The sequence below is a fragment of the Delphinapterus leucas genome, chromosome 14 (assembly GCF_059928025.1).
Source record: "Delphinapterus leucas isolate spDelLeu-1000000601 "Yukka" chromosome 14, BTC_Dleu_Yukka2, whole genome shotgun sequence".
NCBI classification, from domain to species: domain Eukaryota; kingdom Metazoa; phylum Chordata; class Mammalia; order Artiodactyla; family Monodontidae; genus Delphinapterus; species Delphinapterus leucas.
Genome location: NC_143142.1, coordinates 49,927,066 through 49,998,502, shown reverse-complemented (window position 1 = coordinate 49,998,502; position 71,437 = coordinate 49,927,066). Strand labels below are relative to the sequence as shown.

General features: G+C 40.7%; 3 protein-coding genes and 2 pseudogenes across 7 annotated transcripts; 2 read left to right on the top strand and 3 right to left on the bottom strand.

Moving 5' to 3' along the window:
* Window positions 1-13,877: 13,877 nt before the first annotated feature.
* ZNF396 (zinc finger protein 396) lies at window positions 13,878-19,720 on the top strand. Its single transcript, XM_089895071.1, has 3 exons — window positions 13,878-15,594; window positions 15,865-16,009; window positions 16,914-19,720. Exons 1-3 carry the CDS (start codon window positions 15,175-15,177, stop codon window positions 17,366-17,368), a joined length of 1,020 nt encoding a protein of 339 aa, XP_089751197.1. The 5' UTR covers window positions 13,878-15,174; the 3' UTR covers window positions 17,369-19,720.
* A 15,454-nt stretch (window positions 19,721-35,174) lies between these two features.
* LOC149747624 (uncharacterized) lies at window positions 35,175-36,880 on the bottom strand (annotated as a pseudogene).
* On the top strand, window positions 36,236-46,779 carry ZNF24 (zinc finger protein 24). Of its 3 annotated transcripts, none has more exons than XM_022586981.2 (4): window positions 36,236-36,335; window positions 38,217-38,719; window positions 38,964-39,111; window positions 41,177-46,779. In XM_022586981.2, exons 2-4 carry the CDS (start codon window positions 38,300-38,302, stop codon window positions 41,713-41,715), a joined length of 1,107 nt encoding a protein of 368 aa, XP_022442689.1. In that variant the 5' UTR covers window positions 36,236-36,335; window positions 38,217-38,299; the 3' UTR covers window positions 41,716-46,779. The 3 variants fall into 3 exon arrangements, with proteins under 3 accessions (XP_022442689.1, XP_089751196.1, XP_089751195.1); XM_089895070.1 differs by lacking the exon at window positions 36,236-36,335 and adding an exon at window positions 36,826-37,011; XM_089895069.1 differs by lacking the exon at window positions 36,236-36,335 and adding an exon at window positions 36,826-37,452.
* A 6,309-nt stretch (window positions 46,780-53,088) lies between these two features.
* On the bottom strand, window positions 53,089-56,078 carry LOC111181520 (small ribosomal subunit protein uS2 pseudogene; annotated as a pseudogene).
* A 2,338-nt stretch (window positions 56,079-58,416) lies between these two features.
* LOC111181516 (uncharacterized) lies at window positions 58,417-70,263 on the bottom strand. Of its 3 annotated transcripts, none has more exons than XM_022586975.3 (3): window positions 70,169-70,263; window positions 69,293-69,524; window positions 58,417-61,401 (listed from the first exon to the last, which is right to left on the bottom strand). In XM_022586975.3, exons 2-3 carry the CDS (start codon window positions 69,390-69,392, stop codon window positions 59,390-59,392), a joined length of 2,112 nt encoding a protein of 703 aa, XP_022442683.1. In that variant the 5' UTR covers window positions 69,393-69,524; window positions 70,169-70,263; the 3' UTR covers window positions 58,417-59,389. The 3 variants fall into 3 exon arrangements, with proteins under 3 accessions (XP_022442683.1, XP_022442684.1, XP_022442685.1); XM_022586976.2 differs by lacking the exon at window positions 70,169-70,263 and adding an exon at window positions 69,979-70,160; XM_022586977.1 differs by lacking the exon at window positions 70,169-70,263 and adding an exon at window positions 69,866-69,976.
* Window positions 70,264-71,437: the final 1,174 nt, after the last annotated feature.

Sequence of the window (71,437 nt, the reverse complement as noted above, 5' to 3'; positions counted from 1 at the left end):
TACTAAGAAGCACACCCACATAACTCCCTGGGTTTCAGACATAGTCCTCCTTGCCTGCACTGTGTAGTAGCAGCCCAAGTTCAAGTACCTCATTTAGAGTAACCCCCTCCCCTTTTTTTCTGGCCAGTTGGTGAATAGTATAAGAGGTCCAAAATGTCCAGGAGGCATTCTCACTTTCCAATTCAATTGAACCATTGTGTCTGCTGGTGGAAACGTTCCTCCCCTGGGGACTATGGATTCCAAACCAGCATTGCTCAAAGTTTCTGGGGAAGGAAGAACATTTCTTTTTAGTGAGTTTAAGAGTGAAAGGAGCCACTCCCACTTCCTCCCCTTGATGCCCAGATCCATGTGTTCTGGCTACAGGAGAGAGAACATCATATAACAGTCACTGATTCAAAACCTATACTCTACCCTGTAAGGCAGAATCCCATGGTTCTGGGGGGGTTGTCTCCCAACTGGCACCACAACTGAATCATCCATTCCGACTTTCAATTAGGCCAATGGCTCCAGGTGATGGGGTATGTGGCAGGACCAGTTGATTCCATGGGCATAAGCCGATTGCTCTATTTCCTTTGCTGTGAAATGAGCTCTTTGATGAGAAGCAGTGCTGCGCAGAATACCAAGATGATGGATAAAGCATTCCATAAGTACACAGATGGTGGGGCTGAAGAGTTATGTTCAGGGAAGGCAAATCCATGTTCAGAGTCATGAATATTCCAGTGAGGATGAATCTCTGCTCCCTCTATGAAGAAAGAGGTCCAATGTAATCAATCTGCCCCAGGTGGCTGGTTGGTCCCCATGGGGAGTGGTGCCATTTGAGAGGCTTAGCTTTGGCCTCTGCTGTTGACAGGTTAGACACTCAGCAGTAATGCTTGTCAGGTCAGTCTTGGGTAGGTAAAGTCCGTGTTTTTAGCCCACGCATAGCCTCCATCCCTGCCACTGGGGCCACTTTGTTTATGGCCCGTAGAGCAAGCACTGGGGTGACTGGGGTAAGGGACTGACTTACATATACCGAGTCTGTCATTTTGTTTACTTGCTTAGGAGCCTCCTCTGCAGTGCAGTCATGGCTCACTGGATAGAAAGGAGTCAACTGTTGTGCCATGGTAGTGGATCTTGCTGGAAGTCTTCCCTCTAGAGGGCAAGGGAGTATCTCACTAGAGGCAGTGTGCCTGAGAGGGTGCAGGAGAAAACTGCTGCAGGGAGAGCTGCTGCTGGATTCTGGAGAGCCACAAGCTGAGCCAGCACACCAGAACGGGGAAGGGAAACCCCTTCCTCCCGCAACATTTCTCCAGCGCCCCCAACTGACAAATCGTAACATCATGTTTGTGGGTAAAGGGAAGATATTTAGGAGGCCAATTTCAGGTTTACAGAGCAGGCAAAGAAGGGTGAATTGCAATAAACTGCTAAAAGGCAAAGGCACTGAACTGGGTTGAATAGTGTCCTCCCAAAATTCATGTCCACCTGAAAGCTCAGAATGTGACGTTATTTAGAAATGGACATTTTTTGCAGATGTAATTAGTTAAGATGAGGTCATACTGGATTAGGGTGGGCCCTAAATCCAATGAATCCTTTAAAAGGAGATGAGACAAGAAGCCACACTTAGACACAGAAGGAAGAAGGCCATAAGATGACAGAGGCAGAGATTGGAGTGATGCAGGATTGCCAGCAAGCATCAGAAATTAGGAAGAGGCAAAGACCCTTCAGAGGGAGTATGGCCCCACCAACACCTTGATTTCAGACTTCTAGCCTCCAGAACCACGAGATAACAAATTCTTGTTGTTTGAAGGCACCGTTTGTGGTAATTTGTTATGGCAGCTCTAAGAAACTAATACAGCACCAAATGTTCAGTTGCAATTTGTAGAGAACCAACTCATAAATGAATACCTCGAGCCCCATGTTTCGGGAGAGAGGCAAGAAGCAAGACTCCACGTAGACAGTGTGCTAAACCCCCCAGGTTACAGCAGACTGTGAAACTCTACCATTTATCTCCCTCTTATTGGGTTTTACTGTCTTCCCAGACATGGATGCTCAGTACTCTGTGAAATGTATTATCTTCATCTCTTCACATGAAACTGTCATGAAGCCATTATGCTTTTATTGCAATATTTGTACCTGTAGCAGCTCTCTGACCCACTGCGCTCTCCTTGTGGATTATCTGTCTTCTCTGGTAACTACACCTTTAAATCCATCTGAACACTCTTCGCTAAATTTCAGATTTAACATTTTGACTTCGTCTTTCATCACCTTCAGACCTTACCCTGGACTCCCACTACCAGTATACATCAAATTTCATATCGTTTCCAGTCCACTCCCATAATCCCATTGCTAGTGGGAAACTGACCCTTTTATCAATTTGATCCTCTTCTTTTTTATTCCTGCATTTATGGAGCATGAATTAAGTAGACATCAATGTGCCAGCCACCATAAAGGGAATAAAGGACACAGAGAGCCCAAGGATGAATGGGACACAGACACTGCCTGACATGTACATGAGTGAAATAGACATATCTGGAAGATTCCAGATTTCTACTGGGGGGAATGAGTGGATGGTGGTGCTAGTTCAAGAGATAAGGAGGTGAGTGTGGGAGAAGTGAGGAGTAACTCATGTTTAGTTTAAGGTGTCAGTAAAACAAACAAGTGGTAATGCTTTTTTTTGTTTGTTTTTTTTTTGATTTTTTAAACTCTTTATTTTATATTGGCGTATAGCCAATTAACAATGTTGTGATAGTCTCAGGTGCACAGCAAAGGGACTCAGCCATACATATACATGTATCCATTCTCCCCTAAACTCCCCTCCCATCCAGGCTGCCACATAACATTGAACAGAGTTCCCTGTGCTATACAGTAGGTTCTTGTTGGTTGTCCATTTAAAATACAGCAGTGTGTACATGTCGATCCCAAACTCCCTAACTATCCCCGGCCCTCCTCCCTTCCCCCCAGTAACCATAAGTTCATTCTCTAAGTCTGTGAGTCTGTTTCTGTTTTGTAAATAAGTTCATTTGTATCATTTCTTTTTAGATTACACATATAAGGGATATCACACGGTATTTCTCTTTCTCTGTCTGACTTAACAAGTGGTAATGTCTGATAAGCACCCAGCTCTGTGGGGAGGAGCCTCAAGGAGAAGATCAGGCTCAAGATGTAAATTGGAACTGATTAGTTTAGAGATGGTTGGTGAAGAGTTACAGGTGGAAATAGATGAGCTGGCCCACAGAGAGCCTACAACATGAAAAGTGCAGGAACCAAAGGCAGAACAATGGGGAACACTCAATATGTGGGATTGCAGAGCAAGAGGAACCACTGTAAAGAGTGTTCAGAAGAAGGAAGAGAACCTGAAGACAGAAGAGTAGTGAAAATGAAGGACAAAGAGTTCAAAGTGGAAGAAGTACCATAGTTAATAATGCGAAATTCTGAGAAGATGAGAACTAAAACAAGTGAATTAGATTTGGCAACAGGGAAGACTAGTAAGGGGGTGAGGGTGGAAGCCTCAATACAGAAGGCTTAAAGAGGATGGGAGGTGCAATTATAGTTTATTCTCTATAACTGACGTCATAATACATATAACTGAAAAGTCAAATTGGTCTACAAGACCTAGAATGGACAAGGGCAGTCCCTTCCCCATCCCCCGCTCCCCAGGACTGCATCTACCTTCAACTCTTACAGCTGTTTCTATGGGGATTTACTTACACTTTAAAAATAACTTGTTAATACAGCTATTTCTTCTTGATATTTCATTTTAACTATTGACTATGCTCATATTATGGAAGATAAGGACTTAGCTCTCTTATAAATCCACAGGCATCTTCATCACACAGGATTCTCCTCCTTGCAACCCCAATCCTCCCAATATACTTCTAACATATTTTGGTTAGATCAGAATTCAGTGTTTACATTATTATGACTATATAAATATTATCCATAGCTAAGCCTTATGATATACTATAATTAAATTTCTTATATACTATTTTGCTTACCTGCATCTAATGATAAATGATAACATTGTTTTCCCCCTTTGTTTAGTCTTCTATCCATCTACCACTAATTTTTCCATTGACTTTCAGCCAGAGTATAAATCTCCTCTCAACACTGGAACCTAACAAAACAAACACACCCAGTACTCCATTGCACCATTTTTTCCCCCCTTGAAGTCATGTTCCTTGAGCTCTCCATCCCTCTGTTGCTTAACTCCGACTGCCACCTGGGACCTCCTTTCATCACCCTCTTGGGAATTTTCTTAATTATCTCCTGTGTTGAATCCTCTATTCGTATCTTCTTACTTGGTTTACTCTCTTTTTGGTAGACATCCAATAGTCTCCTGAAAAAGGCTGCATGGAAGGTAACTTTTTTTTAATACTTCGCATGCCTGAAAATGTCCTTTTTCTCGCTTTGCATAATGATCCAGCAGGGTTTTATTTTTTATTTTTAAATTTTTTAATTAATTAATTTATTTTTCTGGCCATGCCACATGACTTGCGGGATCTTAGTTCCCCGACTAGGGATTGAACCTGGCCACGGCAGTGAAAGCACTAAGTCCTGACCACTGGACCACCAGGGAACTTCCCAGCAGGATTTTAATTGGAAATAATTTTTCTCAAGATTTTGATGGCACTGTTTATTACCTTCTAAACTGAGAAGTCTAATACCATCTTGTTTTTCAATTTTTAGTTTGTGGCCTGTTAGATTCTGGAAGCTTTTAGGATCTTGAATTTCTCCCAGATTTTGAGAAATTCCATAATGATATAGGTCTTCATCCCATGTGTTGAGTACACAAAGGGCTGGCCATTTTGATCTGTGAATTCTTGTCTTTCAGTCCTGGGACATTTTCTTGGAAAACCTTTACTCAAAGCTCAACCTTTATTCAGCCTCAAAGCATACACACTGGGGACAAGTTCTGTCCTCCTAATTGATCATCAAAGAATCCACACTGGGGAGATGTGTATCATTTTCAGGTTGTTTGATCATCTTCAGATTTTTTTTTTTTTTTTTTTTGGCTGCACCTTGAGGCTTGAGGGATCTTAGTTTCCCCAACCAGCGATCCAACCCGGGACCTCAGCAGCGAAAGTGCTGAGTCCTAACCACTGGACTGCCAGGGAATCCCCTCTTCAGATGTTTTAGTAAAATGATTTATGCTAAGTATCTTGGCAGCCTTTACCTCAAAAACAGTTGCTGAGTGGGCAATTAAAAACATCTCCACTCATATCTGTGAATAATTAAACTGGGTTTTAACTGGTACAAATTCACTATTAAATACCAAAGAAGCCATTTTAAAGATGGGGGAAGAAGCCTCATTTACCAGTTGTTCAGTACTGCTACTAGTGCTGTGACTTCTCCAATATTCAGAACATGTCTCTGGCAGCTTGAATTTGGCTCTCCACTAAGTTATTCTATTGATAGAAAATAGAATCTAGATTCCATCAGAGCCTTGCTATTCAAACATTACCATCACCTGGGAATGTATTAGAAATGCAGAAGCTCGGGCCCCACCTCAAACTTACTGAATCAGAATCTGCATTTCAGCAAGATCCCCAAGTGATCTGTATGTATTGATACATTCAAGTTTGAGAAGCGATAATCTTGGACATCTTTGAGAATCAGAAGATGAAGATTAGAAGCCTCAAACTCCACTAGCCTGTAGGGGCTAGACTAGTGATAGAAATGGCAGTGGGTAGGTGGGGACAATGGCAACTGGGGAAAGCACGATCTGTCTAAAGCAGGTAGCAGATACTTTGTCCAGGAAATGTTTGCTCTGAGGGAATGCAGGATCAGTATTCCTAGATTTTTCAGTTTTTCAAAAGAAGTAGTGTGATTTTTTTTTTTTTTTGCGGTACGCGGGCCTCTCACTGTTGCGGCCTCTCCCGTTGCGGAGCACAGGCTCCGGACGCACAGGCTCAGCGGCCATGGCTCACGGGCCCATCCGCTCCACTGCATGTGGGATCTTCCCAGACAGGGGCACGAACCCGTGTCCCCTGCATCGGCAGGTGGAAGCTCAACCACTGTGCCACCAGGGAAGCCCGAGTTTTTTTTTTTAATGTATTGAATCAAAATGTCCATGTTAGGAACCAATTCAATTTTAAAACAGTGAGCCAATAAAACACATCAATAGGCTGGTCTTTGTCAGTGTTGGTAACTTGTGTCTTCTGTTAGACCCTGTCCCCAGAAAAGTGAACATATGCATCTAGAAGCATATTTCAGGGATGAGAAATGATGTCCATTAAAGCTTTCTACGATTGTGGACATGTTCTGTATTTGTGCTGTCCAATATGGTAGCCCGTGAGACACATGAGGCTACGAGCATTTGAAACTGGCAGATGTGACCAAGGAATTGGATTTCTAATTTTATTTAATTTTAATTAGTTTAAATTTAAACTTAACTAGCCACAGGTATTTAGTGGTTACCACATCAGGCACACAGATAGAGAGCCCATAGCCCATGGGTTAGAACTCTCCTCTTAAATGCTTGTTTTTCCAAAGCTTTCCTTTTGAGGCAGTTCCTTATCTACCTAATATAGAGATTCTCAACCTTGTCTGTGGTGGAAGACCCCCCAAAAAATGGCCCCCAAAGATATCAGATCCTAATTCCTGGAACCTGTAAATGTTACCTCATTTGGAAAAGGTGTCTTTGCAGGGATGATTAAATTAAGAATCTTGAGATAGGGAAATTATCCTTGATTTTGTGGGTAGGTAGACCCTAAATGCAATCACATTTAACCTTACAAGAGAGAGGAAGAAGGAGACTTGAAGATACTGGCCTTGAAAATTGAAGTGATGCAGCCACATGCCAAGGAATGCTGGCAGCCACCAGGAGCTGGAAGAGGAAAGAAATGGATTTTCCCCTAGAGCTTCCAGAGGCAGTGCTGCCCTGCTGACACCTTTATTCCAGCCCAGTGAAATGGATTTTGGATGTCTGGCCTCCAGAACTGTGAGGGAATAAATTTCTGCTGTTTTAAGGCACCAATTCTGTGGTACTTTGTTCCAGAAGCCCCAGGAAACTGATACAGCTGTCCACTGGAATCACCTGTGGAACTTTACCTACGTACATTATCTTATTTAATATTCACCCAGTGAGATGACTACTATGATCCCTATTTTATAAATGAGGAGATGAGGAGTGGAGGATTGCAGGAACTTGCCCACAGCTAGCTTGTGGCAGAGTCAGGGCATGAACCAGGTCTCTCTGCTGACTTCTGCACCCACTGGGGGTAGTAGAATGAGGGAGAGGGAAATGTCCAAGATGAATTCTAAGATTTTTGCCTGGAGCATGGAGTTAACAGTAGTTTTCACTATCAAAGCAAGGAATTGGGGAAGTGGGGCCAGTTGAGGGTATAAGGGGAAGAACATGAACTCAGTTTGGGATGCCTCCTTAGTTGTTTCCCTAACGTGTATCTTAGTTGTTTCCCTAATTCGTATCTTCCATAGTTGTTTCCCTAATTCGTATCTTCCACAAAGGGACACATCCAAACTCTCACAGCCATTCAATGTGTATCCACACTTGGACTTGCTACACACACTCTATCCACCACTCTCTGGAAACTGTAGTTCAATTGCAGGCAAATTTCTTTTTATTTCTAAAGCTAAATTTCTTGACTTTCTAACCTATTTTCCTTATAGAAATACGGCAGCTTGTCTCTAACACATCTGCTTCACATACCCTGGGCAAGGAAAAAAATGGTTCTATGCACAGGTGGAAACAGAGCCACACCACTAAAAGCCTTTAACTAGGTGGAAAGCAAATATGCTGGAATGAGGAATGTCGTGAGGAAGGTGAATAGAAAGTTGAGGAGTGAATGTCTCTATAATGTCATTATGGCAATCAGAGAAGAAAAAGAAATAAAAGGAATACAAGTTGGAAAAGAAGAAGTAAAAGTGTCACTGTTTGCAGATGACATGATACTATACATAGAGAATCCTAAAGATGCCACCAGAACACTACTAGAGCTAATCAATGAATTTGGTAAAGTTGCAGGATACAAAATTAATGCACAGAAATCCCTTGCATTCCTATACACTACTGATGAAAAATCTGAAAGAGAATTTAAGGAAATACTCCCATTTACCATTGCAACAAAAAGAATAAAATACCTAGGAATAAACCTACCTAGGGAGACAAAAGACCTGTATGCAGAAAACTATAAGACACTGATGAAAGAAATTAAAGATGATACCAACAGATGGAGAGATATACCATGTTCTTGGATTGGAAGAATCAATATTGTGAAAATGACTACACTACCCAAAGCAATCTACAGATTCAATGCAATCCCTATCAAATTACCAATGGCATTTTGTACAGAACTGAAACAAAAAATCTTAAAATTTGTATGGAGACACAAAAGACCCCAAATAGCCAAAGCGGTCTTGAGGGAAAAAAACGGAGCTGGAGGAATCAGGCTCCCTGACTTCAGACTATACTACAAAGCTACAGTAATTAAGACAATATGGTACTGGCACAAAAACATAAACATAGATCAATGGATAGATAGAAAGATAGAAAGCCCAGAGATAAACCCACACACCTATGGTCAACTAATCTATGACAAAGGAGGCAAAGATATACAATGGAGAAAAGACAGCCTCTTCAATAAGTGGTGCTGGGAAACCTGGACAGCTACATGTAAAAGAATGAAATTAGAACACTCCCTAACACCATACACAAAAATAAACTCAAAAGGGATTCGAGACCTAAATGTAAGACCGGACACTATAAAACTCTTAGAGGAAAACATAGGAAGAACACTCTTTGACATAAATCACAGCAAAATCTTTTTTGATCCACCTCCTACAGTAATGGAAATAAAAACAAAAATAAACAAATGGGAACTAATGAAACTTCAAAGCTTTTGCACAGCAAAGGAAACCATAAACAAGACGAAAAGACAACCCTCAGAATGGGAGAAAATATTTGCAAACGAATCAGTGGACAAAGGATTAATCTCTAAAATATATAAACAGCTCATGCAGCTCAATATTAAAGAAACAAACAACCCAATCCAAAAATGGGCAGAAGACCTAAATAGACATTTCTCCAAAGACATACAGATGGCCAAGAAGCACATGAAAAGCTGCTCAACGTCACTAATTATTAGAGAAATGCAAATCAAAACTGCAATGAGGTATCACCTCACACCAGTTAGAATGGGCATCATCAGAAAATCTACAAACAATAAATGCTGGAGAGGGTGTGGAGAAAAGGGAACCCTCTTGCACTGTTGGTGGGAACGTAAATTGATACAGCCACTATGGAGAACAGTATGGAGGTTCCTTAAAAAACTAAAAATAGAATTACCATATGATCCAGCAATCCCACTATTGGGCATATACCGAGAGAAAACCATAATTCAAAAAGACACAGGCACCTCAATATTCATTGCAGCAATATTTACAATAGCCATGTCATGGAAACAACCTAAATGCCCATCATCAGATGAATGGATAAAGAAGATGTGGTACATATATACAATGGAATATTACTCAGCCATAAAAAGGAACGAAACTGGGTCATTTGTAGAGACGTGGATGGATCTAGAGACTGTCATACAGAGTGAAGTAAGTCAGAAAGAGAAAAACAAATATCGTATATTAACGTATATATGTGGAACCTAGAAAAATGGTACAGATGAACCGGTTTGCAGGGCAGAAATTGAGACACAGATGTAGAGAAAAAATGTATGGCCACCAAGGGGGGAAAGCGGTGGGGGGTGGTGGTGTGATGAACTGGGCAATTGGGATTGACATGTATACACTGATGTGTATAAAATTGATGACTAATAAGGACCTGCTGTATACAAAAATAAATAATATAAAATTCAAAAATTAAAAAAATAAATAAAGTGATTGCCCTCTTCCTTCACTGTGTTTATAAGTAGCTTATAAAATTTACAGGGAGGGAATTCCCTGGCAGTCCAGTGGTTAGGACTCAAAGCTTTCACTGCCAAGGGCGTGGGTTCAATCCCTGGTTAGGGAACTAAGGTCCTGCAAGCTGCGCCACGCAGGGAAAAAAGAAAAAAAGAAAAAATTTACAAGGAGTTTAATATACAGGAGAAGAATTCAGATATAGAGCACATTTGATATTTACTTTCACATAATCTCACAAAGTGTCCAATTTTGTGTTGTGTGATTGTATGGTATTGCTTTCATCTCATTCAGACTCAGATTCAGGCTACCGAAAACTCCCCTCAAAAGTCCATGTAAGCCACTGTCAAACCTCCTCATACTGTTTTTTTTTTTAAACTTCTTTAATGATGCACTATCCATCCAATGGTCAGCCTACCATCCAACAAACACCAGCCTCCCAAATATTCCCTGAATCTGCCTCCATCCTCTCCCCGCTGTGCACTAGTTCAGACCTCCATCAGTTGCAGCCTGGAACCTTGAAATAGCTTCAGAGCTGGTCACCCTACCTTCAGTTTGGTCTCCACTCAAACCTATCTTTCACATTGCCATCAGAATTTTGTCTGAATTGCTGATATGCTTGAGCCAGTCGCTCAAGACCCTGCTTAAAATTTTAGTTCACAGCCTTTTACTTGGCCTGCCAAATCTTTCAAAACTAGATCCCTGCTTACTTCTTCACCCTCATCCTCAGCCACTCATGTTTTGACATCCTTCAATCCAACAAATGTAAACTTTCTGCTCTGGTCCCTCAGTCTGAAATGTATCAACACTCAGCTCTCCCCAACACCTCCCTTTCTTTGTGCTTTTGTAGCATCCTGTAGGTAGCTCCATCAGAACATCTGCCACTTTGTTTGGAATAGTCAGTTTATATACTCTTCTCCTTAAGTAGTCTATCAGTTCCTAAAGAGCAAGAATATGTATCTCAGGACTTCCCTGGTGGCCCAGTGGTTAAGAATCCACCTTCCAATACAGGGGACGTGGGTTCGATCTCTGGTCAGGGAACTAAGATCCCACACGCCACGGGGCAACTAACCCGGAGCACCACAACTACTGAGCCCGCATACTCTGGAGCCTGCGAGCCACAACTAGAGAGAAGCCTGCATGATGCAACGAAGATCCCGCATGCCTGCAACTAAGACTAACAACTAAGACGCAGCCAAATAAAAAAAAAAAAAAAAAAAAGAATCTGTATCTCAGATCTGAATTCCCAGTGTTTACCATGCATCTGGTATACAGCTAGATGATTGCTCTACTAGGAGCTTGTTCCTGTTAATTGCTTTCCACCCAAACATTAAAAAAATAAAAACAAACAAACAAAAGCCTACCCTTTATCATGCTTACTGTGAACTATTTATTACAACCAATCTTTTACATTTGCTCCCTTTATTTTTTCTTTTCTTTTTTTTGGCTGCGTTGGGTCTTCGTTGCTGTACGCGCACTTTCTCTAGTTGCGGCGATCAGGCGCTACTCTTCATTGCAGTGCGCAGGCTTCTCACTGTGGTGGTTTCTCTTGTTGTGGAGCTCTAGGAGCACAGGCTTCAGTAGTTGTGGCACACAGGCTCAGTAGTTGTGGCTCGCGGGCTCTAGAGCGCAGGCTCAGTAGTGTGGCGCACGGGCTTAGTTGCTCCGTGGCACGTGGGATCTTCCTGGACCAGGGCTCAAACCCATGTCCCCTGCATTGGCAGGCAGATTCTTAACCACTGCGCCACCAGGGAAGCCCAGAAGCCTCCCTTTCTTAAAAGAAACTTTAGGTTCTTGGGTCCAGCTATTTGGTAGAATCCTAGCTGATGTACTCACCTCTGACTTCCTGCCAAATCACATGGCTTTTCACAGTTGCTTATTCTCCTTGCAGCTTTTGACTGCTGTCCATTTTCTCCTTAAACCACCTTCTATGACTTCACACCACTGCCAAGATTGCCCTTGAGGATCTGTTTCAGATTCCTCATTGCCTTGAGTCATTTAACCTACCCACCATCACCATAAATACATTCCCTTGTACACTTTTGGGTTGCCTTGCTATATGTGTTAGCAATTAACTCAACAAAAAATCTTATCCCATGAAATACCGCTGTAGAAGCAAGAATTTCTTTAAAAAAATAAATTCTTCAAATTTAATACCATTGTAGGTTAATTAAGATGCAAGTTTCTCCACTAATCCCCTAGGTCTGGCATAGACTGAGCAAACCAGCCTTTTCTCTCATCACTTCAGACTCCATTACTAATATACCTTTCTTTTTTATTTGTTTGCTCATACCAAAAGGGTTTTTTTCTTCTTATTGTCATTTATTAATTTTCAAGCATTGCTGTCCTCTCCCTGATTCCCTACTTCCCTCTATATTTCCAAGAGTCCCTAGGGAAAGTGGGTGGAGGAGGGAGCTAATATGTGGGGCTGTGGCCTTGTAGCTCAGCCTCAAATTTATTTTTAAATTTACTCAAGATTATCTGAGGACATATATATGTATATATTAGTGCCAAAATATGTGCGTGCGCGGGTTCACACCTTTTCAAGGGCCATTAGGTTCTCGTGAAAACATGGGGTGAGGATGGGAGGGTCAAACACATTTCTTACGACGATACTTGGAGCGTAGCCAGCCTCAGGAGCGCAGATGGTATTACAGAAAGTTGTGCGTAGCGGTGGAAAGCCCGGGAATCTCCTCCGTGACCTTGGCCAAGTCACTGAAACTTTGGGTTTATTCCCTGTAAAATGGGGATAACCGTACTGGGTTATCGAAAGAGTAAACGAAATAATGTAAGTAAAAGTACTCTGAGAAAAATAATGCTCGTTTCTTTGAACGGGGATCCCAAGCAGCTGGATTCCCATCCGTCGGTATTTCGCTCTTCCCCGCAGTCCAAGAGCTACCTCTCTGGAAGCCTGAGGCGCGGGCTTCGGCTCGTCTCCATGGCAACGTCTCCGGCATCCCGAGCCCCGCCCCTCCCCCCCCGCCGCGAGGACCGGAAGCAGCGTCCTGTTGGGCGCTTCCCCGGCTTCTCCCCCAAAACGCGGGGTCATCCTTCCTAGGCCGGAGGTGAGAGTTGAGGTCTCTTCGCTCTGCTAGGCCTCTGGGAGAAGCGACCGGCACCCGGGGGGATGGGGAAGGGATGGCCGCCGGCCTGGGGCCACCTCACGGGAGCCCCACCACCACTCCTAGCACGCGCCCGCGCACCCCCTCTTCATACCCCTCCCCGCCCCCACCCCGGCTACCTCTTCCTCACGCCCCCGGCGCTTCCCCGCGGCCTCCACCTCGTCGCCGCACCTCCTGGCCTCTTACAGCGCGTGCGTGCACCCCCTCTCCTTGTCCGGGTACCCCGTGGCGCCTGACCCCCGCCCCGCAAGCCGACCTCCTCCCATCACCCTCCGCGCGCTTACCTGACCTCCCGCGCACCCTCCCCCCGCGCCCATTCTCCTCGTGTGGTCTCGCGGAGTCGGGTCTCCGTCCGGGAGCGGCGCCGTGTGGTGGAGGAAGGTGTCCCGGGACCGTCGGGAGCAGGCTCAGCAGAGGAGGTATTTCCAAGGGAGAGTTGGTCCCCTCGGGGAAGACCCCCGGATCTGGGACTCTGGGCGAAACCTCCCCTCCAGGGACCGGGTTCGTTACGGACCCTCGCGCGGTGTTGGGGGTTTGGTCTCTTGGGTGGAACTGAGAGCAATTGTGGACCCGGCACAGACTCCGCTCCTGGTGCGGGAGACGCAAAGTGCGTCCCGGTGGCCACTCCTGCGACTTCCAGAGGATGCTTTAGCTTAGGGGCTCTCTGTGTAACTCCCCTAGACGGCTCCAGACACGTGGCCTCAAACCCCACCTGTCGCTCCGGTCTCGATCCCAGATTCGGTTCCGGCTCAGGATCATATGGGTCTGCTGCCCTTCTTTGCGCTGGGACCCCGGCCACCGGCTCTGGACCGCGCAGCACCGTAGAAGGTGTGGATGGCCTGAACTCAGACCCCAGCCCTGCTCCTTTTGCCTTTGGTCTCGTTACCTGAGCTTGCCCTGGCGGGTTCCTCAACGTGGGGATGAAAAGAACCTTACAGGGCTTTTGTGGGGGTTTAAATGAGTTTATATTTATTAAGATCCCTAAACGAGTGCTTAGCACATAGTAAATTTTCTGCGTTTCAGTTGTGGAGCACTGTATAAAGTTGTGTCATTTATTTGGTAACCTTGTCTTTCCCGGGCTAGAATATAAGCTTTATGCAGCCGCAGGCTTTGTTCGGGTCACCGCCATATCTTCAGTGCCTAGAAGAGTTCTCGGTGAAGTGGGGAAAAAAATGGTAGAGAGGAAAAATAGGGGCACATATAACAGTTTAAATTAGCTGTCAGTTACTAGTGATACATATACTAAAATGCTACTAAGGAAAGTGTCTTCCCATCCCCTTCCTGCTAACAAGCTAGCAATACTTGGAGAAATTGTTGCCCCCATACATCACTATGTTGCTGGTGACACTGTGATTTGATACAGCGTTTTCTATAATCTGTTTGATAATACACAGCAAGATATTTGTCCCTTTTCCTTTGACCCCAGTAAGTCAAGTCCTTGGGACATCTTTGAAGGAAATAATTTGAAAGGAGAAAAATAGTATATTTTCTGAAAATGTGCTTCCCAGCATTGTTTATAATAGTAAAAATTAGAAACAGCCTAAATATTCTACAGTAAAAAGATAATTAAGTAAATAATATGGATGTCACAGATGAGCAGTAGACATGGACATGAAAAAATGGAAATACATTAAGATGGAGGAATATGCTTTTTTCTTTTGAATGGTCCCTTTAATGCCAAAGTAATATTGTTTTAAAAATTAGTAAGCATCGAAAAAAAAATCTATGCAAAAGTACTTCTCTCGTGAGACTATTCCTTAGAGCTCCTTGCAGCAGTCTAGAAAAAATTAACTGGCTCTTCGAGGCTGACCCAGAGTCATAACTTTCTCAGCCTTCCCTTATTTCTGTTCTCCAGGAGCTCCTCTGCAACCCTGGCTGAACTCTTATTGTGATATTTAGTCAGCCTCACGTGCATGATTTTCAGAATAGATTGCGAATTACTCATGTATATAAATTAATGCCTCTGAGCTCTTTGATTCTCTTAGAGAAGGAAGTGTTCTTTGAAAGCATGGTTTATGTTAAGATTAAGGGCAGCACTTTCTGTACAGTCTTATGTTTCTAATCTTAGTTGTATCGTTCTAAGAAGCATTTGTCTCTGCCTTGTTTCCACTTGTCTCTTTAATCATATTTAGGAGTGTCCATAAGGAGAGTTTCACCTTCTTGAAGATTAAAGCCTAGCAGTTCTGAGCTATTCCTAGTCCAAATGTCTGCCAAATTGAGAGAGACATCAAAACTCCTTCCACAAACTTCAGGGGACCCTGACTGCATTCTGGTAATGAAGGTGGAAGAGGGAGGGCAGGCCTCTAATATGGTCTCCAGCCGCCACTGGAGCAGCTACTACAGCTCAGAGACCTACCGCCAGCGGTTCAGGCAGTTTGACTACCAAGAGTCATCTGGGCCCCGGGAGGCTCTGAGCCGGCTCCGCGAGCTGTGCTGTCAGTGGCTGAGGCCAGAGGTGCACAGCAAGGAGCAGATCCTGGAGCTGCTCGTGCTGGAGCAGTTCCTGGCCATGTTGCCTGAGGAGCTGCAGGCCTGGTTTGAAGAGAACCGACCAGAGAGTGGAGAGGAAGCCGTGGTGATGCTGGAGGAGCTGGAGAAAGAGCATGACAGGGCGGCTGAACAGGTGAGAAGGGACTGTGGGCATGAGGGACAAGGCTGAGTCAGGAGCTCTGGCACATCACTGGGGTTAGAGCTCCCAAATTGTACTCCCACTCAGCACAACTAAATGTAGAGTGTGGTGAGTGGACTCCCAGCTGTGCCAGAAAACAGAACGCGCCTCTGCCTTTTTCCTCCCTTTTCCTGTGTCCCAGGATAGTTTCTTCTCTGTTATTTTATCTTCAAGTCCCAACCTGATTCCCTTCTTCAGCCTCAGTTAGTACCAAACTGTTTCTAGGTCTCTCTTGGACGAAATGAGGACATGCTTGCAAAGAAGCTATCAACTTGTGAAATCACTCAGGAGACACCATGTAGCCAGCTTAAGCCCACAAAAAAGCAACTGCAGTGGGCGTCGAAGGAGCATCACACCTTAAGACAAAATGGTGAGGGGCAGGGTTCAGTTCATGGTTGGGGGGTGGGAAGGTGGCCTCTCAGCCCACCCATCACACACACCTAGGCTGCTTTCTGTAAGAGGTCTCCAATCTCCCCTCCTGCCTCCTGTTCCTGTGGGAACTTCCACCATTATATATCCTGCCAGTGCACATTCTCAGTATTTTGTCCTCATTTCCTTCTCAGAGATTCTTATAATATTGTTCAGATTTTTGAATCCTTGACATCATCTCCATCCGGATTTTCAAACCTTTTTTTAAGCAGCATGGCCCTCTTCTCAATGAAATTTTATGCGGAGTTGCAATATATTAAACAGATGAAAACACAGCTACTCTGACTAAAGCAGGAACAAGCAGTGTCAGCCCACCTCTTCCGCCATCAGGCAGTCCCTGAGGCCCTTTTGAGGGACCCCAAGGTCACGGTCTAAAGACTGATTCATTTATTTTTATAACTTTTGTTTATTGATACTCTTGTACTAAATCTTGCTTATTGCTACCCACTACCACATTTAATTCCTCTCCTTCAGTTGCTCCTCTGCTTCTCCAATAATTCCTCATCTTTTAGGCCCTTTCTTTTCTTCCAGACTTTCCTCAGTTTCTAATGTATCTTTTTACCCCTACCCACCATTCTACCTTTTGCACAGAGCTTTTCATCTTTTTTTTTTAGAGCTTTTCATCTTTATAGTTGCCCACCTCATCAGTATATAAACCTCTTTCACCTTTTGATCTTCTCAGTGTTTTCTGCCTTACCCTCTCCATCCTCCACATTGTGATGCTATATTTCAAACATGCCAGCTAAAAAATAGTCTATATATATTTCATTTGGATCATTCTATTTCGTTTTCCTTCCTTCTGAACAGAGAACTGGTTACATTTGCTTTTCCATGTATTATTTCAGATAGAGACACCGGAACTATAAATGTGAAATCAGCTTCAAGGCGAAAGACTTCTTCAGGCAAAGAACTGCATCACAAAGTTTCTAACACTCTTCAAATGAATGCTTCCCAGAGTTTCACATTTAGAGGAACCTGTGAACAAGATAGAAAGTTTGAAAGAAAACAGGGAAACCGTACTCGAAAAAAACAACACAAGTGTAATGAATGTGGGAAAGTCTTTACTCAGAGCTCAGCCCTTAATCTACATCAGAGGATCCACAGTGGAGAGAAACCTTATACATGTGACGTGTGTGCAAAGGCTTTCAGCCGAAGTGCAATCCTGATTCAACATCGAAGAACCCACACTGGGGAGAAACCCTTCAAATGTCATGAATGTGGGAAAGCCTTTAGTCAGAGCTCGAATCTTTTCAGACATAGGAAAAAACATACTAGAGAGAAAGTCCCATCAGTGCTGTGAGGGAGTCAAAACATTTACTGAGAACTTTTTCAACAGGGGAGCAGACACAAGGCACCAATACTCCTTTAGCATAAATCGGTAGTTTCAGTGGGCACCAATTTCCTTTCAAAGGTTGTAAAAGCCACAGGAGAGAATGTAGAATATTTTCTGTCAGCATTGTTTGCTTTTCTGTACAGTGTCAGTTCAGATGATTGAGATTCTAAAGCTTAAATCTGATTTCCATCCCTAGTGCAACTCTTGAAAAGATACTCTCAGACATGTTCTACTGTTTCCATTATTAACACAAATAATGAACTAGTATGTTCCTTTTTAGACAAGTACATTTTCCCTGTTGAGAAGGAGTGTGTGAATTAGTATATAAGTGGGTATTCTCCATTTCATTACTTGCACATTGGAGTTACTAGACCAAAGATTAAATCAGTTTTTTAAAAAAATTTCCTGGAAATTCTCTGGCAGTCCAGTGGTTAGGACTCCACACTTTGACTGCTGCAGGCCTGGATTCAGCCCCTGATCAGGGAACTAATATCCTCCAAGTCACGTGGTGTGGCCAAAAATAATAATAATAAAATATAATAAATTTCCTGTTTTATTTTCTGTTACCAGATTCAAAATATGAGAATAGGATTGAGGAGACCCAAAAGAATATGTACCTCAAGACCTAAGCTGAAATGTCCAGGGTCATTGTTAGGAAGCAGGTGAGTAAAGGGACTTTACTCGTCTCTTACAAAAACCTGAGAACCTACATACTGTTTTGTTTCAATTTTTAAAATTGAGGTTTAGTTGATGTATAATATCATCTATACATACTGTTGATGATACTAAGTAATTTCCTGTGTAGGAAAAAAAAATTATCTCCTTTACAATTTATATTGGAAATATCTCAGTGAAAGCATTAAGATTTGCTCTACGTGTCTTTAGGAAGTGGCCTAAATATGATGAGTGTTCTAATAATGAACAGTTATCTGTGGGTGCTTATATAAAGTTGATGATCACCTTAACATAAAGAAATAAGGAAGATGAAGAAAAGACTGTCCAAACGAGACGGATGTTACCTGGTAAGTGCAGCACATAATGGAGAACTGTACTTACCTGGAAATGGGAACCCTTAACAGCTGGTGACTATCCTTCAGAGTTCTTCATGGCCTCTGTTCTGGCATAAATCAGCTGTGAACATGTTTCAGGCATCCCAGGACAACCTTTTCAGGGTCTTATGCATTCTTAGTAAATGAGTTTCTAGACAATTTATCATGATGTTAAGACCTTGGATTTTGATACTCTTGTACAAATGAGAAAATCACTAAAGTTCAATTTAAAGAGTCCATTGAGTTTAACCCACATTTAATTCAATCAGATTCTCTTGTTTAAAAAGTAAATGACTGGTTTTTTTTTTAAGTATTCTGACAATATATAACATAATGTCCCCCTTTCCAGGGATTCTTACTAAAACTCTGTATGTATTACAAGAATACATGGATTGTCGTGTCTCCCATGGTGCCACCGTTACCCAATATGGAGGCAACCATGAGAAATGAAAGTCCTTAGAAGGAGAAGGGAAGATAGGCCTCATGGTGAACTTTGTACCTCATGAAGGGTAAACATTTCATTATCAGAAAATCCAGTCATATCTAGTGCTTGGAGTAACTCCTGAGACAAATGTGGGATTACATGCTCTGCTTAGTTAGAATATTGATAAATATTAGATTAGTAAGGGGAGAGGAGAATACAAATTTTAATTTTAGAATTTTCTGATAGTGATTATACTTTGTAGCTCTAGTAAATATGAATAAGTATTGAGTTTTGTACATTTTCATTTATTAAAAATGTAGGAGTCTTTTTACTTGGGTCTCATTCTTTTTATAATTAAAGAGAGGAACAAGCCATCTATTAAAGAAGCAAATGCCTCAAAAGATACATGTATTGTGAATTACTGCTTAATCATGGAAAGAGTTTTTTGGGTACTATGTGAATAAAATGACAGAATCTAAATCAAATATTCTGAGGGAAGCGTCTTTCTTCACTTGCTTCTGCCATAAACTTTGCAAGATTACATTGTCTTCAATGTGAATAATCTGAACTTCTCCACCAGACAATGATGTGAATCATATCATCTTAGAATAACGAATCTTTAAAGGGTGTCGCTGAGTACTCTAAGTTATCTTGCACTTACACAGGTCTCCTAATAAGTAGAAGGTGCTAGTTTATCTAACTGGAGAATTAATATGACTTAGTGTAACCTTTATAAAATTAGCATATTAGCACCCCATCAAACTGATTAATTTCCACAGATAGTAAATACTCCAAAATGAAATTGGTGTTTTTTAAATGAATTTCACTTCATCTGAGCCTTTATTATTATCTATAATCCTATGTTCCCTCTTTTTCTCCCATTCTCTTCAGAGACCAGGTCAGATGTTTGTCACTGTCCTTGAAACTTCCTGTATCAGGAATGCTTCTGGATACAAAATCCACCTTTGGTGGCTTAAACAAATTAGACTTTGCAACCAGAAATCTGGAGGCGAGTTGCTGCTAGCTGTCAATCGGCAGCTGAACAATGACTTGTCTGGCTGCTATCTCTGCACTTCTTTGGGCCTTTCCTTCATACTTATTTTCTCAGATATGCAAGAGAGCTGTCCCAGCTCTGGGAATGGCATCTGGGGTCAAGTCAGAGAGGAGGAGGGACTCCAGCCATGGCCATGTCTTCTACTAGGAAAAGGGAAAGCTTTCCAAGAAACCCTAGCAAAATTCTGCTTATGTTTCCTTGTTGCAGGTGTGTCTAGTAAAGCCAGTGTTTTCAACTCCTAGAGGGAAAGCAGCAGGGCAGATGGGGATTGGGAACCACAATGAGTCAGCCAACAGTGTTTGCCACACTCCTTGGCCACTTTCCTTTTCATGAGCAGATGGCTATGATTTTGCCTCCTTCATTATCAATAAAAAAAAAAAAAGATGAGAACACCAAGTTTGTCAACTTATCTACATCTCACCCATCATTTCCTCTCCCCTTCCTTTCAGAATGAAAGAGGAGTCTCTCTTCTCTGGTCCCTCAGCATTCCTTCCCACCTCTGAAGGATGTTGGCTGCCATCAGTTATTCTCTCTCTTTTTTATTCATCCTTTTGCTTTCCTTCAGGATCCATCTCTTCAACATTCAAATATGCTGATGTGACTTTTCTAGCATATTCTTAAAAATTCAAGATGGTGGCTAATCCCTGAGTCGGGGGGAGCAAAATGGCCCTTACTTTTGCCTCCTTCATATGAATCCATCTCTTTCAAACACAGTGATCTTTCTAAAACATAAATTTGATTATGTACCCTCCTTGCTTAAAACACAAGCCACCCATTGCTTTTTTTTTCCCCCTTTGGCCAAGCCGCGCGTCTTGCGGTATCTTAGTTCCCCCACCGGGATTGAACCTGGGCCCTCAGCAGTGAAAGCATGGAGTCCTAACCACTGGACCGCCAGGGATTTCGCCCCATTGCTTTTAATATAAAATCAGAACTCCTAAACAAGGTTTTTGAGGCTTTTCATGATGTGACCACAGCTTACCATTTCAGCTTTCTCTTTTGTTACTGCCTCCTTAATACTCTATGCCAAGGACATTCTGAATTAGAAGTCCTCCTCCTGCCTCTGGGACTTTGTATGTGTTCCTTTTAAACTCTTATCCAGCTTCTGCACTTTATCTAACTCCTGTGTATTCTTCAGGTTTTAGCTTAAATGCCACTTCTTCCAGGAAGCCTACTGTAACATCCTAAGAATAGGTTGGGACCACCTCCACACCTTTCTATTGATTCCATAGTAATCTGTTCTCACCCTGGCATTACATTTATCACATGAAATACGATATTTTTAAAATATCAAACTACAGTCGGCCATAAAAAAGAACAAAATAAGGTCATTTGCAGCAACATGGATGGACCTGGAGATTGTCATAGTGAAGTAAGTCAGACAGAGAAAGGCAAATATCATATGCTGCTTATATGTGGAATCTAAAGAAAAAAAAAAAAGGTACAGTTGAACTTATTTACAGTAGAGTCCCAGAGGTGGAACTTATGGTTACCAGGGGGGAAGTGTCAGGGGAGGGATAAATTGGGAGATTGGGACTGACATAAACACACTACTATATATAAAATAGATAACTAATAAGGACTTACTGTATAGCACAGGGAACTCTACTCAGGACTGTAATGACCTATACGGGAAAAGAATCTAAAAAAGAGTAAATATATGTATATGTATAACTGATTCACTTTGCTGTACAGCTGAAACTAACACAGCATTGTAAATCAACTATACTCCAATAATTTTTTTTTTTTTTTTTTGCGGTACACGGGCCTCTCACTGTTGTGGCCTCTCCCGTTGCGGAGCACAGGCTCCGGACGTGCAGGCTCAGCGGCCATAGGCTCACGGGCCCAGCCGCTCCGCGGCATGTGGGATGTGGGATCTTCCCGGACCGGGGCACGAACCCGTGTCCCCTGCATCGGCAGGCAGACTCTCAACCACTGCGCCACCAGGGAAACCCACTCCAATAATTTTTAAAAGATAAAATATCAAACTGCAAATATGGCCCAAGGAAGAGGAGGAATGATACTTTGAGAAGAAAGAAGTCATGGAATAGTAAAAGAAAAAAAAAGCCCTCCTGATCCTGGGAATGGTGAGACAAAGAGAAGGTCAGACACAGGTGACGTTTCACCTCTGCAGAAATGCTGGAGGGGGTTGGGAGAGAACTTGAAAGGGGAGAAAGCTGGGCTTACTTGTCATTGAGTGCATTGGGGTGCATTGGGAAACAATTGCTCAACAGACTTCCTGTGCTCCAACACTGGACTATTGTAAAAATGGCAATACAGAGTTAGTGAAGAGTCTACCAGCTACCATGTGATTTAGAAGATATGTAGCCGTTCCCCCTACCCGACGGGGACCTTGGAAAGGAGCTGATTGAACCACCTGGAGAATTGGGATCATTGGACAAAGTAACTTTGTGGAACTTGGAGCCAGAACTGTGAGTCTCAGCTACACCTTAGAGGGGTGGCTAGAGCCAAGGTGGAGGCAAATCATGAAGGAAGGGATACTGGCCTCCTGCCGCACCAGAAGAACAGATCACTTACTGCTGCAGGCTTGGTGAGCAAGCACCTCAGACTAGCTGCCCAGAATAGAAACCAGAGAGGCTCAGGAGGATAGCAAGGCCATCTGAGACCCAATCCACAGCACCACCTCACCACAGGGAATATAAACTCTCTTCCCAGACATCTAGATGGCAGAGAAGGACAGAGGGAGAAATAGCCGTGATAGGGAGTTGAACTTAAAATGGACCGAATAATTTAATTCAACTCTTTCATCACTACCACTCCCCACTCAATGGGGTGGGAATTCAAGAAGCAAAAACATCAGTTGTAAAAAATAAGCTCCACATTTCTTTTCAATGTGGTAGCTTTTTATCCACTAAATGGATACTATATCTACTCCTGTATTGACCTCACTATGTTATGTTTCTCCAGAGCATGAGCTGCCTCATTCACGTGTTTCTCAAGCATCAGGCACAGTACATGCCCATAATAGGCACTCAAATATTAGTGAAATGAAAATATTTGCAAATCTTATATGTGATAAAGGGTTAATATCCAGAATATGTAAAGAACTCCTATAATTCAACAGGAAAAAAAACAAAACTCAACCCATTTCAAAAATGGGCAAAAGACACGAATAGACATTTCTCCAAAGAAAATATATAAATGGCCAGTAAGTACAGGAAAAGATGTTCAATATCACTAATCATTTGGGAAATGCAAATCAACACCTCAGTGAGATGCCACCTCACACCCATCATGCTGGCTGATTAAAAATACAAAAAATAACAAGTGTTGGCAAGGATGTGGAGAAACTGGAACCCTTGTGCACTGCTGATGGGAATGTAAAATGGTACAGCCACTGTGGAAAACAGTTTGGTGGTTCCTCAAAAAGCTAAACATAGAATTACCACATGGTATGGCAATTCCACTCCTGGTATATACCCCAAAGAATTGAAAGCATGGACTCAAACCAATACTTGTACACTCATGTTCATAGCAGCATTATTTACAACAGCCAAAAAGTGGAAACAACCCACGTGTTCATCAATAAATCAATGGATAAGCAAAAATATGGTATACACATACAACTGGAATATCATTTAACGTTAAAAAGCAATGAAATTCTGATACGGGTATCCCCCGCTTTTCAAAAGTTCACTTTACACCACTTCGCTTTTACGAAAGACCTACGTTAGTACAGGCTTTTCCCACTATCTGAAAGTAGAGTGTTCCTATGAAACTTTTCATAAGCCGAAATGGTGTAAAGCAAAGAAGCAATTACCGTAGACACAGTTCTAAGCTATGGCAGTTTCATGCTGAGATGCTGGGAGCAGTTCTCCAGGAAGGAGCTTGGCAGTGCCACTCTAGCTGCTTGGGCGGCTTGCTGCCTCTATAACAGCTTGCCACCAAAACAAAGGCTGAATGCTGTCATTGCTTTTTGCCTTTTTCCTTAAAAGTGAAAATCCTCCTCAGATTTATTTCAGTTAGTGAAAACAGGTACAGGTATCCTCTGCTTTTTGAAAGTTTGCTTTCCATCACTTCACTTTTATGAAAGACCTACATTAGTACCTATTTAACGGTCCGTAATAGAGGCAGTATGCTCCCCACACGGCAAGACTGGCACAGCCAAGCTCCTTCCCTGGAACTACACCAAGCATCTCAGCATCAAGCTGCCATAGCTTTGAACTGTGTCTGTGAGCATATGTGCTTTATCTTGATTTATTTCACGTATCCGTTAGCAAGATGTGTCGTAAAGTAATCGATTCTTTGCTTTACACCATTTCGGCTTCCGAAAAGTTTCATAGAAACTCCCTGCTATGGGATAGCAGAGGAAACTTGTACACACTACAACATGAATGAACCTTGAAAACATGCCAAGTGAAATAAGCCAGACAAAAAAGGATGAATATTGTATGATTCTACTTACATAAGGTATCTAGAATAGGCAGATTCATAGAGACAAAGTAGAATAGTGGTTACCAGGGCGGGGGGGAGAGAGGAATGAGGAGTTGTTTAATGGGTACAGAGTTTCTGTTTAGGGTGATAAAAATGTTCTGGAAATGGATAATTGTGATGGCTGTACAACATTATAAATGTACTTAATGCCACTGAATTGTACACTTAAAAATGGTTAAAATGGTAAACTTTGTATATTTTACCACAAGAGCATTGGAAGAAACAAAAAGGAAATCAGTTTTCTATAATCCTGTCCTAATAACATTTATATTCTAGTAAAAAAAAAAAAAAGGAATAATAAGAAACTCTATGGAATGCTGAAAAGCAGAAGATCTGGAAGATAAAATCCAGACGAGTGTTTGGTGAAGGGACTAACAAATAATTTTCTCTTTGCCACTAACACTTAGGACAGGCAATGATGAGACTATCCCAGCAGCCCTAAAAGAAGATTTGAATGGACTATATGGGCTACAAATCCTGGATGGCTAGTAAATAATATTAAAATTAGTTATAATTTCCATCTTGGATTCAATGTATTTCCTTATATAAAGCCATATGCTAAGTTAATTACTTTATTGATTCCTGAAATTTTAAGCTAATGGATGTATCTTATTATCTGGCTCTCTTAATCATACTTGAGTTTGAATTTAGCTCAGATTAACTGGTTTGTCTTCAAATGAAGGATTATTTTTATTCAAAGGCTACAAAGACATTGAGTGGCAGCTAAACTAAGGAACTCTACTGTCAGAGCTAATGATCAGCCAGGTAGACATCTGCAGTCTTTTCCTATGCAGCTTTGCTGGCTCCAGTCTTTTGAAGAAGGAGTTGTCAGGATTCTAGGTAGAATATCTCCAGCTGGACATGTCAGTGAGGCTGCATCAGAACTGAGTTAGTCCATTAAATTTTACTTTTGATTCATTGGCTATTAGCAGTCTTGTCACCTAGGTGGTTTTACAGCTTGATTTTTTTAATATTCATTCAACCCCAAATGATTAGTCTAAGCCAATTATGATAATCCTATTCCACTTGCAAGTAATTTTGGTTTAGGAACAGGCATATCACTCAATTTGGACCAATGAGACATTAGGGGAAGCCTGCTGCATGGCTTCTGGAAAAGTTTGCTTTCTTCTAAAAAAGAGACATAGGGACTTCCCTAGCAGTCCAGTGGTTAAGGCTCTGCACTTCCACTGCAGGGGGCGAGGGTTTAATCCCTGGTTGGAGAACCAAAATCCCACATGCTGCGCAGCGCGGTCAAAAAAAAAAAGAGAGACATGAAGAAGAGATGATGCTTTTCTATCTCCAGATGTTGTTGTGACTGGTTATGACAGCAGGCAGTGCTGCAGCAGCTGGAAGATGAAGCAGACCCATGTGGCGGAAGGAGCCAAGAGTACTACAGACAAGCAGGACTGAAGCCCTGAGGTAACAAGTTTTTTTTTCCTGAGGTACCATTCCTTTAAATACTTATATTAGAAGAGACAAAAGACTTAAAATCAGTGATCTGATTATCTACCTTAAGAAGCCAGGGAATGGGACTTCCCTGATGGCGCAGTGGTTAGGAGTCTGCCTGCCAATGCAGGAGACACAGGTTCGATCCCTGGTCCAGGAAGATCCCACATGCCGAGAGGCAAATAGGCCCGTGCGCCACAACTGCTGAGCCTGTGCTCTATAGCCCGCGAGCCACAACTACTGAGGCCCTGACGCCTGGAGCCCGTGCTCTGCAACAAGAGAGGCAACTGCAATGAGAAGACCGCGCACCACAATGAAGAGTGGCCCCCGCTCACCGCAACTAGAGAAAGCCCGTGCACAGCAACAAAGACCCAACGCAGCCAAAAATAAATTAATTAAAGAAAAAAAAGTAGAAGAAGTCAGGGAAAAAACAAAAGAGCAATTTAAAACTAAAGTAAGCCAAAGGGGGAAAATGATCAGAATAAAAACAGAGGCTCTGGTTCTAGGCAAGATGGAGTAAGTACACTCCAACCTGTCTCTCTCTAAAGAGAGATTCCCACAGAATCCTGGACAGAAAGCATGGAACTTTCATGCTGAGGACTCCTCAATGTAAATAATAGCAAGCAGACTGGGGAAGAGGACTAGAATTTCAAGTTCCACTGAATTTACCCTTTTTCCCTTTTGGTATCACCTGGCCTGGACTCAAAGGGAGCCTGAAACCCTGAAGTGCACAAAGAGAAGAACTCCAAGAGAAGTGTTCTGTGTCTGGCCCAAGGGATGGGAAAGGGGCTTCTAAGGGTCCAGAAAATAGGGGAAATCCCGCATCTTTTTTTTTTCATTCAACTTCTCTCTCTATGGCAGTGGCAGTGGCAGCAGCAGCAGCACAGCCATGGCAGGGGTCACAGGGAAGTCACCTTAAACTAAGAGAGAGGGGAGCCCTTCACTCTGATCGGAGGAGCTTTGGTCCCAAGAGCATGGTGCCAATCCCCATTACTTTTATTCTCTTGGTGTCCTATCACTCCTTTGACCAGGATGCAGATGTAGTTGAGAGGAGTAAATATCAGACCAAGGAAAATAAAACCCCAGCTTTCTAGCTGGAAGACTAGTAAGGGAGGCCTCAAGGAGTGAGAAAGTGTTGCATTTGTTGCAGAGGCTAGAGAGATCAAGAGTGATTCCCACAAGTAGTGTATGAACTCCTCTGCTCACCTCTAAACTATGCATGCATGGATCTGACCCTAAACATCAGAGCACAGGCATTGAGAACTGAGCTACAGGGCAGACTACCGCCCAGAATCCAGACTGGCCACTGAGTGCATACACATAGGACTAGAAATGTTTGGAAACTGAATTGACTTTGGAAAGCCCAAACAATGCAGATCAGACCTCATAACCTGACCCTAACAAGGGCAGCTCCTTGCTAAAACAAACAAACAAGTCAACCTTCAACTTAGGGTTTAAATGATACCCAGAATCTGATAACATAATATTCCAAATGTGCAGCATACAATGCAAAATTGTTAAGCATAGGAAGAACCAGACTATCTCAATTTGCAAAGAGAAAGAAAATCAAATTATATCAAGGCCTAGATGACGTAGATTTTAGAGTTATCAGAAAAAGACCTTAATCAGATATTATAACCCTGCTTAGGAAGTAAGGGTGAATGAATGGAAAGACAGGAAACATCAGCAAAGAAATAGAAGGTATAAAGAAGACCCAAACGGAAATTTTAGTGCTGAAAAATACAACCAAAATAAAATATTCACTTGATGAGCTTAATGGAACAATGTAGATGACAGAGGAAATAGCTATAGATCAGTAGAAATCATCCAATTTAAACAACACAGAGAATAAAAGATTGAAAAACAGAAAAAAAACCAGACAGTACAATAAAGAAAACCACAATCCAAAATCCTTAAGGAACACAGGCACAAAATTCCTCAACAAAATGTTATCAAACTGAATCCAGCAATGTGTAAAAAGAATAAAACACCTGGACCAAGTGGGGTTTATCCCAGGACTATAAGGTTGACTCAGTATTCAAAATCAAAGAAACACACCAGATTAGTAGTTGCAAAGAGAAAACACCACATGGCCATATCAATTAATGCAGAAAGAGTGTTTGACAAAATTCACCACCCACTGATAAGAAAAAATAGGAACTTCCTCAAACTCATAAAGGGCATCTATTAAAAAGCTAGAATTCACTACAAACCTATTAGAATGGCCAAAACCTGGAACACCAACAACGCCAAATGCTGATGAGGATATGGAGCAACAGGAACTCTCACTCATTGGTGGTGGGAATGCAAAATTGTACAGATACATTGGAAGACAGTTCGGTAGTTTCTTACAGAACTAAACATACTCTCTTGCAAATGATATGACCGATAAGGGGTAAATATCCAAAATACATAAACAACTCATACAACTCAACATCAAAAAAACAAACAACCCATTTTAAAAATGGGCAGAAGACCTGAACAGACATTTTCCCGAAGAGGACGTTCAGTTGGCCAACAGGCACATGAAAAAATGCTCAATATCGTTAATCATCAGGGAAATGCAAATTAAAACCACAATGAGATATCACCTCACACCTGTCAGAATGGCTATCATCAAAAAGAACACAAATAACAAATGCTGGCTAGGAGGTGGATAAAAGGGGAACCTTGTACACTATTGATGGGAGTGCAAATTGGTGCAGCCACTGTGGAAAACAGTATGGAGATTTCTCAAAAAACTAAAAATAGAACTACCATATGACCCAGCAATTCCAGTTGTGGGTATGTATCCAAAAAAAAGAAAACATTAATTCGAAAAGATAATTGCAGTATATCCAGACAATGGAATACTATTCAGGGCTAAAAAAGAGATGAGCTGTCAAGACATGAAAAGGCATGGAGAAACGTTAAATACATATTACTAAGTGAAAGAAGCCAACCTGAAAAGACTATATACAGTATGATTCCAACTGTATGACATTCTGGAAAAGGCAAAACTATGGAGACAGTAAAAAGTTGCCAGGGGTGGGGGAGAGTAGAGAGATGAATAGCCAGAGCACAGAGGATTTCAGGGCAATGAAAATACTCTTTATGATATTATAAGGATGGTTATATGACATTATACATTTGTCCAAACCCATAGAATGTACAACACCAAGCGTGAACCCTAAGGTAGACTATGGACTTTGGGAGATTATGATGTGTCAATGTAGGTTCATCCTTGGTTTAAAAAAAAAAAAAAAAATAAAAAAAAAAAAAAAAAAAAAATATATATATATATATATATATATATATACCATTCTGGTGAGTGATGTTGATAATGAGAGAGGCTATGAATGTGTAGGGGCAGGGGATATCTTCTTCTCAATTTTGTTGTAAACCTAAAACTGCTCCAAAAAAGTCTTACATAAAGCAAAAAAACCAAAACAAACAAACAAAAACCTCTAGAATTAAGATCATACTTAATTGTGAAAGACTGAATACTTTTTCCCCTAAGAGATATCTACTCTCTCCTCTCCTACTCAGTATTGAATTGGAAGTCCTAGACAGTACAATAAGGCAAAGAAAAAGAAATCAAAATAATACAGATTGGAAATCAAATAAATTTTCCCTATTCACAGATAACATGATTATCTCCATAGAAAATTTCACTGACTCTATAAAATATCTTCAAAATGCTAATGATGGAGTTATGATGGTTAATTTTATGTGTCAGCTTGATTGAGCTAAGGTATGCCCAGATACCTGGTAAAACCTTATTTCTGGGTGTTCCTGTGAAGGTATTTCCAGAAGAGATTAGCATTTGAATCAGTAGATTAAGTAAAGAAATTCACCCTTGTATTGGGAGTTTGGGATTAGCAGAGGCAAACTATTATATATGGAATGGATAAAAAACAAGGTCCTCCTGTACAGCACAGGGAAATATTCAAAATCCTGTGATAAACCATAATGGAAAAGAATATGAAAAAGAATGTACCTATGTAATTGAATCACTTTGCTGTACAACAGAAATTAACACAACATTGTAAGTCAACTACACTTCAATAAAATAAAAAATAAAAAAATAAAAAAGAAGTTCACCTTCACCAATATGGGTGGGCATCATCCAATCTCTTGAGGACCTGAAAAGGCAAAGGATGGGCATATTTGCTGTCTCTGCTTGAACTGAGACATCCATTTTTTCCTGCCTCTCAGACATCAGCCAGAATGAATTACATCTCCAACTTTCTGGATTCCCCAGTTTACAGATAGAAGATTGTGGAACTTCTTAGCCTTCATAACTGTAAGGCAACTTCTAGAACATATCTTAGATAGATAGATACAGATATATGGATATATATCCTGTTGGTTCTGTTTCTCTGGAGAACCTTGACTAATACAGGAATTTATCAAGATTCTAGGATACAAGTCAATACACAAAAATCAATTATATTTATAAATACAGCTGTGAATAACTGGATATTTTAAAATATCATTTTAAATAGCTCCAAAAATCAGTTAATGCTCAGAAATAAATTGAATAAAACATGGGCAGGATCTACACACTGAAATATACAAAATGCTGACGAATAAAATCAAAGAAAGTTTAAATGGAGAGATATAATGTGTATGCATGGATTGATAGACTCAATATGATTAACATGCCAGTCGTCCATAAAATTGATCAATAGATTTAAAGCAATTCTGACAGAATTCAGTAGGATATTTTGTGTAGATATAGGCAAGCTAATTCTAAAAGTTTTATGGAATGCTAAATATATATATACCTAAAATAATTTTGAAAAGAAAAACAAAGTTGGAGGACTCACACTACCAGATTTTAAACAATTATTATAAAGCTATAGTAATCAAGGATGTGGTATTGAGATAGACACAGAGATCAATGTAACATATTAGAGAGTTCAGAAAAACCACACAAATATGGCTAACTGATTTTTTTTTATAAAGATGGAGGGCTTCCTTGGTGGTGCAGTGGTTAAGAATCCACCTGCCAATGCAGGGGACACGGGTTCAAGCCCTGGTCCGGGAAGATTCCATATGCCATGGAGCAACTGAGCCCGTGCACCACAACTACTGAGCCTCCCTTCTAGAGCCCTCGAGCCAAAACTACTGAGCCCGTGTGCCACAACTACTGAAGCCTGCATGCCTGGAGCCCGTGCTCCACAACAAGAGAAGCCACCACAATGAGAAGCCTGAGCACTGCAATGAAGAGTAGCCCCTCCTCGCTGCAACTAGAGAAAGCCCACGCACAGCAACGAAAACCCAACGCAGCCAAAAATAAATTTAAAAAAAAAGATGGAAATGCAATGCAATAAAAACAAAACCTTTTTATCAAATAGAACAACTGGACATCTATATGGAAACAGACATATACACAAACTCTCAACCTATAATTCATACCTTATATAAAAATTAATGTAATATAAATCATACCTCTAATATTAAATGTAAAAATATAAAACTTTTAGAAGAAAACATGAGAGAATCTTCAGGTCCTGGTGTTAGGAATTCTTAGCTATGGCACCAAAAGGACTAGCCATAAAATTTTAAAATGGATAAATTGGAGTTCATCAAAATTAAAAGTTTTCTCTGTGAAACACACTATTAAAAGAATATAGAGATAGATATAATTTTTAATAGTGCTTTTCCAGATTCATACTCTATGTACCAAATATTGATTTTGGCTCAATATTTCTTTCTTTTTTTCACTTTTTAAAATTCAACTTATTCAAACTAAAAAAAGCAAAAATCATATATATTAGCTCCAGCTGCTATAACAAAATACTATAAACTGGGTGGCTTAAATAACAGGAGTTTAGTTCTTACAGTTCTGGAGGTTGGGAAATCCAAGGTCAAGGTGCCAGCTGATTTGGTTCCCAGGTGAGGGCTCTCTTCCTGTCTTGCAGATGGCCATCTTCTTGCCTTGTCTTCACATGGTGGAGAGAGAGAGGAAGCAAACTCTCTACATCTCTTTTTATAAGGGAACTAATCCCATCGTGGAGGCCCCACTCTCATGACCATATCTCACCTAATTACCTCCCAAAGGGCCCATCTTCAAATACCATCACACTGTGGGTTAAGGCTTCAACGTGTGAGTTTGGGAGGCGGGCACAAATATTCAGTCCATAATACTACATGACCCAGCAATTCCACTTCTAGATATTTACTCTAGAGAGAGAAAAACTTATGGTCACACAAAAGCATGTCCATTAGTATTTATAGTAGCTCTATTCAACATTGCCCAAATCTGGAATCAACCCAAAAGTCCTTCAATGGATGAATGGATAAACAAACTGATATCTACAGTAAAATACTACTCAGCAATAAAATGAAATGCATTATTGAGGCATGCAACAACATAGATGGATCTCAAAGGTAGTATGTTTAATGAAGGTTATGTAAAAGGTTAAATACTTTATGATTCCATTTGTATTACATCGTGTAAAAGTCATTGATGGATTATAAATCAGTGGTTGCCACGGGTTAGGGAGTAGGAAAGTTGTGAGTACATCTTGAGGGAGTTTTGTGGAATGATAGAACTATCCTGTATCGTGATTTTGGTGGTAGTTTTACAATCTGTACGTGTTTTAAAACTCCTGGAGCTATCTGCTAAAACAGAACTAATTTTACCGTATATTAATTTCTTTTAAAAGGAGCAGAACTCCATGAAATAGAAAACAAAAGTAATAGAGCAAATAAATGAACCCAAAAGTTGTTACTTTGAAAGATTAATAAAATTGATAAACTTCAAGCAAAACTGAAAAAGAAACAAGAGTATCAATTTCAGGAATGAAAAAGGGCACATCACTACTGATCCTGTAGACAGGATATTAAGGAAATATTATGAACAACTTTATGCTAATACATCTGACAACTTACATGAATTAGATAAATTTCTTGAAATACACAAACTCCTGCCCCTTACATCTCATTGACCAGAACAGAATCATTTGGCCATTCCTAGCCATTAGGAAGGCAAAGTGAATACATGGCAAAGAGAAACAGAGAAGTCATGGATGGCTTAGCTCAATCACAACTTATTATCTATGGGCTGGGCACAGTGTTGGGCCCCCAAAATCAAAAAAATGAGGGGTGTATTAGAAGTAAGGGGGAGTGCTTTATGTAGGAAACTAACAGTGCCTGCCACAGTTACCTTTTTAGTCACTTGCAATGAAAAGATTCCTGGTGCAGTGCATTTATTAGCTAAAATGGAATATTTAACCAGTGTATTTTAAGTGCCCAGAGGGAGATACTTTTGAGCTGAGGAGAAGGTATGAGAGCTCCAAAATAATTGTTAGAGAAAATCCTAGAAAAGATAATTTTTGGATGAAATATGGTAACACCAAATCTGAAGGTCTGTGTTTTTGTTCAGCGTGAAAACTTTTCTTACTCCACTTCCTCCCTCTCGGGGTGCCTCCGTTCCTCTTCAGCATACTAATTCATTTAGGTGCCCCTGCTGGTATTCTTTTCTTTTTTTTTTTCCTTGCTGGTATTCTTAAGCGCTTTTACTGTAGCACTTCTACATTGTCTTGTAAATACTTGTTTTCTATGTCTATCTCCTTGTTTTCTATGTCTATCTCCTGAAGAGACGGTAATGTTAAAAGAGGGAATCATGACTTCATTTTAATCATTTCTAGGTCTCTGGAACTCAGCCAGGTAGCATCTGTCTGCTTTTGTTTGTTTGCATTTAATTTTTACCATTAATTAATGGATGAGATGCTTTCAAGGCAAGGTTAAAAGATTTGGCTGGTAAAGAAACAACAAGCCGTTTTTAGATTTAGACAGATTATTACTTACAGAGACAAAGCAAGAGTAGCCAAAGGTTTCAGCTCCCCATGAGCTTTTGTCTCACACACCAAAAGGATGACACCAAAACAACAGTTGGGTGACTGCAACCTGAGATGTGGGACCCCTTGTTGCTGAGGGGCTAATGCCACACTGCATATCTAAACCTGTGTATAATCTGCATCTGTACTCTAGGCTGGTGAGGCAGAAAGCCTCATCACAACCTGGGAAGCCTGGAGAAACTTCCCTGACAGCCTCCTGGGAGGACAGGGAGCTGAGTGGCAAATGGCCTATAGCAGCTCCTCATGAGCCTCTCATGTGCCAGGGGGATCACAAGGTGTTCTGCCAAGACTCAGGTCAGCTGCAGCACAAGCCTCGGCTCTGTGGCCTCTGTAGCTATGTGCAAGGTCGTCAGGCACTGGCACAGAGCTATTCCCTACACTCAGGTTGCCCAGAGGATCATGATGCTCTATCTTTTTTGTTTTAAATAAATTTATTTACTTTTAGCTGCATTGGGTCTTTGTTGCTGCGCATGGTCTTTTCTCTAGTTGTGGAGAGTGGTGGCTTCTCTTGTGGAGCACGGGCTCTAGGTGCGCGGGCTTCAGTAGTTGTGGCCCTAGGGCTCTAGAGCACAGGCTCAGTAGTCGTGGTGCACGGGCTCAGTTGCTCTGTGGCATGTGGGATCTTCCTAAACCAGGGCTTGAACCCGTGTCCCCTGCATTGGCAGGCGGATTCTTAACCACTGCGCCATCAGGGAAGTCCTAGATCTTTAAGACTAGATCTTTAAGATAGCAACAGGGTCCACCATTCAGGAAAGAGCTCACATAGTGGGGCTCAGAAGGATGGTGTTTCAAAACCGGGGTTGGTAGTCCCTGCCCTCAAACGAGTAAATTAGAGAGGAAAACTTCATCGTGGTTACCATTTATTCTCTCAGAATTAGGAATGATAGAACGAATCCCAGGCAAAGGGTTTTGTAAAATTTTGCAACATTTTTAATCTCCCCAAGTATTTCTGTTTGATGTGTATCCTTTTAGTTTTCCAACATTAATTAGATGTAAAAAAAAGAACTCTTAACAAAAAACAAAAATGCCTTGAGCTAGCTTTTAGAGTCACAGAAGAGAGAAAGGTTGGGAAGAGCAGCCAGGTAGGTTGGTGGCAGTAGACAAGCAGGAGAGAAAAAAGTCTGGATTTCGGAAACCTCCTAAATGAAGAGAGAAGAGGCATTAGAAGTCGCAGGGGTTCTGGGGAGGCAAAGCTCTAGTCAGAGAGTAGAGTAATGCTATACCATCAGCTTCTAACTCACTTGCTCTCTCATTCATGAATCCAGCAGAGACTTGAGGGCTCTTTGCAAAGGACACTTTCCTGAAGGAGGCAGAAAGCTGAAGCCTGAGGATCTTGGAATGCTTCTGGAAGGCTGGACCTGCACTTCTAACACAGAACTTAAACAACAGGGCTCTTTTGTGTGGTTTCTGAGGCCTGACATGTGATCTAGCAAAGGCAGCAATCTGAGCAGCCCATGCTTCATTCATTTATTCAATAAATATTTATTGGGTTCTCTATGTACCAGGCAGTCAGCATCCTGGGACTACTAGGTGGGGTTACTGTGGTGAACAAGACAGGCAAGGTCCCTGCCCTTAGGGGACTTATGGAGAAAAACAAAAGAAAACAAAAGCCAGAGAAATGAATAAGTGGGCTCACTTCTACCCAGTGCTTGAGAGTGGGGAGGCTTCTGGGAGGAAAGGTGGTCAGGGAGGCTGAGGATCCTGGGTCACAATGAGCCTAAGAGCTGTGGAGTGGGGTGGGTTGGAGATGGGATTGGGGGCAAGGAACAGATTACAGGAGGCCTTACAGACAAACGTCAGGAGTTTTTATGTCATAATTAAGGCAGTAGGGATCCACTGAAGGCCTTTAAATAGGGGATGAAATGATCTGATTTATGTTTTTAAACGATCACTTTGGTAGCTGTTTTGTAGTATGAAATGTCAAGCCTGAAGTCAGAAGGTGACCACGCATTCTGCAAATTCAATGTGCGATCATTGCCAAAGCTCTTGGTTAAGAGTCTCATTTTGTTTCCCTGACACATAAATTGGTCATACTAAAGCTCTATAGCACAGCAAGTGGGAGGCAAAGGTTAGAGTCATGCCTTGGTTTTAAATCTTGCTTCCCACTTACTAGTTATGAGCTCTGGGCAAGCTATTTACTTGTGCCGCGATTATCTCAGCTGTGAAATGGGGATAATAAAAGTTCTTACCATCTTAGGGTTGTTGTGAAAATTAAATTACAATACATATAAAGCATGGTGACTGTGCCTGGTACGATGTAGTTAGCATTCATAAATATTAGCTTTTGTTACTTCTGTCAGAGGATTACTGTGAGGATCACATGAGATAATGCATGTGAAAAGGCTTATGAAACCGTAAGACTATCTTAGTGGCTGAATTCTTTCTTTTCCTTGTCTTCTAAGCGGAACACAGAAGGCTGGGCTATCCGGAGGAAAGAGGCGCGAGGCCAAGCGTAGCCTCAAAGCAGTCATTGTCGTCGGACAGCCCTTCCCCCCGCCCGGAGCGCATCTCCATGGTAACGCGGTGCTTCGCCTCCCCCCGCCTCCTGGGGCCCGCAGACCGGAAGCAGTCTGCGCCGGGGGCTGCTGGGAAACCGCTCGTGAGTGGCGTTTGTGCGTCCGCCGTGCACAGCGAAGCGGCTGCGGTTCCTGAGCCCGAGGTTTGCGCGAGAGTGGGGGGAAGTGCGTGAGGGGGACTCTGGGCTACGGGCTGCGGACCGCTTTGGCAAGAGTCAGCGAAGAAGCCTGGCGGGGACCTTTCTCGGCTTCCCGGGAGGCGCGGGGGGGCAGGCCGCGGTCTCCGTGCCCGGCAGTTGGGGGACGGCGAGGGGTAGACGGAAAGCCAGATTCGGCTTTCAGCACCTTCGGAGACTCCTCCATCCCTTGTGTCCTCCGCGACCCTTGCCTTCCCCTCCCCCATCGGCCGGTTTTGTTCTATTTCGAGGCCCTGGCATCTCGCGGAGAGTTCTGGGATTCTTTTCGAGCGGAGGTGGGAGTGGGCGGACCTCGCGCGGGGCCTGCCGGGACTTGTAGTTCAGCCGGCCGCGGGCGGAAGTACCGTGGCTTCGACGCTGTTGTGGCAGAGTGGCTTTTGGTCTAACGAAAGCTGCCGCGGCGAGTGCGGGGAAGAAGGCTGGAATCGCTGCGGTGGGGGCGGGGTTCGCAGCGGCAGTCTGCAGGAGTGGGTTACTTGGAACTGGGCTCCCCGCCCACGCACCGTCGGGACAGCGAGGCTGCTCTCCCCGCACCTCCTCACGTCCCACGGGCAGGGTGCTGTATGAGAACGTAAAAGGAAGAGAAATTTATTTTCTGTAGACTGTTTGAGCCGTCGATAAGGTAGGGTCTTGGAATAGGAACAAACGAATCTGTAGGCCAAACCTACGTGTTTGTAAGGCCGCCACACTCCAGAGTATTTAATTACATCTCTATGTATATTACCTGATAAGATCTTTTCCGATTCCTAGTCTCATGGGGTTACGGGAAGTTGTTTGGAAATTACTGGCTTTCACATTCTGGGTCCTGAATAGGTACATTGAGTAGCTGCATGGCTCATTCCTAATGGGTATTGTAAACAATGGCATGGGCATGACTGTGCAAATACTAAGGAAAGGATCAGAAATAGTACAAGGTTTCCCTGAAGGTAGAAGCCAGGGAGCCTGTGAGTCACCCAGTGTAAGGACAAGAGTCTGCACCACTGCACGAAGTTACGGTGTTATGAGAGTGCCTTTTCTTCGAAGAATTTTACTGTGATCAATGCCTGTCATTACAAATGTAAAGGTACTTACGGCGCGGTGGGTGACTGAATAATACTTAAGTTTTATGGCACATAAGTGGTTAATTTTTATCAACATTATGTATCTGTTACTGAGCAAGTGAATGTTTTTTTCACGTATATTTTAACTCCAGGAAGTTCTTAAACATTTTGAAAATATTTCGTAGCCCTTAAAAAACATTTGTCAAAAGAAATTTTTTAAGCGGATAATGAAAAAGCAGTCCCTGCTTTTGAGGTGACCTAAGTGTGTCAGGGAACACCAGTTATGAATTGCAAATAATGTGTTCAAGGGTCAGATGCATTTAAATAACACTGAAGTGGTCTGGTGCTTACTTGGATTCTTTTGATTGTTGAAATAGGTTTTGTAGGTCACAGATAGGCAAACTTCTTCTCTAAAGGGCCAGAGTAAATACTAGGTTTTTCATGCCCTATAGTGTCTATTGCAACTACTCAATTCTGCTATTGTAGCGTGAACAAATAAATAAATTTATGGAGACAGTTTCGTATCATTTTCACATGTCATGGAGTGTTCTTTTGATTTCTTTCAACCATGTCAAAATGTGAAAACTCTTCTTAGTACAAGCACTGTACAAAAATGGGCACCAGGCTAGATTTGGCCATGAGCTGTAGTTTGCCAACTTCTGGTTTAGGTTATTGATTGGAATTTTTAACCTAGTAAAAGAATACATTTTTATTTCCTTTAATCGGTATGTGTCCAAATTCTTAGAATATTTGGTCATTTATATATTTTTCATTTCTTGTGCCTCAGGAGTGCCTGTGAAGAAAACGGGGTATTTCCCTGAGGCCTGTATCCTACCTTGATTGTCTTTTCTTGAAGTATTATAAATCAGGATGTCTGCACAGTCAGTGGAAGAGGATTCAATACTTATCATCCCAACTCCAGATGAAGAGGAAAAAATTCTGAGAGTGAAGTTGGAGGAGGATCCTGATGGCGAAGAGGGGTCAAGTATCCCCTGGAACCATCTCCCTGACCCGGAGGTTTTCCGGCAGCGATTCAGGCAGTTTGGATACCAGGATTCACCTGGGCCCCGTGAAGCTGTGAGCCAGCTTCGGGAACTTTGCCGTCTATGGCTCAGGCCAGAGACACACACAAAAGAACAAATCTTGGAGCTGGTAGTACTGGAGCAGTTTGTTGCCATCCTACCCAAGGAGCTACAGACTTGGGTTCGAGAGCATCATCCAGAGAATGGAGAGGAGGCAGTGACGGTGCTGGAGGATTTAGAGAGTGAACTGGACGACCCTGGACAGCCGGTAAGCCTGCTGCGTCACGTTCCTGGGTCAGGAGCATTGGCATGGCAGTAGGCGCAGCTGCTGAATTAATTCCACTCAACTAAGTTAAAATTATGTTTCTGTGTCGCTCCCCCCCCCCCATTATCTATGCTTGTTTGCCATCTAGGCCTCTGCAGCATATGTTTTGTATGGTTTCTTTTGTGTGCGTTTAGGTTTGATTCTCATCACGTTCGTTCTCAACTGAACCAAACCCTTTCATTTCCAGGTTTCTCTTCGACGACGAAAACGGGAAGTGTTAGTAGAGGAGATGGTATCTCAAGAAGAAGCTCAGGGATTACCAAGTTCTGAGCTCGATGCAGTGGAAAACCAGCTCAAGTGGGCATCCTGGGAGCTCCATTCCCTAAGGCACTGTGGTGAGGACCCCATGTGGGCAGGAGGATGAAAGAGGGTGTGGACCTTTTGTCCGGAACTCTTTGCTTATTTTTACTGTGGGGGGGGGAATAATCACCTTAACTTGATTGCTTAGACATAGACACACTGTAGGGTTTCGATTCTTTTCTAATAACAGTTGGTTTGCTAACCTCAGGTCTTTTATTCCTCAACATTAACATCATCAGCCTTTTCTTCTCTTTTACTTCTTTCTTTGAAGGCCTATCCATTTCAGGCTGGCATTTGCCTTACTCTGAGCCAGCACCCACCTGTAGACCGGGTCACTCTGTTTCACTTGCTGTATTGCTTATTTGCCATCTGTTTCACATCCTTTTAGTCTCTTGCCTAGTGTTCCTGGTACAATAAGCTTACCTGATACCTCTTCAAATCTAGTATTTTTGTTTATAGTTTATTACTGAAGCCTTTTCTGAATTTGTAGCTTTTTGTATGTGTTTTTTCCTTCAAACATCCTACCTAAAGTCATTTTTGTTTCCTAAGAAGCTTCTTTTGTAGAAATGATATTTAGAGAAAATTCTTCACCTTTTCTAAGTATTTAGGCAAAAATATGGCCCCTAGCTATAATAAATATAAGTATAGAAAAATTAAGTAGAAAGCTCATAATTCACTAAGGCTGTTCTTTCCCAGTATCTTGGCAGTTAATGCCACATACTTACTTATTTTGATACAACCCCGTATATTCCTAAAACCGCTACATTTCTTTTTCATATTTTTATGAATTAAAATGAAATTTTGTTTGAGACTGCTTTGGGAATCATTCCTTGAGGTAGTTGGAGGTAATGCTAGTGTAATGAGCTCTGAGCAGGCTTCCCCTCTGAATTATGGGGCATTCTTTTGTGCAATAAAGTTTGAGAACCACTGTCTTTGGTTGTTGGAGGTGGTATCTTCCTGGGAACTTCTCCCCTGCCTGAACTTTAGGATAATTTTCGCCTCTTTTTAAGTAGCCTCATTTTAGCAGTCTGGTCTCTACCACACTTGGGAGCTCAATTCTTTGTGTGCCATTTGTCACCTTCACACTCACGTCTCTGTTCTTCAAGTCTCCAGACCTCACTGATCCCCTCTAACTCTTCAGCATCTCTTTGTCAGCCTTTTTTCTGACTATCCCTTTCTTAATCATTTGTTACAGATTGGCTCACTGTTTATAACTTTTTTGAGCAGTGCTGTTCACCCTTTAGTAACTGTGTTTATTCTTTAAGGCTTGAAGTTTCAGGAAGGTCTGAAATGAGACTCGCTCATAATCACTGCCTGCCTACAGGTGGGTCATGGTACCTCATGTTGGTAATTTGGGCCGTTCTTTCACTGAACACATCTAACTGAGGCCTGGAAGTAACAACTCGTCTAAAAACCATGACAAATACCAAATACATGAGGCTGCTTTTAAAGGAAAACTTTCAGTTATTAAAGGTGCATTGAATTTGTAAGTGTCATGTCCCAAGTTAACACAGGACACTCTCGGCTTACCTTCAGCTTTTTGTCAGGACTCCTATATTCTCCTTTTAGTCTGATCTTGGCTGTGACCTGCCTTGTCCTGCTCATTTTAGAAATAGTCACTTTCTGACAGATTGGTGGTTATTTACACATTGTATTTTGATATAATTTCTCCCTTTTTCAAAGCAAAAGAATATTAAAATGATTTCTAATGGCCAATTTTATTTTATTTTTCTCCAGACCTAGCTGCATCACTTTGACTGTCTCTAACAAACTTAGACTCTCTAAAAAATCTGCCATTTCTCTGCCCTTTGGTTTTTGACTACTACTGTATAACCCACTCCCTTATGTTACCACTTTTATTAGGATACAACCTTTTAATTTCTCATGTTCCCATGCTCTCACTTCATTAACCTCATAATCAGCCATTTCATTTTTTTTCTTTTTTGAGAGTAGGTAACCTTATCACCAGTTTTCATAGTGCTGTTTATAGACATATGCAAGCTATTTACTTTTAGTTTATTTTTTAAAAAATTTTTTCTTCAAGTTTCTTTCCTCTCAGAATAGGAAATGAGTGATATTTACATTTTCTGTTTATTTCAGATGATGATGCTAGGACTGAAAATGGAGCGCTAGCTCCAAAGCAGGAGATTCCTTCAGCAGTAGAATCTCATGAAGTTCCTGGCACTCTCAATATAGGTGTTCCTCAAATTTTTAAATATGGAGAAACCTGTTTTCCCAAGGGCAGGTTTGAAAGAAAGAGAAATCCCTCCCGAAAGAAACAACATATATGCGATGAATGTGGAAAACACTTCAGTCAGGGCTCAGCCCTTATTCTTCATCAAAGAATCCACAGTGGGGAGAAACCCTATGGATGTGTTGAGTGTGGGAAAGCATTCAGCAGGAGTTCTATCCTTGTGCAACACCAGAGAGTCCATACTGGAGAAAAACCTTACAAATGTCTCGAATGTGGAAAAGCCTTTAGCCAGAATTCTGGGCTTATTAATCATCAGAGAATCCATACTGGGGAGAAACCTTATGAATGCGTTCAGTGTGGGAAATCCTATAGTCAAAGCTCAAATCTTTTTAGACATCAACGAAGACACAATGCAGAGAAACTTCTCAATGTTGTGAAAGTTTAAGAAATGAAAAAAAAAAATCAGCACTCAGGTCTTTTTCTTCTGAAATGAAGACAAAATTAAAAACATGAAATGATACATAATAGTTTTCCTATAGACTTAGAAAATCCACTGGGAAATGTAGAAAATTTTCACCCACTATTATTATCTTATCTTGAAAGAAATGGTGTCATACCTGCCTAGAAACTGAAATTTTAAACTTAATTCAGGTGATAATGCCTAAATCTTCCATGTGATGTTTATATTCTTATTTTTTTTCCAAATGATAAACTACCTGATTCTTTGTCCCTTTGTTAAAACTTTCCTTCTTAGACAGATATGTTATTTGTGTTGATCATTGAAATGTTCTTTACAAGGATACATTCCTTTCTACATTGAAAAGCAATGTAGGAATTGTAAAATCTGAAAACTGAAACCATTTTTTCCAGTTTTCTTTTACCTAATTTGAATATGCATTTCAGAAAATAGAAGATAAAGGATGACCAAAAACCTCAAAGTGAAATGAGCCTTAAAACTCAGATAAGAAGTGATGGTGATGAAACATCAAAAAGTGAATGGGACACCTAGATTGGGGAAGATTGACAAATACTTTGATCCAAGAATTGAAGTATATCAAGAATTTATCTAGGTGTAGTTAGTTTCCTGCCTGCAGGAAAACTCAAAAATAGCTCATCTTACCTGTAATTGGGAAGCATCCCACTAATGAAAATAATGTCCTCTCATGTATCATTAGAAAGTGGACAGTCTAAACAATAAACAGTTATAAAACTATGAAGGTAGAAATTATAACACTAGGAAAAGATTTGTAGTGAATGGCAGTGTTGAAGGGCAAATGTAAACAAGAGTGATGGTCTGTCTTGGCTTTTAGAAAACAAAAGACTTGAAGATCTAAGTCATTATTATTTTTCCTTCATTTTTAAGGACAGAAAAATCCATGACAGGTGGGCAATGAGTATCAGGTTTGCGATTTTACTCCTTTGGTACAAAAGGATTGAACACCAGGCTAACAAAGCAGCCGTGCATTTATTAAATTTTCTACCGACAAGGCACTGTGCTAGGTACTGTAACCCTGCCATAATTAGGTAGGTATTTCTTCCACTGTAAATCATTGGGGGTTGGTACAAAGCTGTTGCATGTGAGTTAGCCTCTTCCCCCACCTCAGATTCCTAGAGCCATAGTTGTCTTACCAGGGTGTTGTATTTGGGTAAAGGAAGACTCAGCTCAAAGAGCTAGCCAGCTCTTCAGCAATCTTCAGAGGTGAGTCCGAGATAACTATCACAGTTTGGAGGTTTGTGGGTCTTTTATAAAAAAAAAACAAAAAAACTAATCAATCTCTAGTAGCATTGAGGTTATACTTACATGTTAAGTTGACTGGGTTCTATTTAAAAAAATAAAACTAGCTTATAATAACTAGTTTAACTGTCAGAGTTGGTGGAACTATTTTTTTTTTTCATTTTAAGTCTTAACACATTTTTTTAATGTATAAAAATAATACACATTGTAGTAGTAGGATCATATACTCCTTGTCTGAGAATCCCAAGTACTGTGGTTCTGTTTAGTGGAAAACTCTGAAAGTTAAAATATAGATATGAGAAAAGGCTTTTTTATAGTGGGCATAATTGTGTGGAAAATGACCCATGTGAGTAAAAATATTTCATAGTTCCAGAGGTTTTGGTTACATCTGGTACTTGGATCAAATTAAAAAATGGAAGGTGAGATTTGCATGAGCCTGTTAAAAAGCATACTAATGCGAGGCCAGCTGGTGGAGAAGTGAGGCAGAATGGAGCTTGTTTATAGATTTTCTGATAATTATAAGAAATGTGCTTTATAGATTAAGATTTATTGAAGTATAAATATGTAGTAATGATATAATGTATTTTAAGTTATACAAGAATATGTAGGGACTTTTGTTTGGGTCTTCTCTTTGTGGCTGAGAGGAAACAAGTCAATGTCCAATAAAGCTATAAATTCCTCCACTCTAAGATAAAACGGTCTTGGGTTGATTGATTTATTTATTTATAACTGGCTTCTTTCCAAGTAGGTTTTGAGGTGGCATATTTGGAATACTGCTGGGATGACAGAATTCTTTTATCAGAGTAGGTAAGAAGGGAATAACCTCTTGGTGGCTAGAATTTCATGGGTTTTTTTAGATCTTATTTTTCCTATATACAAAGAAGCTTCTCTGTGGTACATTTTTCATAAATGCCAAAGATGTTTGGTATAATGTGAGAGCTTAGAGAAAGTATTTGAGTTGGCAAATATGAGGTGGTCTTGCCATCTCCGATACCTGTTCGTTGTTTAGAAAGGATTCTGAAACTAAGGCAAGGCTCTGGGGAAAATGGGTTGGACCCAAAAAAACTGTGTGACAATACACATGAAAAGGAAGTGATGGTCTGTGTACTCGCCATCTCTGGTTAGTCTAAGTTCCCGCTAGACAAATTGATTTTAAATAACTATTTGGTGATTTATGGTTTCATCCAGACATTCATTTACGTTAACACAGATAATCATATTGGCGATTCTGGGGGGGTGCCCAGCCTCTGATGAAGTGGTGATCTGGCAGTTGCCAAGCAGTGGCATCTGTTGGGTTATCAAGTGAGCAGTCATTGTTAACAGCATGCAGACTGCTGATGCCTGTCCAGTAGCCACTGAGCATTTATTTGCTCATTACTGCTAAATTTTCTTTTGGTTTTCTTGGAGGTTGAACTCCCCACATTCACACCCAGTTAGCACTTGATCATTTAGCAATATGTCTAATACATTTGTGTAAGTTCAAGGGAGAGTTCTATGTACTGAAGTAATCTGCATGCCAGACATTGGATTAGACACTTTACCTATCTCACTTAGATTTGTAGACTAGGAAAGCAAGATTTAGAGATTGTGTGACTTGCATGTGGCCAATTAGAGCTAAAACTCAAAATCTAGTTCTGTGAATTCCAGGGATGTATATTTTTTCACAATGCAATGAATGATGGCTATTAAACCTTGATTGATAAATTTTATGCTTTTATCTTACGGTTAACAAATGTAAAAGCTATTAAAACATGCTCGTTTGAGTTTTCTACAGTACAGAAATGTAAAATGAAAAAGGACATTCCTTTTCATGGTCTTCACACAGAAGTAATAATTATTTGGTTTGCTGTTCTTCCAGACTTAGACATATACATAATTAAGCAAAAATGTGTTAATAGCTGACACTTGTCACTGTATACAAGCACTGTTGGAAGTGCTTTACCGTGGATTAACTCTTAATCCTCACAGCGATCATATGAGTGTGGTAGGTACATATCCCTATTTTACGTGAACTGCACTGAGACTTGCCTCCTCCCTCCCACTTTGATGTAGACATTGTCTTTTTATAGCTACATACTAATCCATTGCATCAATACACTGTAACTTATTTAGCCAACCCCTATTGGTAGGTAATTTGGTTATTTCTGATTCTTTATTATAGGTAAAGGTAGAGTTAACATCCGTATATATTTTGCTGCCTGTGTTGGTATTTCTGTGGGATAAATAGCTAGAAGTGGAATTATTGGGTCAGAAAACATGCACATTTAACATTTTGAGAAATACCATCAAAAAGATTATACCACTTTACAACTCTATCAGCAGTCAGAGTGCCTCTTTGCCTACACTCCCAACCAACACTGAATCCTTCAGTATTTTTGCCACTCTGATAGGCAAAAATTTATCTTTCTTTTCTTTGTTAATAAGAAGGAACATCTTTTCATATGTTTATTGGCCATTTTCATTTCCTATTGTGAATTGCATTTCCCCATTTTTTTTAATTATGGAAGTATAAATGACTACCATCTCAGTGTACTTAACTCTTACACAAGACTGAAGAGAGACCCTTCTCTGCAGCGTTTCCTATCACATTCCACTGCCCACAGTTTAGTATACGTTTTTCTGATCTCCTTTCCATAATTTCCATGTGAATATACATACACATATAAATGCTGTTTTTACATAAATAGGATCATATGTATGTATTCTGCAGCTTGCTTTTTTTTTTTTGTCTCAGATCCTGAGGTCTTTAAATTTCTTTAATGGTTAAATAGTATTCAATACTATGAAAATACCATTATTTAACTATTCCCTTATTTTTTTCTTTTGCTATTACATTGCCGAAGTAAAGATCTCTTTCATATCTCTTTGTGCACGTGTGTGAATATGTCTTTAGAATGGAGTATAATGTAGATTGTTGGGACAAAGGGTGTGCTCTGGTAGACCCACCTTAGCCTTCCCAAAGGCCCTCATAACTTTCTATTTTCACCAACTGTATAGAAAGTGCTCATTTCCCCATATAGCCTTACCTACACTTGATAATTTTTATCTGATGGGCAAAAAAAAAAAAAAGGATGATTTTGCATTTCCCTGGTTAATGGTGAGGTTGATTACATATATTTATTGGCCATTTATAGTTTTATCATGGATTGTTTGTATCCTTTACCTGCTCTTCTGTTGGGTTATGTGTGGATATATGTTGTTTTTGTTCAGCATCTCTTTCCCCATCTTGTGATAACAGAATCCTTATTTATTGTGGGGAACCCATGCCCTGTGGCTTAGGTGAGTACATAACCAGGCCTGGCCCTCCTGAGTCCCACAGCTCCTTAGCCACAGTGATTAAAGAATGGGCATGTAACTCAAGCCAGGCTAAAGAAAGCCCTCAACAGAACTTCTGCTGGAACTCTTGGAAAGAACGCTCGACAGAGATCTCACGAACTAATGACTGTGTAAGACTGAAAATTTGTACCATGTGGAGCGAGTCTGAGGGGAAACTCAGAGGCTAGCAGAAAGGAATGAGAACTAAGTTCTGATGTCAATTTTCTGGAGGCCCTAGATCCAGCTGTGCCTAAAGCCTGCCCTACCTCTGGACTTTAACGTTTTGTGAGCCAATAAAGTCCCTTTCTTGTTTAAGATAATTGAATTGGATTTCTGTCCTGATTAATATAGGTTATTTGTATTTTCTTATCAATTTTTAGAAAACCTTTGTAATTTTAAATTCTAGACTTATACTTAATGCACTACATAGGTTAATAAAATTAGCATGGCGTTCCATGATTTGGCCTCTCTCAACCTCTGCCATTTGTTACTCTACACCACACACATATACTTTAAATTCCAATAATAACTGAACATTGGTGTTGGCATTGTCTATAGATGAAAAACTACACACAATCAGGTCTTTGGCATTTCTCTTCTGTCCTTCCTACAGATTCATTAACCTGGGACTCAGACAGGATTACACTGCTGAGTCTATGCTGTACCCACCTTCAACCATTGCTCCTGGGGTGTTTCCCTGAAGCATCCCCTGTATGTGACTTCCTCCCCATGGCCTCCACTCCCCTGCTTCCCCCCCAACAAGGTTCTCTGGAGTCCTCTTTTTTAAATTTTCAGGCCTGTGGATTTGAAGTTGCTCAGGTCCAAGAGTGTTCTGGGGTTTACATCTATTGGTTTTGGAAACTATAGATGGCAGTGGAAAAAAAGGAAAGCATATTGTTCGATGTGATGAATGGTAAAGAGAAAATATATTGGGAAAGAAAGGATCACAAAACATCAAGGAGGAAGAGTATTGCAATTTAGATAGGTTGTCCAGGGAAGATTTCACTGATAGTGAAATTTGAGAAAAGATACAAATGAGTATAAGGAAGTCCACGAGACTCTGGAGGAAAGATGTTCTAGGCATGGGAACAGCAAGTGCGAGGAACTTGATGTAGGAGCAATGCCTGATTTGTTCAAGAGACAGCAAGAAGGCCAGTGAGGCTGGAGCAGAATGAAAAGGGGGAAAGTAGTGGATGAAGCCAGAGAAATGAGTTAAGGGTGGAGGGTAGGGCCAGATCATGGAAGACCTGGTTAGCCATTGGTAAGGACTATGACTTTTACTTTGAATGAGATGGGAAACTGTTAGAGGTTTTGGGCAAAGGAGTGTAATGAGTAGGTGCTGAGAATAGAACAAAGCAGTGTCTAGCCATCTCGTTTCTTTAAATTCTTTAAAAATATAATTCTATAATATAACTATTAATATATAAACTAATATATAATAGGAAAAGTTTAGAAATAGAAATCACCCCAATAGTCACCCATGAGTCCACATAGTAACAGCCCATTAACATTTTTATGTTCTCTCTATGCCTATATTATTCTCTATATACCTATCCCCATCTATACCTATTATACCATGTTTAAAACAGAAAGAAAAATCTAGAAAACAGTAAACAAAATGTCCGTATCTTGGTTTGCTAATCTTAGTGCCTCTTTCCTCTTAACTTTGGATCAACTGTGCTTCTGCCTGAGGCTAGCATCTTCATTGGATCTAAGCCACCCTCTCACACCTACTCAAAGGCATACCCCAATAATCCTCACCTCTTGCATTATCAAATTTTCCTCTCCTGAATTTTTTAATTAGCATGCAAACATACTTTTTAAAAGTCACTCACATAGCCTTCGGACCAAGATGACTAACCTGCCTGAACAAGTACAATACCAGACAAAATATATCAGAAGCAAAGGATGGGAGAGACGTGATCCCTGAAATGGGAAACATGAAGCAAACTTGGGTTCCCTCAGTTTACTGCCTGGAGAGAGTTTCTAGGCTACACAGGGAGGGAGAACTCAAGCAGACCTTGACCGTATCCCTAAGTTGAGATGATGGAGCAAGGCGCCCTGAGAGGCCAAGTGACTGGATTGGCAGGGCAGAGTACCAAAGAGGAGAGACCTAAACGCTGGAGGTCTGCAGAGGGTCCCTCACAAGTATTCAGTTGATTGCTGATGAACACCTGTGTAAAGAAACTACCTGAGGTGGGGGAAAGAATCATCCAGAGGAATTAGGGGGAAAAAATCACTGGAACTCACAAAGTGCCAGTAATAGTACCATCGGCGAGGGCAGAAAACCTAAGTCACAGGACGTCAGAGCAATGCCTCTCAAACGATGGCAGTTTTATGCCCCGCTCCACCCCCGCCAAGAGACAATTGGTAGTATCTGGAGACATTTTTGGTTTTCATAACCAGAGAAGATGGGCTCTACTGGCATCTACTGGGTAGAGGCCAGAGATGCTGCTAAACATCCTACAATGAATTATCCAGCCTTAAATATCAATAGTGCTGAGGTTGAGAAACTCTGGGTTCGAATAGTAGAGTCTTGCCTGCATAGGAGAAAAAAATGAACCCTAGACTAAACACTGCCTGAAAGATACTTAATAGCAAGACCTAAGAGGATAAAACTGCCCAAGTAATTTAAACACATCCCAGAACAAAGCTCAAGAATATATATATTAAAAATATTCAGTACCCAACAACATACAATACAAAATGACTGGCATCCAATCAAAAATTGGATAACTCATAAGTCATGCAAAGAAGCAGGAAAATACAACCCATAATAAGAAAAACCACTCAATCAAATTGACCCAGAAATGACAAAGAATTAGACAAGCTCATTAAGACAATTATTAAACTATTCCATGTGATCAAGAAGCTAGTGGAAGTATTGAACATGCTCAGTAGCAACATGAAAGCTATAAAAAAGTCAACCAAATTAAGCTTTTAGAGATAAAAACTACAATGTCTGAGATTTTTAAAAAATGCACAGATGGGATTAACTGTGGATTAAACATAATAGAAGAAAAGAATAAAAAAATCATGGTAGATAAGACATAACAAAAGAAACCATCCAAAATGAAAAACGGGCAAATAAAACACTAAGAAAAATTGAACAGAGCTGTAGTACAACTTCAAGCAACCTAATATGTTTAAGAGTAATTAGAGTTCCTGAAGGTGAGGGGAGGGAGGAGGAATAGCGAAATATTTGAAAAAAGTAATCTCTGGGACGCAGCTCTTATTGGTAAATTTTTAGTAATGAAATACTTATACTAGAAAAAAAAAGTCTCAATTACTTCAGCTTCCACCTTAAGAAACCAGAAAAAGAATAAATTAAACCCAAAGTAAAGAGAAGAAAAGAAAGATTAGATTGGAAATCAACAAAATAGAAAACAGAAAAACAAGAGAAAAATCAATTTCTGTACTCTGTTTAAACCAAAAGCTAACTTTTAAAAAAGATTAATAAAATTGATAAACTTCCCGCCAGACTGATCAGGAAAGAAAAAAAAGTTGAAGATACAAATTATAACAGGAATGAGAGGTGTGACATTACTGTATATTACACAAATTCTTCTCCACATAAAGAGTGCTGCTAATCAATGGGAATTCCCTGGCGGTCCAGTGCTTAGGACTCAGCGCTTTCACTGCCGTGTCCCAGGTTCAGTCCCTGGTTAGGGACCTGAGATCCCGCACGCAAGCTGCATGGTGTGGCCAAACAAGACAAAACAAAAGAAGAGTGCTAATCAACTTTGCTAACCTCCATATTGCTGATTTCAATATTCATTTATTACTTATATTGCTTGAGCCATCAGCAGTATTTTGCATAATTAATGTATTTTCATTTGGCTTCAAGAAACAACATGCTTGGTTTTTCTCTACCTCATGGGACATTTCTTTTCAGTCTCGATGCTGGTATTTCCTCACCTCTCTGGACTTCAGTATGTTGGAGTGCCTGAGGGCTCAGTGTTCAAATCTCTTCTTTTTTCTACCTATGTTCACTTCCTAGGTAATCTCATCTGGTCTTAGATCTTTATTACCTAGGACTCCAAAATCTATATTTCAGCCTAGATCTCTTCTCTGAACTACAGGCTCATATATCGCTTTGCCTACCAGACATCTCCACTTTGATACCTGCTTTAATCTGGGTTCCTAAGAAAACAGCATAAAATTAAACCTTATTGTTAATACTTTATTGGGGTGATGCAATCCCGGAACAGGATGACTGAAGGTAAATGAGCGGTGAAGCAGGGGAAAAAGAGAGAACAAACACAGGTGGGTGTTACTGAGCGTCTACAGCATAGGCACAGCTGTTTGCTTAGTCTCACTGACTATCTTCAGAGGGCAAATGGCATGAACTATGTCATCTCACCTCACCATGGGGTAGGAGGAGGGAGAAGAATTTTCTGCAGGCTCCCCTCGCTCGCCCTCTGGTCAGTTTCCACCACAGAACATCAATTCCACGCTTCCAGGTGCACCATTCAGCCTCTCCAGCAGTCAGGTTCCAAGACAACGCAATAGCACAGGAGTGGCAGGCAAGAGATCCAGCGGGAGTCAGTTGCTCCCTCTGCCTGCAGCCCGGTGGGCCTGCAACCTCAAGGGTTGGTGCAGGCAGTCTTCTTAGAGCGTCATCAGTATCACAGAGCAGAAACTCTGGCCCTGCAAATAGGCGGAGGCTTATAAACTGGGCTTGGTACAGTGACTAATTAGGCATCTTAAACCCAACATGCCCCCATCACATTTTTAATTTCTCCCCAAACATGTTCTTCTTGTAGTCTTCTTCATCTTAGAAAGTGGCAATTTTGTCCTCCCAGTTGGTCAGGCCATAGTCTCCCTGATTTCCTGCTTGCTCTGCTTCACTCAGCTCTCCCCACAGCATCCAGATCATGTTCAGACTGTGTCACTTCTCTGCTCAAAATCCTCTTCCTCCTCGCTCTGTTTGAATGTCAAAGGGGCATTGTGTCTGTAACTTACTAACAATTCAGGGAAAACTTAACATATCTATATATATAGATATAGATATATCTGGGCATGTAGCATAAGTAGATAGAGAATTATAAAGCAAATGTGATAAAATAATACTTGGGGAATCTGGGTGAAGCAAATATAGGAATTCTTTGTTCTATTCTTGCAATTTTTCTATAAGTTTGAAATTATCTCAAAATTCAAAGTTAAAGAAAACTTAATGGCCCCGAAAGGGAGAGAGTGAATTACTAACGGAAAATCAGGTAAGGTGCTGTTATCGAGAAAGCTTGGGGCAGGGAGAGGGAGAAGGGAATATTGAGAAAGCAGTTATAAATATCCCCTACAGCCATATTTAAAAAGAAGACGAAGAGCTATGTTTATGGATGTGTAAAATATTTATGATAGGGCGTCCCTGGTGGCGCATGGTTAAGAATCTGCCTGCCAATGCAGGGGACACGGGTTCGAGTCCTGGCCTGGGAAGATCCCACATGCTGCAGAGCAACTAAGCCTGTGAGCCACAACTACTGAAGCCCACGCGCCTAGAGCCCATGCTGTGCAACAAGAGAAGCCACCACAATGAGAAGCCCGCGCACCGCAACGAAGAGTAGCCCCCGCTCGCCACAACCAGAGAAACCCCGCACGCAGCAATAAAGACCCAACACGGCCAAAAATAAAACAAATAAATAAATTTATTTTTAAAATGTTTATGATACAACAATGGGAAATTTTTCATTTGCCATCATCAATATCATTTTTGGAAAAAAGTACACAAATATATATGTAGAATGGCACTCATCAAAATACTAAGTTTGCTAAGTAGGCTTCTGGAGATAAATGACTTTTATCTTTATTCTTTTACATAGTATCTTTTTTTTTTTTAACAGCAAGCTAGCAGCACATTTATAATCAACAAAAAGAAAAAAAATCAATAAAAGTTAAAAAAAAATTTCATTTAGATCATGGGTCAGCAAACATTTTCTGTAAAGGGCCAGATAGCAAATATTTTCAGCTTTGAGGGCCATACAGTTTCTGCTGCAACTATGCAACTCTGCCTTTATAGCAGAAAGCAGCCTTAGATAACTCACAAACAAATGGGTGAGGCTGTGTTCTATTAAAACAGTGGCTGGCTGGCCTTCCTGCAGTAGTTTGTAGACCCCTGATTTAGAAGAATACTTTTTCCCTAAAGCATGGCTTACAGGAAAGGAATATTCTCATTCTTCTGGAGTTTTCTATAGGGCCCCCTTGACCAACTGACAGTCTGGGAATTCCACTGGCCCCATGTAATTAGCTATATCATTGAGTAAGCTGACGAAATAAAATTTAATGAAAGCATTTAAACAGAACCACATTTATAAACAAATAACAAACACCTTGTCTGGAGAAGTGTAGTGTAAGTGATAGATATGCATTGTATGATATTGTAGATAATTAGATTCAGTCTGCCTGCCACTGGATCCCAACTGTTGGAAAGAGATTCCTTTTAATGTGCCCTGGAGGCTCGGATGCAGCTGCCTGACATCTGGAGTGATCAAAGGCCTGAAAGGCATCCTAGGGAGATGCGGAGAAATGCGTGTGCCAAAATCCTTGGGAAAGCCATGCCTCCTGGTCTAGTTCCAGGAAGGAAATCTTCTTCTGTAAGGAACGTAATCCACAGCTTCCATAAAATTAGTTGGGTAGTGTATTGTCTTTTTCTTTTACCTTGAAGAGATTGTGTAAGATTGCTTTATTTCTTCCTTTAATGTCTGGAACTTTTCCCTGCTGAGATATCTGGCTTGGACTATTCTTGATGGGAAAATTTTAAGTTACAGATAATTTCCTTTTTTTTTCTTTTTGGCCACCCCGGCAGTGAAAGTGCCACATACAAACCACTGGACCACCAGGGAATTCCCAATAATTTCCTTAATAGACACAGAGCTATTTAGATTTTATATTTCTTTTCTTTTCTTTTTTTAAAGCCATTGAGCTGGACATTTTATTTTAAATTAATTAATTAATTTAGTTTTGGGCTGTGTTGGGTTTTTGTTGCTGCACACTGGCTTTCTCTAGTTGCGGTGAGCAAGGGCTGCTCTTTGTTGAGATGCGCAGGCCTCTCACTGCGGTGGCTTCTCTTGTTGTGGAGCACGGGCTGTGGGAGCGTGGGCTTCAGTAGTTGTGGCTCTCGTGCTCAGTAGTTGTGGCTCGCGGGCTCTAGAGTGCAGGCTCAGTAGTTGTGGCGCACGGGCTTAGTTGCTCTATGGCATGTGGGATCTTCCCCGACCAGGGATCGAACCCGTGTCCCCTGCATTGGCAAGTGGATTCTTAACCACTGTGCTACTGGGGGAGTCCCAGATTTTATATTTCTTATTGTGTTAATTTTGGGTAAATTTTATAGGGAAAATTATGAATCATATCCTTTATATTACACTTGTAGTGGCTGTAGATCTGTGCTGATGGCCACTTTTGCATTCCTTATGTTGACAAACGGGACTTCTCTCTGTTTCTTGATCAGTTTTGCTGGGGGATTGTCAATTTAATTCTTTCTCAAAAATGAGCTTTTGGCTTTTTTTTAAAAAAAATGTGTGCTTTCTATTTCATTAATTCATGCTCTACTATTTCCTTCCTTCTATTTTCTTTTTTTAAAGAAACTGTTGATTTTTCATCAACTTCATTTCCATTTTCTCTTTAAGGTCTATGGGAGAACAGCTTAAAGCCAATCAGTGGTCGTCCCTCCCCATTCAGTGTCCTGAGCAGTGGGAGCTGCAGACCAGTCTTCAGGAGGGAACTGCTGAATAGGCACACAGGGGACCCACACATCTGCAGACCAGTCTGGGATCTCAGGTTGAGTAGCAGTAAACTCAGGAGTTAGAGCCATCCATTCGCACTGAAATTCCTCCTTGGTCACAACCTTTTCAGCAGTGGCCTGCTCTTCCTTTTCAGTCTCTTCCAGGTGTGTGTGGAAGTAGAGATCAGGAATGACCTCCCGTGGGTGTCCACGGGCGATGGTGCCACGCATGTGCAGAACTTCCAGGGTCAGCACCCACCACCTCGGACCCCCTGAGTGAGCTTCCTTGTTGCTGTAGGGAATGGCAATGCCCGCAGAACAGAGTTGAGTCTGTGTTACACAGAGCAATGGTGGGCAGGTCAACATAAGACACCTGTGTGAGAGGCTGGTGGGCAGCCCTGGGGTCAGTAACCACCAGAAGTCTCTGCTCCTGGAAGGCTGCCTGGATCTGGTGAGTAAAGCTTCCAGGAGTGACACAGTCAGCAGTAGGAGTGGCTCCAGCGGCAGCAGCAAACTTCAGCACAGCTTGCCGGCCGGTACTTCTGGAGGATACGACACTGACATCTGTTGAGTTTTCAGTGGCATCAATGGCACAAGCTACCAGCAGAACCCTCTCCCAGATTCTCTTCAGATTTATGAGGCAGATGCCATCACTTTTCCTTTTGTAGAGGCACTGTTCCATTTGGAAGTCGAGGCTGGTGTCACCCTAAGTGGGTTCCTTATGTAAGGAATTTGAGGACCTCCTCTTCCTTCATTTGCAGGGCATCAAGGGCTCTGGACATTGTGAATATTTCTCTTTAAGTTATGATGAGAAACCAGAACAACCCTTATGGACCTCATCCTACTTGCTTTAGATTTACTTGCTATTCTTTTTCTAACTTCTTGTGATGGATACTCAAATCATTGAATTTTAGCCTTTTTTACCCCTAATAATATCACTATTATCCAGATAAAAATATATTCTAATTTCTATTGCGCTTTCTTCCTTTACCCGTGGGTAAGTTAAATTGTTTTTCTTAATTTCCAAACATTTGGGAATTTTTTTAAGTGTGTGTGTTATTGATTTCTAGCTAATTTCATTGTTATGTGAAAACATGTGCTAAGTCTGTGCTGTCCAATATGTAGTCACTAACCAGATGTGGTTATATAAATTAATTAGAATGAATAAAATGTAGTTCATCAGGCACACATTTTAAGTGTTCAGTAGACACATGTGGCTAGTGACTACTGTGTTGACTATGGTGTCTATTGTATTGAACAATGCAGGTAGAACACAGAATATTCTATTGCACAGCCCTACTCTAAACGATTTCAATCTGATGAAATTTGTTGAGGCTTGCTGCATATGCTTGTTGAATATACAAACCCGCATATGCTCAGTTTTGGAAAATGTTCTCTGTGCACCTAAAAAGAATCAAGGTTTCTGTCATTGTTGGTTGTACTGTTATCTAATATGTCCATTAGGTCATTTTGTTAATCATATTGTCCACATATACTATATTCTTAGACATTTTTTCTGCTTGTCCTCTTTCACTAAGGGAGTTGTGTAAAAGTCTCCTACTAGGATTGCAGATTTATCTCTTTCTCATTTTAGTTTTGTCAATTTTAGTTTTATATACTTTGAAGCAAAATTATTAGATGTATACACTTTTAGAATATTTCTATTTTCTTGGTAAATTGACTCATCAATAGAAATGTCCCATTTTATCTCTAGTAAGACTTTTGCTTTAAAGTTTACTTCTTGTTTGATATTGGTACAGCGATTAGCACCTTTCTTTTGGTTAGTGTTTGAATGCAGTATCTTTTTTCCGTACTTGTATTTTAAATTTCCTGGATTCTGGTAGTTGTATCTCAAGTAAGTACTACATGATTAATTTTAAAAATTCTAGTCAAGAATCTTTGTCTTGTGTCCACTTGCATGTAATATAATTACTGGTGTATTTGGGCTTACATCTATCATGATCCAATTTGTTATCTATTTGTCTTGCCTATTTATATTCTTTTTCCCTTGCCTTCTTTGAGATTAATCAACAATTTTTTTTTTTTTTTTTTCCGGTACGCGGGCCTCTCACTGTTGTGGCCTCTCCCGTTGCAGAGCACAGGCTCTGGACGTGCAGGCTCAGTGGCCATGGCTCACGGGCCTTCTCGGACGGGGGCAAGAACCCACGTCCCCTGCATTGGCAGGCGGACTCTCAACGACTGTGCCACCAGGGAAGCCCTAATCAACAATTTTTATTACTCCATTTTACTTTTTGTTAATTTGTTAGTTATATTCCTCTTTTACTCTAGCGATTACAACATGCACCCTTGGTTTATTAGAACCTAATATAAATTAGTACTTCTACAATCTCTCTGAGAATGTACTTAGTTCCTAACTTTAGGCATTATTATCTTTTCTTACAGTTAATATTCATTTAGATTTACCTTCAGATTTACACTTTCCATGGTTCTTCATCTCTTCCTAAACTGTTTTTTCCTTGTGCCTGAAGAACTCCTTTTAGTATTTTTTGAGTATGTGGGCAATGAATTCTCTCATTTTTGTTTGTCTGGAAATGTCTTCACATTGTCTTTACTTTTGAAAGTTATACTTCCAAGATATTTCATTATCTTCTGGCTTTATGTTGAGAAGTTAAACCTCAGTCTATTTGTTGCTTATCTGAATATAATGGTTTTTCCCCTTTTTTCAATTTTTCTCTTTTTCTTTGCTTTTGTTAGGTACTATGATGTCCCCAGGTATACTTTTCTTTGTAGTTTTTGTTGTCTGTGGTGCTCCTTTAATGTATAATTTGATTATTCATGAGGGTTGGGAAATTCTTGACCACTCTTTCTTTAAATATAGCCTTTGTCCCACCATCTCTTATTTCATTTTGAGACTCAGATATGTGTATGTTAGGCCTTTTTGTCCATATCAGATATGATTCCTAGGCTCTCTGCTGTATCTTCTATAATTTTTCCCCTCCATGTTTCAGCCTTCATGTTTTCTACTTATGTAGCTTTCACTAACTCCCATTTCAGTGTATCCAAGCTGCTAGGTACTTCATGTAAGTGGGATCATAAGATATTTGTCCTGTGCCTGGCTTATCTCACTTAGCATGATGTCTTCAGTGTTCCTCCATGATGTAGTGTATATCAACATTTCTTTTCTCTGTAATGCTGAGTAATATTCTATTGTATGTATACACTGCATTTTGTTTATCCATTTATCTGTCAATGGACATTTAGGTTGCTTTCAGCTTTTGGCTATTGTGAATAATGCTGCTATGAACATCAGTGTACACATATTTGAGTCCCTTCTTTCAATTATTTTGGGTATACACCCAGAAGTGGAATTGCTGGATCATATTGTAATTCAATGTTTACTTTTTAAAAAATAATTAATTAATTAATTTTTGGCTGCGTTGGGTCGTCGTTTCTGTGCGAGGGCTCTCGAGCGAAAGCGGCAAGTGGGGGCCACTCTTCATCACGGTGCGCGGGCCTCTCACTGCCGCGGCCTCTCTTGTTGCGGAGCACAGGCTCCAGACGCGCAGGCTCAGTAGTTGTGGCTCACGGGCCCAGTTGCTCCGCGGCATGTGGGATCCTCCCTGGACCAGGGCTCGAACCCGTGTCCCCTGCATTGGCAGGCGGATTCTTAACCACTGAGCCACGAGGGAAGCCCTAGCATCACATTTCTTAACTGTCTTTTCTCCTTCATTTTAATTTCCACTTTATTCTTACTCTTTTGAAGTACATGCTTCAGTCATTATTTTCCTAAACACTTAAGCATGAGGGCAGGAATCATTTTTTCTTCAGCAGCACTCAGTACAGTGCCTGACACTGAATATTTATTGAATTAATGACTAAGCACCATACTCTACATCACTTCTTATATTTTCTTGCTTCTGTGCCTTTGTTGATTATTCCCTCTCTGCCTTTATGCCTCTACTCCCATCCTTCAAAACTCAAATCTCAGGAGCTCCACAAAGCTTTTCCTTTTCTTTCCAATCAGAATTGAACCCTACCTCCTGTGAGCTCTTATAAGCATCTTGCCTAACTTTATGATTATATTGAGCCATATATTTTCTGTATACATCAGCCTTTATCACTGTACAGTACATGTTTTTTGGGGACAGTATATTCTTTGTGTATACTACAAAACCTAAAAAAATGCCTTGCACATAATAATTTAACAATGTATGTTAAATTAAAATATTAATTGGATAATTATGGGGATAGTCAAAGTAAATGACAGTAGCAGGATTTTAACAAATGGTTAATACCACAAAGACAATTTTTCTTATTTTTAAAAACTATTTGTTTTTCAGTTGAAAACATTGTGTACACATGGCATATTATCAATATATATGTCAGAAATCAACAAACAAAACAAAGTCTGATGAATGTTGCCATTAAAAAAAAGATCAATAGGTCTTTTTATTTTTAGACAGAATATGCAATATCAATTAGTCATGTGGGTGTTACTTTAGCTAACATTTTTGTTCAATCTATAGATGACAGACAGGATAAACATAGTAGTAGACAAATATTCACACTTTAACATATGGAATTATTTTTTAAAAAATTGTTTCACATATTTAGAAACTGTAATTAAATGGTAGTGTTGAAGAAGTAATTTCAAACCACTAAAGTTTATGGATGGGCTACATTATTAAGAGCAAAATAAATTCATGTTTGCTGTGAACACCACAGGAACTTGAAAACTCATGCTCACTAGGAAGACCAAAACTTGGCCACCCCCACAAAAAAAAGGATATTTCAGAAAATGGGGCACTAGAGTTATGCAGTTAATAAGTTTAATACCAGAATAGCATAGCATGTTCACATAGAGGGAATTTAATAACTAATGTTTGCATAAGGTAGGATTCTCCAGCTTTCAGGAGATAAGTGGTATGCGAATTATCAGAGTGAATGCCAATTAAGATATGGGAAGGGTTTAAATTTTCCCTACATTCGCTAAAATAACTTCTGTGATATGCAATAGGTGATCTGGGCTCACAAAAGGTTTGAGATTATAACACTAATACATTTCCTTCTGATTGCACACAACACCACACTGGTTTTTACAATATCTGATAAGGTTCTGCATTAATATGGTTAGACATTTCTTATAATGATAAAACTTTCCTCTTGTGCAGTGTTTGAATAAAAGACTAGAGCTTTTCTTACATTACAGCAGATAGAATTTTTTCCCATTGTTTCTGACATTCAGTAAAAAATATTTCACATTGAAGGTTTTTCCAACAACTCACAGGATTCCTCCTCAGAATTTTTCTTTAGTAATGTCTGAGCTCTGAGTTAAACTTTCATTATAAAAATTGAATTAATATGTTTTCTCTCTAGTGTGTGTGGTCTTTTTTAATGTAGCACAAGAGTTGAGCATTGATTAAAACCTTTTTCATAATCATCCATAGCATTCATAAGATTTTTTTCTGGCAGAGTGTCTCTGGTACTGAATAAAGTTGGTGTATACACTAAAGGTTTTCCCATATTCATCACATTTAGAGTGTCTTCCCCAGAATGGACTTTCTCATGATTAATAAGATCAGAGAGTTGGCTAAAATTTCTGCTGCACTGAACACACCTGTGGGATTTCTCTCCAATGTGGATTCCCTGGTGTTCAGTAAGATCGGTGCATGCGCTAAAGGCTTTCCCAGACACATCACATTTATATGGATTTTCATTAGTGTGGATTCTTTGATGGTTAATAAGATCAGAGCGTCGACTAAAGCTTTTGCCACACTGATCACATGGATATGGTTTCTCCCCAGTGTGGATCCTCTGATGTAGGACAAGAGCTGAGCACTGACTGAAAGCCTTCCCACATTCATTACATTTATATGGTTTTTCCCCAGTGTGGATCCTCTGGTGCTTGATAAGGTCGGAGTTCTGACTGAAACTTTTGCTGCACTGTGTGCATGGATATGGTTTTTCTCCAGTGTGAATTCTCTGATGAAGAATAAGGTCAGAACTCTGACTGAAGGCCTTCTCACAACAATCACAATGATAGGGTTTTTCCCCAGAGTGTACTCTCTGATGTTTAGTGAGGTCTGAGCTTTGACTAAAACTTTTATTGCACTGATTACATGCATACGGTTTCTCTCCAGTGTGTATTCTCTGATGTTTCACAAGGTCTGAACGACGACTAAAACTTTTAGTACAATCGCTACATGGATAGGGTTTCTCTCCAGTGTGGATTCTCTGATGCAGAATAAGGTTTGAGCTTTGACTAAAAGTTTTCCCACACTCATCACATTCATAGGGTTTCTCACCTGTATGAATTCTATGATGTTTAATAAGGTCTGATCTTCGACTAAACATTTTATTGCACTGGTTACATGGGTAAGGCTTCTCTCCAGTGTGAATTCGTTGATGATTAACAAGATCTGAAAGTCTACTGAAGGTTTTGCTACACTGATTACATGGATAGGGTTTCTCTCCAGTGTGAATTCTCTGATGCAGAATAAGGACTGAGCTCTGATTAAAAGCTTTCCCACATTCATTACATTTATAGGGTTTCTCTCCAGTGTGGATCCTTCGATGTTTAATAAGGTCTGAGTTCTGACTGAAACTTTTGCTACACTGATTACATGGATATGGTTTCTCTCCAGTGTGGATTCTCTGATGTAGAATAAGATCTGAGCTCTGACTGAAGGCTTTTCCACACACATCACATTTATATGGTTTCTCACCAGTATGGATTCTTTGATGTTTTATAACATCAGAACTCTGACTAAAATGTTTGTTACACTGGTTACATGTATAAGGCTTCTCTCCAGTATGTATTCTTTGATGTTTAACCAGGTCTGAGCGCTGGCTAAAACTTTTACTACAATGACTGCACTGATAGGGTTTTTCTCCTGTATGTATTCTCTGATGTATAATAAGATCAGAGCTCTGACTGAAGGCTTTCCCACATTCATCACATTTGTAAGGTTTTTCACCAGTGTGGACTCTTTGATGTTTAATAAGGTCTGAGCTCCGACGGAAACTTTTAATACACCAATTACAAGGATAGGGTTTCTCCCCAGTATGAATTCTCTGATGCAGAACCAGGGCTGAGCTCACATTAAAGGCCTTTCCACACTTATCACATTCATAGGGTTTCTCCCAATGGGTTCTTTGATGCCTAATAAGGCCTGTACTACAAGCAAAGTTTTGCCCACATTCATCACAGTTATATTGTCTTCTTTTGAAGAGGTTCTGATCCTTTTCATTGAATTTATCCCCAAATCCACAGAATTCCCTGCATTCAGAATCCTGGAGAACATCATCTCTGGGGTTACCAGACTCTTCAGTCAATGGTTCAATTTTTGCTGTAATTTCCTCCTCGGAAGCCAGCTCTCCAACCTTGGCCTTAGTCTCACCATCTAGAACAATAAAATATAAATGGAATATGTTCTCCATACTGTAAGAAAGTTTCAGGTGAAATATATTAGTATTTTCCTATGAAAATACTGAAAATTATCTTCTGAGAGGGAAACTAAGAAGAATCAACAAGTAATGGATAATCGTTTATTGAAGTGGCTTATCAGATATGTTCTGTATATGTCTGTCACAGGAGATCTGGGAATGCTGAAACCTAATTACAGTGATTAGGAAAGTTTGACTATATTAGAGCTAATACATAAACAACTTACTGACATATATAAAGTAGGCAGTATGAATGAATACTTGGGTGAAGGAGTGGGGGAGGAGGTGAAAGGGAGGGAGAGGAGGAGGAGGCAGTGGCAGCCAGGCTGTCACTGTGAGTATATACCAACCAGGCTGGTCACATGTTGTCATTAGTGGAAAGAAAGAAGCATCAAGCTCAGGAATGGTTAGAAAAGAAGTCTGAATTTTCAAAAAGAGGTCTACATAGTCCTCCACCTCTTTTGCCCTGATTATTAGAAAGAAGTGGCCTAGAAAACATGATCCTTTTGGGAACAGCCATATTCAGTGACCAAACTTCCTTACTAAGGTATGTGGACCAGAAAAAGGTTAGGGAGGTAGGATCAGAAATCTCTTTTGAGTTGATTTTTGAGGAGATTATTCCTCTGCTCAACAATACCAGAGGCCTGTAATGGTAGAGAACATGGGAGCTCCATTGAAATTCTTGAGACTATCAGTCCATTATTAAGTGGTGTTTACTATAAAAGGCACACCATTCTCAGACTGCAAATGGTCTAGAGAGCTGAAAACATGACAAAGATTAATTTCAAGGGCTAAAGTCCAAAATCCCAAGCCTCCAAGTGGAGGCTTATCCTCTTTGCCAAAGGCAAAGGGTACTGGAAAAAGTAAAGTATTGCGGTAAATCTAAATGTGTATGCACTGAATGATATAAGCAAAATGAATGTCTCATGGATTTTACAATATATATGTAGAGTTAAAATATATGGCAAAAATAGCACAAGAGGAGGGAGGTAAATAGAACTATAATATTACAAGATCTTTGGGTTATCCTAGAAATAATAAATTAAGATAAACTGTAATAAATCAAATGTGTATGTTGTAACTTCTAAGGCAGCCTTTTTCAACTAGGGTTCCACAAGAAAATAAAAAGAAAATAATTTGCCTGACTATTTTCTTAATTCTCCCAAAGATGGTAGATAGCAAGTAGATCAATAGATGTACAGGAGAAACATTAATATGTAACGTAGTGGATGCCTCAGAGCATTTTGGCTTAATTCTCTCACAGAATCACATTTGAGAAAGGCTGCTATTAGGTGACAATTAAATAACAATAAAAGGATGTATAAACAATAAGCTAATAGAGAAAAAAACAGAAAAATAAAAAACTTGATAACATAATTAAATTAGGCACAAAGGGAGAAAAAAGAAAAAGAAAAAAGAAACAAAATATGGGAAAATAACAAAAAATAAGATGGTACATTTAAATCCAAACATCAACTATGTTACATGTAAATTAACTACTTCAATAAAAAGCAAAGAAAGACCAACAGCTAACATCATACTTAATGGTTAAACATTAAATGCTTTTGTCCTAGGAACAAGGGAGGAAAATAAGGATGCCCTCTCTTAACTACTTTTATTCAATATTGTACAACTTTTACTCAATATTCATAGTAAATGCAATATAACATGAAAAATAAATGAGGCATACAAGAAGTCAAACTGTCTTATAGACTATGCAGTCACGTATACAGAAAATACTAAAGTGTCTTTAAAAAGTTATTAGAACTTGTAAATGGTTTTATTAGTGCAATACACAAAGCCTGATTGTATTTCTGTATACTAGCAATGAACAATTAGAACCTAAAATTAAAAACAATTTTTTTCAATTGCACCAAAAAAATGAAATAATTAGAAACAAATTCAATGAAATATGTGCAGTATCTACATAATGAAAACTATAAAATGTTGCTGAAATTAAAGATCTAATAAATAGAAATATATGCCATCATTTACGTATAGGAAGATTTAATATTGTTAAAGTGATGAAATTCTCCCCAAATTGATCTATGGATTCAATGCAACCCCAATCAAAATCTCAGCAGGCCTTTTCATAGAAACTGACAAACCGATTCTAAACTTTGTGTAGAAAGGCAGAGAAGGGTCTAAACAATTTTGAAAAAGAAGAACAAAATTAGAGCTTATACTCCCTGATTTCAAGCTTTATTACGAAGCTACAGTAATCAAGGCAGCGAGGTACTGGCATAGGATAGACATATCCATTAATGGAACAGAACAGAGTCTATAAATCCAAACATATATGTCCAACTGACCTTCAACAAAGTTGCCCATATAATTCAAGGGTGAAAGGGTAGTCTCTTTTCAAAAAAAGTGTTACAACTGGATATCATAATAACAAAAATTAACTCTGACTCTTTCCTTATGCTATACACAAAAATTAACTAGAAATGTAATATAAACCTAAACATAAAAGCTAAAACTATAATACTTCTAGAAGAAAGCAAAGCATAGATGACTAAAATTAATGCACAGAACTGAGAAAACAAATGTGTTGTTTAAGCCACCTAGTCTGTGGTTTTTGTTATAGCCCTAGCAGGCAAATACAGCATGTTTTTGAACTTTATACATTTATGGAATCATACCACATGTATTCTGTGACTTGTTTTTTACTCAACATTATGTTTGGAAGATTCATCCACAGTCATGTGTGTAGCTGTAGTCCATTCATGTTCACTATTATAGTGTGACATACACCACAAGTGGTTTATCCATTCTTCTTCAATGGATAAGAACATTTTGCTATTTCAAACAATGCTGATATGAATATGCTGGTACGTCTGTCTTGATACACATATCCAAATGTTTCTCTAGGTTATATAAATTTAGGATCAGAACTGTTAGGTCTTCAACTAGACTTTTCCAAAGTGGTTAAGCCAATTCACACTTCCATCAGGTGTATATAGTTCACATTGCTCTATATTCTAACCAACATCAAGTCTATTCTCTTTTTAACCCAATACAATCAGGCTTTTATCTCCGTAACTCCATCAAAACTGCACTTATTAAAGTCCCTAATATGCTTTATCTTGACAAATCCAGTGGTCAATTTTCAATCTTATTCTTGATTTGTTTGACATAGTTGACTACTCTCTTAAATCATTTGCTTTCTTCCTGCTAACTTACCTTTCTCCTGCTCTCCACACAACAGTCAGAGTGATCTTTACATGTTATCCTGTGTAAAGAGTTCCAATGGTTTCCCATTTCACTGGGAATAAATTCTAAGTCCTTATCGTGACTTAGAAGGTTCCATATGATCTGGTCCCTTTCTTTCTCTCTGCCCTCATTTCATTCTAAACCACCCCTATCACATGTCTACCCCAGGCTTATTACTCTGTTCCTGCTATATCTATGGGCCTCTGTCTTTTGCTATTCCCTCCACCTGGAAGGCTCTTCTCTCAGATGGTTACATGGCTTATTCTTTCACTTTGGTTATCTCTCTAACCAACTGTTACCACCTCAGAAAGGCACAATGTTGGTGGGCCCTGCATTTTTGAGGCAACAGATACCATAGTAAATGTGCTGAAATGACCAATTTGAGTAACTTGCACAGTTGCTACTTTTGAGTGAGGCTTAGAGTAAAAAAACGTTCTGCAGTAGGACCATGTTGCAATGCAAGCTGTCCTGTCACATGACCCTTATTAACCAGGATAACCAATGGTATTGGAAGTGTCTGCAGCAGTCATGGTTGCTGTATGAAGCCTCTTGCAAGCCTCTATAGGAGAACCACACTGGAGTAAGGCCATACTGTCTTCTGCCAACAATTTTCTAAGTGAAAAGCAGATCCTGGCTTGCTTTTGGGCACTAACAGAAACTTAATGCTTGACCACAGGGCACCAAATAACTATTGCAAACTGACCACTATGTATTAGTTGTTATGTGACTCATCAATTCATAAAATTGAACATACAAACCAGTATTCCATTATAAAAGCATATCTGGAAGACAAGTGCTATTCCATGTGCTAGTGACTCAGATTCCCATGGTACTTGTTCCTACTGCTCCACTACCTCTCCCCCTCAACCTATATTCATGGCCCTATGGGAATTCCCTATTACCAGTTAACAGAGGAGTAAAATGTACAGAACTGGTTTGTAGATGGGCCTGCCCAGTGTGTGGGCACCACCTGAAAGTGAGTACCTTTCACTTACACCCCTACTCAGGGGTGGCCTTAAACATGCTGGTAAAGACAAATCCTTCCAGTGGGCAGAATTTCAGGTATACACCTGGTTGTCTACTTTCCATGGAAGGCAATATAGCCTAAGATACATGTATATACTGATCCATGGATAGTGACTAATGGGTTATTTGATTAGTTAGGTACCTGGAAAGAACAAGATCGGAAGACAAGAAATAAGAATTCTGGAGGAAAAATATGAGGATAAACCAAAGAATGAATATGTTTGTGGCCCATGTGAATCCTCACCAAAGGGCATCCACTGTGGAGAAGCCTCTCAATCAGAAGGATGGACTTGGTGATCCATATTATGAATGTCAATCAGCCTTTTTACCAATGTTTGCCCAATGGACTCATGTACAAAGAGGTCATGGCAGCAGGGATGGAGGCTATACATGGGCTCAACAATATGGACCTCCACTTATCAAGGTTGATATGCCTATAATCATTGCTATGTGCCCAAGTAGCCAACTGCTAAGGCCCTAATGAGGTACCATTCCCTAGAGAGGAACCAGCTAGCCACTTGGGGACAGATTTATTACATCTGACCCCTTTTATTATGGAAAGGGCAGCAACTTCAAAGGACTAAATACATAGTCTAGATACAAATTTGCATTGACTTAAGAGAATGCCGTATATATTATCATGGTACTCTCTATAATATTACCTCCAAAGGAGTCATTTTACAGGGAAGGAAGTTAAGCAATGATCTAATACACATATAATTCATGGGTCTTACCACATGTCCCATCATCCAGAAGTAAGTGGATTGTGATAATGGGGGAATGATTAAATGTAGGCTCAGTTACAGTACAAGCTAGACAACAACACCTTGATAAGTTTGGGGTGCTGTCAGACAGGATGCAATATACGCATTAAACTAAAGGGTGATAAACAGTGTTGTCTCCCCCATGGCCATAATACATGGGTATAGGAACGAAGGGTGGTAGAGAAAGTAATAATGTCTCTTCTTACTATATACCTCATAATCCACTTATATTATTTTTGCTTCCTATCCCTATGATCTTGGGCTCGGTGGGTTCAGGGTTCTGATTCTCAAAGGAAAAATACTTCTACCATGGGACAAAGTCATAATTTTGTTAAATTTGAAGTTGAGACTGCTTCCTCCTTCAGCATTTTGGGCTCCTCAAACTGCCAAACCAGCCCGCAGAGATGGGGTCCCTCTACCGGCCAGAATGCCTGATACCAATCACCAGTGGGGAAATGATTGCTGCTACTGGAACTCAGAGGACTCAGTGGGGGTGCCTCGTAGTTCTCTCATGTCTAATAGGCCCAGTCAATGGTTCACGGAAGTAGCCTGAAAGAGACAGGATCACCAAGGACTCAGGTCATCCAGAAAAGGTTTATTTTATTTGACTAGATAAAGAACTCTGTGCCACTGAGATTCTGGCAGAAGGTAAGGGCAATATGGAGTGGCTGATGGAAGAGGATAATTATGACTATCAGCTTAGGCTTTGTGTATGCTGTCCTCCATCCCTCGTTGATTTCTGTAATCCTTCCCGTCCTCTTTATGAAACTTTGAATTACCCAATTTGAACGAGCCATCTGTTTCCTGCCAGAATCCTGACTGATACATCTTCTATAACCATTATCACTATCTGATACTACACTGTATACTTATATATTTCCTGTTTCCCCTACTAGAATGTAAAGTCCTTGAGGGCAAAGGCTTCTCTGATTAGTTCACTGCTACATCCCCAGAACTTAGAACAGTGGCTGATACAAAGTAAACCCTCAGTAACTAATAATATTATTATTAATGGTTAATAATCATTAATAAGCTATGATCTTATGAACTAATAAGCATTTATCAACAATAAATATTTGGTGAACAGTTAATTAAATGATTTGAAGGATACATTAATGTATTAATGTATCCAGTGACTACCTCTAAATGGTGGAGTTGTAGGTTACTAAAATTTCTATTTTGTGCCTTTCTATATTTTATAAATGCACTTTAATATAATTATATTTCTTTATCATAAAAAAAGTTATTTTATACACATTCTAAGAGACACAAACACATATAGTATGTATGTCAATTTAAGTAAAACAACAAGGAGGAGGCAGTGATTCTCAGGAAAGAAGACAGCCAGATGCCTTAGAATAGACTCTTAAGGAAAAACAAATTCTAAATACAGGAGAGAGAAACTAAATAAAATAAAATAAAAGATACTCCAGGGCTTCCCTGGTGGTGCAGTGGTTGAGAGTCCACTTGACGATGCGGGGGACGCGGGTTCGTACCCTGGTCCGGGAGGATCCCACATGCTGCGGAGCGGCTGGGCCCGTGAGCCATGGCCGCTGAGCCTGCACGTCCGGAGCCTGTGCTCCGCAACGGGAGAGGTCACAACAGTGAGAGGCCCGCGTACGAGAAACAAAAAAAAAGATACTCCAAAACTAAAGACAGGCAAAAGATTTAGAATAAAAGAAAAGGACAACAGGTTAATTTCATAGGCAAAACAGCAGTAATGGAAAGACCAAAATCAAAAAGCAGCAAAATATGATGTGGAAATGAGAGCCTGCAGAACATCTGAACAAAGTCAGCACCAAGATTACCTTACTAAAAATAACAGTGACTACCATTCGTAAAGAATTTACTACCAGCCAGGTATCTGCTCAGAGCCGTATATATGGAATCTTATCTAGTGTTTGTGGTATCTGTTATAATAGTAATGGACCCCAATGATCCTATCTCCTAATATCTATATCCTTGTGTGGTTTTCTCCCACAATGACTCTGGAATTGGTTATGTGACTTGCTTTGGTCAATGAGATAATAACAAATGTAACGCAAACACAGGTTAGAAAAGTGCTTAGCATCCCTCTCTCTTTTTAAAGACTAGCTGCCCTGTGAAGAAGTCTAGGCTAGCCTGCCGGAGATACGTGACCCAAGCTATAGCCAGCACCAACAGCTGGACATGTTATGATTGATACCAACATAGACCCTGGCCCTAGTTGAGCATGAGTGATTCCAGAAGAAAACTGCCCAGCTGAACCCAGCCCAAGCCAATGACCTACAGAACCATAAGAAAATAACATGGTTGAAAAATGTCTTAGTGTTTTAGGTCACTAAGTTTTGGGGTCCTTTATTATGGAGTAATAGATAGACACAACCCTCAAAATAACTTCCAAGGTATGAGTTATTATACACTTATAAAGTGAGGAAACAGGATTATTTTTAAAAAATGTAAGTAACTTACTGAAGCTAGTAAATGACAAAGCTAGTATTTGAATCCAGGTGTCAGACTCCAAAACTTTTAACTATGCCCCAACAGTACATGAGAAAGATGACTTGAAAAGATTTTAAAGGGCAAATACCAAACACTGACAGATTGGTAATAAGGTGATTATAATGGGAAAAATGGATGACACTGGGTACTTAAGGAGAGGAAGGAAAACCAAGAGAATTTGATTGACAGAATGTACAATAAAGCCATGGGCTTGGAGCACAAAAGAAATGGTACTGCCTAATACAGTGGGGGGTAGGCAATGAGGCATACCAATAGCACTTGAAGACACTAACATAGCAAGGTAACACGGCGCCCACCCCCCAAACCACCCAAACCACTAAGAAAGATACACACTGCTTCTCACCTGACAGAAGGTAGTGTTCTTGAGCTTCATAATTGAATTGGATCTCCATAGACTGCCACTGGACACTTGACACCTCAGGGAGCAACTGGAGATTTACCATTTCCTCACTAAGCTTTTCTTGTCCACGTAGGAGTCTGAGACCTGGAGGCAACTGGGCACCACTGGACTTGGAAGGGAATCATTGCGGAGACTGGAGATATAAGTTCTGAGACTAGACCACCAGGAGCATCCTCTAGATATAAAAGAAGTTAAAGAGAAAACAAAATCTCATTTAACTTTCAAGCGCTTTTCTTTCAAATTTACTACGCTTCTTTCCCTATCATTCAGGAGTCAGGCATCACCCCTCTTGGACATACATTCTCCATTCCAAACCTAGAGATCTTCAAAGATAATCAGGGGGTTAATGCTACCAAAATCAGGATATAACTGTAAAGATAAGGCAGGGGAGGGAATTTCAGAATTTTGCCCTAGCGATTAGCTCTATGTTATTCGCTGCCCCTTCTACACCGAAATGACACTACTGATCCATCATCATGATCTGTCTCTCCCTCCTTCCGTTCTTATCACACTCACTCATTCGTCCGCTGATTCGTGTGAATGCATCCAAGCTCTGGATTCCACCCGCCCCCAAAGTTTCTGGTGTTCATTCAGCTGAACCCAACGCTAGTCAAGGGCTGACCGCGTACCAAAAGCACACCAGGCCGAGAACCGACCAGCTCGCAGTGCCCAGGAGCCGCGCCTGGGGGCCACGTCGGCAGCCTCGACCCCCCACGGACTCAAGAAACAGCATACGGTTCCCCGGTGGCGCTGCAAGGCCGCTGGGGAGGGCAGATCACCCGAGTTCCTCCGCCTTCCGTGAGCCGACATCACCCATACCTCGATGTATTCTCCAAGTCACCGTCAAGCCTCACACCCCGTAAACCGGCCATCACCGCCGACCGCTCTAGGAATCTGGGAGGATTGCTCAGCTCTATGGCGCGTAGCTTCGCACGTGCGCACGCGCGGGGCGGGAGGCGGCGAGGTGAGGTGGGGGCGGGGAGTTGCCGAGATTTAACCCTGAACAGCTGCGGATCTGGCCCCAGCGGAGCCGTAGCGAGGGGCCTGGCTGGCACTATCTGCCAATTCCTTTTTTTTTTTTTTTTAAATACATGTGTGTGTGTGTGTGTGTGTGTGTATATACATGCACACACATAACTTAATCACTTCGGATTTTTAAAAATGAATTATTTTGGCTGCGTTGGGTCTTCGTTACTGTGAGCGGGCTTTGTCGCGGGCGAGCGGGGGCTACTCTTCCTTGCGGTGCGCAGGCTTCTCATCGCGGAGGCTTCTCTTGTTGCGGAGCACGGGCTCTAGGCATGAAGGCTTCAGTAGTTGTGGCTCGCGGGCTCTAGAGCACAGGCTCAGTAGTTCTGGTGCACGGGCTTAGTTGCTCCGCGGCAGGTGGGATCTTCCCAGACCACGGATCGAACCTGTGTTCCCTGCATTGGCAGGCGGATTCTTAACCACCGCGCCACCAGGGACGTCCCCCTATCTGCCAATTCTTGACGTGAATGTCAGAAAACATCTTTCTAGAAAGCTCCCTGGGGCAGGGTAGGTTTTCTGACTACAAAATGAGTTCTTCCTTAATTATCTCTCTCTCTTCTTTTTAATCCCTTCCCCCACCCACCCAACCCCAAACCTGTCAATCAGATTCGCTGGTGTGCTTCCATTCTAACTTTCTTCCTGTCCTCGCTGGTTTTCCCCCCAGCACAGTGGCATGCCTCTAATAAAATACTGATTTCTGGGCCCCACGCCGGTTTAGAATCAGTAAGTCTGTCATGGGAGCCCAGGTTCTCAGGTGATCCTGATGCTGCTGGTCCTGGGACCACACTTTGAGAACCACTGCCTTAAAAATAAATAATGCTCAGGAATTAATCCCTAAATTGCTGCGAAGCTGGATTTTCACCTACTTTGCTATCAAGAAAGGCCATGGGGTCTCCTAAAATGTTTGCTTGCCAATACAATCCTCATTGTGGCTAAAGGATCAGGGTGAGAAGGACCTGAAAGGGGGTGGGGGAGGGCATCAGGGTAGGAAAGGATATTGCTGTTTCCTTGGAAATATCTTGGGAAATAAGGGCGGGGGGCATAGGGGGGAGATATAGAAAT

What these genes read in the sequence shown, in the direction of transcription:
- ZNF396 (XM_089895071.1), top strand. Translation starts at nt 15,175, where the DNA reads ATGTCTGCCAAATTGAGAGAGACATCAAAACTCCTTCCACAAACTTCA. An exon ending in ATGACAGGGCGGCTGAACAG is followed by an intron (nt 15,595 to 15,864) that starts GTGAGAAGGGAC and finishes AACTGTTTCTAG; the next exon opens with GTCTCTCTTGGACGAAATGA. An exon ending in TCACACCTTAAGACAAAATG is followed by an intron (nt 16,010 to 16,913) that starts GTGAGGGGCAGG and finishes GTATTATTTCAG; the next exon opens with ATAGAGACACCGGAACTATA.
- ZNF24 (XM_022586981.2), top strand. Translation starts at nt 38,300, where the DNA reads ATGTCTGCACAGTCAGTGGAAGAGGATTCAATACTTATCATCCCAACT. An exon ending in TGGACGACCCTGGACAGCCG is followed by an intron (nt 38,720 to 38,963) that starts GTAAGCCTGCTG and finishes TTTCATTTCCAG; the next exon opens with GTTTCTCTTCGACGACGAAA. An exon ending in CCATTCCCTAAGGCACTGTG is followed by an intron (nt 39,112 to 41,176) that starts GTGAGGACCCCA and finishes TGTTTATTTCAG; the next exon opens with ATGATGATGCTAGGACTGAA.
- LOC111181516 (XM_022586975.3), bottom strand. Translation starts at nt 69,392, where the DNA reads ATGGTAAATCTCCAGTTGCTCCCTGAGGTGTCAAGTGTCCAGTGGCAG. An exon ending in AGAACACTACCTTCTGTCAG is followed by an intron (nt 61,402 to 69,292) that starts GTGAGAAGCAGT and finishes TTATTGTTCTAG; the next exon opens with ATGGTGAGACTAAGGCCAAG.